General features: G+C 47.6%; 1 protein-coding gene across 1 annotated transcript; it reads right to left on the bottom strand.

The window, feature by feature from the left end:
* Positions 1–20,748: 20,748 nt before the first annotated feature.
* Positions 20,749–70,860, bottom strand: LOC310824072 (centrosome-associated protein 350-like; the record flags this gene model as incomplete). The annotated part of the gene is given in 26 exon segments (XM_083696954.1): positions 20,749–20,894; positions 21,002–21,146; positions 21,361–21,522; positions 21,683–21,715; positions 21,718–21,820; positions 21,822–22,183; positions 29,549–29,865; positions 29,955–31,502; positions 34,984–35,070; positions 35,312–35,544; positions 39,296–39,418; positions 42,845–43,011; positions 50,020–50,248; positions 51,076–51,147; positions 55,804–55,916; positions 56,307–56,414; positions 63,208–63,318; positions 64,027–64,079; positions 64,460–64,464; positions 64,546–64,732; positions 65,048–65,181; positions 65,905–66,049; positions 66,702–67,134; positions 68,201–68,688; positions 69,483–69,579; positions 70,546–70,860. Coding segments are annotated over 26 exon segments (5,916 nt in total).
* Positions 70,861–72,089: the final 1,229 nt, after the last annotated feature.

The raw sequence follows: 72,089 nt of genomic DNA, 5'->3' as shown, positions 1-72,089 counted from the left end.
CCGGTAACCGGAAGTAGTGATGTAAATATGTAAATATTTAAATCTGCAGTATATTGATTTATCCTTTGGAATAATTTATGTTAATGCTGCCATGGTAGTTATGTAACTTTATAATGATGTATTGTGCTGTTCGAACAGTTAATTAATTAATTATGTGATTTGCTAATGTGAGATGTTAGTGTGGAGGCCCATTTGGGCCAACACTCAACTTATGACACTGAATGTGAAGTGTGCTGATTATGAAGTTCTTATTTCTGATGGCTATGTTTTTTGCCTCTTTTGTTGTTACAGCACACATGCAATGTAACCAATTTCCAGAAATATTAAAGAAAGAGTACTTGAAAGAAAAGAATTATCAAGAAATGCCCGTTGCGGCTAAACTGGACTTCTCTCTGCCTGCGTCCTCCTTCCAACTCCCCAACCATCTGACCGTGGTTAGCCTGTTCCCAGCCTCTTTCAAAAGTGTCCCAGTGCCTCACCTTACCTAGAGTGTTCCCACTCGTTTCACTGAATGTCTCCAAGACTAAGGAGCTGATTGTAGACTTTGTAGAGAGTACAACATCCAAGGACCTACACGTCGCTTGACATCGGTGGGACTGCTGTGGACAGGGTGAGCAGTTTTAAATACCTGGGAGTCCACATCACAGAAGACCTGACCTGGACTACCCACATCAGTTCACTGGTGGGAAAGGCAAGGCAACGCCTGTTCCATCTCAGGCAGCTGAGGAAATTCTCAAAGTCTCCCAGAGGATCCTTCAGTCCTTCTACTCTGGAGCTGTGGAGAGCATCCTGGCTGGCAACATCACCGTCTGGTACGGTAACAGCACGGCCCAGGACAGGCAAGCTCTGCAAAGGGTGGTACGCCTGGCAGAAAAGACCATGGGAGCTCCAACCCCCCCTCTCCATGTCCTGTACACCAGGAGGTGTAGGACCAGAGCCTCCAGGATAATGAAGGACCCTCACCACCCGAAAAATGGACTGTTCCAGCTGCTGCGGTCAGGCAAACGCCTTCGCTGTCAGGCAGCAAGAACAGAGAGACTAAGACTGAGTTTCTTCCCCCACACCATCAGGATCATCAACGATGACCCCACCAGTGCCCCCCTCAAGTCACTCACACACATCATAACACATATGCACACACATAATCATCCATCTGCTGTTTATATTGCTTATACTGCTTATATTGTTTATACCATATGTCAAACTCAAGGCCCGCGGGTGGAATTATCTTTGGGCCCGCGGGATAATATCTAATTACTATTAGAGCTGGCCCGCCTGTATATTGCACGCACCACTAATACTACAAATCCCACAATGCACTGCCAGTGCGTTGCCTGGCAAGCGCGAGCCCTTACCCCTCTCCCTCATCAGCATCGCTATGGCGCTAGTGGTTAACTTTCAGCTATCCCTCTCCCCAAAAATGGCTAAACGAAAGGTGGACTTTGAAAACAGGGGTTTTCAAGGCAGGTGGGAGGCAGAGTATATGTTCGCGGATATAAAGGGCAAACCTGTTTGTCTTGTGTGCGGAGACGGTGTGGCTGTAATCAAAGAATATAACGTAAGACGACACTATGAAACGAAACACCACGACAGGTACAAACATCTGGACAAGAAACAGAGGCTCCAGAAGGTAGAAGAGTTGAAAAGAAGTCTGGTGTCACAGCAGGCTATGTTCACAAAAGCCAAATCACAAAGTGAGGCTGCTGTAAAGGCTAGTTTTATTGTGGCAGCAGAGGTCGCTAAATCAGCCCGGACCTTTACTGAGGGAGAATTTGTTAAAAACTGCATGATGAAAGTTTGCGACGTCGTGTGCCCAGATAAAAGGCAAGCATTTTCAAATGTGAGCCTGAGCAGAAACACCATTGCTGACCATGTACGTGAGCTTGCCACCAATCTACAACAACAGCTGGTGGGAAAGGGAAGATATTTCATCGCATACTCATGTTTGAGTATGGCATGTTTGGTTTTTCTTTGAAGGAAATTATTTTTTGGCTGTTGTTGGCCTGTGGAAAAATGTTTTCATTAGAAATTACTCTGGAAAAGCTGCAGATAGAGCCATAAGAAATGAATGCAACTGATTTTTCATTTATTTAATGTTTAATGTTGTTTTTATAGGCAATAACTTAAGCTTTGTTAGTTCCAGGTTCAATATGTGCAATAAGTTCATTTCAATAAGTTTTGCAATAAACATTGAACCAGTCCGGCCCTCGACTGGTACCGATTTTTTAATTTTGGCCCACTGTGTATTTGAGTTTGACACCCCTGGTTTATACTGTTCATACTGTATATTTTTTAGTATTCTATTTTATTTTATTCTATTTTAAAACTTATTGTATTGTTGCACTACTCTGTGGCACTGTCACTTCTGCATTTCACTGTATACTTGTATGCACGTGACAAATAAAGAATCTTGAATCTTGAATGAAATGAGACAAAAACTTAAAATAAATAAATAATAATCTGCACTCCTCCTAAACAACACCAAGCCTCAGAGCATCTTATATTCCAGCTGAACAAAGCCAGGTTTATAAGTGTTCAGCTTCAGTAAGAAGGTCACTTGTGTAGATCTGAGGAGATTGGATCCCTCTGATAGAGATGGTGCTTATACCTATCCAACCATGCTATAGTCGAGTGAGAGAGGAAGAGGGATGAGGAGAGGCCCCGGCACAGCTTGGGGTTCAGTTACACCTGACTGGTGGGCTGAGGGATGTTGGGAGTGGGGGGCTATTGATCCTGGGGGTCCCCAGAGCTCTAGAGGCATGCGTCGGAGGAGGCACGCGTCGGAGAGGGAAGGGGGGTGGGGCTGCGTTCACTTGGGAGGCATACACACGCACAGACATGACGGATGTGAGACCCCCCCCCCTCCCGGATCAATCATACATTCAGCTGTGATGGGCGACCATCTGTCACTGCACGCGTTGGGGATAGGGTGTGTGTGTGTGTGTGTGTGTGTGAGGGGGGGGGGGGGGGGGGGTCATACTGTACTTGAGTCATACTGTAGTTTGATTTTGGATGATGTTTGAGTGTCGAATTATGTTGTTAAATGTTTTTATTATGCGACAATGTGTTGTGATGATGTGAGAGTATGTTGTGTAGAAATTAGAGTATGTTGTGTAGGGTTAGAGTATGTTGAATAGAGGTTGGAGTATGTTGTGTTGACATTAGAGTTGTTGAGAGGTTTGAGCAAGTGGAGACATTAGAGTACGTTGTGCAGAGGTGAGAGTATGTTGTTTAGAGCTTATAGTATGTTGTGTAGACAATAGAGTATGTTGTGAAGGGGTAAGAGTATGTTGTGTAGACATGAGAGTATGTTGTGTAGACATTTGAGTATGTCGTGTCAAGGTTAGAGTATGTTGTGTAGAGGTTAGAGTATGTTTTGTAGACATTAGAGTATGTTGTGTAGACATGAGAGTATGTTGTGTAGACATTAGAGTACGTTGTTTAGAGCTTATAGTATGTTGTGTAGACAATAGAGTATGTTGTGAAGGGGGTAGAGTATGTTGTGTAGAGGTTAGAGTATGTTTTGTAGACATTGAGTATGTTGTGTAGACAATAGAGTATGTTGTGTCAAGGTTAAAGTATGTTGTGTAGACATTAGAGTATGTTGTGTAGACAATAGAGTATGTTGTGTAGACATAAGAGTATGTTGGATAGAGGTTAGAGTATGTTGTGTCGAGGTTAGAGTATGTTGTGTAGACAGAGTTGTTTAGATGTTTGAGCATGTTGTGTAGACATTAGAGTATATTGTGTAGAGGTTAGAGTATGTTGTTTAGAAGTTATCGTATGTTGTGTAGACAATAGTGTTTGTTGTGTAGACGTGAGTATGTTGAGAAGTTATCGTATGTTGTGTAGAGGTTAGAGGATGTTGTGTAGACAATAGAGTATGTTCTGTAGAGGTTACAGTAAGTTGTGTAGACGTTAGAATATGTTGTGTAGAGCTTAGAGTGTGTTGTGTAGACATGAGAGTATGTTGGGTAGACATGAGAATATGTTGTGTAGATATTAGAATGCTTTGTAGGCATTAGAGTATGTTGTGTTAAAGTTAAAGTATGTTGTGTAGAGGTAAGGGTACGTTGCGTAGAGGTTACATTATGTTGCGTAATGGTTTGAGCATGTTGTGTAGACATTTGAGTGTTGTCTAGACATTTGAGTATGTTGTGTAAATATTGGAGTTTGCTGTGTTGAGGTGAGTATGTTGTGTAGAGGTTAGAGCATGTTGCATTGACATTAGAGCATGTTGTGTCAACATTAGAGTTTGTTGTGTCAACATTAGAGTTTGTTGTGTAGACATTATGGTATGTTGTGTCAAGGTTTGAGTCTGTTGTGTAGACATTAGAGTATGTTGGGTAGAGGTGACAGTATGTTCTGCAGTGCTTAGAGCATGTTGTGTAGAGGTCAGAGTATGTTGCATAGACATGAGAGTTTGTTGTGTAAAGGTCAGAGTATGTTGTGTCGACATTAGATTATGTTCTGTAAACATTAGAATATGTTCCGCAGAGCTTAGAGTATGTTGTGTAGACATTAGAGTATGTTGGGTAGAGCTTTTAGTATGTTGTGTAGAGGTTAGAGTACGTTGTGTAGAGGTTACACTATGTTGTGTAAAGGGTTGAGCATGTTGAGTAGAGGTTTGAGTATGTTGTCTAGACATTTGAGTATGTTGTGTAAATATTGGAGTATGTTGTGTAGAGGTTAGAGTATGTTGCGTGGAAATTAGAGTATGTTGTGTAGACATGATAGTATGTTGTGGAGAGGTTTGAGAATGTTGCATAGCGGTTCGAGTTTGTTGTAGAGACATTAGAGTATTTTGCGTCAAGGTCAGAGTTTGTTGTGTAAACATTAGTAACAAGGTTCTTATTGAAGTGTTGTTATTTTTGCCCAAATCAAAACAATACATTTCCCTATCTGAGGTAGACCAGCATGGATGTAATGTGACATCAAATTAATGATTCCCCGTCTTCACCCGGAGTAGGCCACCACAACCTATTGCTCATGGTTCTGTAGCTCCAAGGCTTGTTCCAGCCCAGTATGGTCAACTTTTACAGTTTACAGTGACTGGCGTGTATCCATTTTGATTTCCCCTCTACTTTAACTGCTGTGTTGATCAACAAAATCAACAAAACCTGATCGGGACCATCCCATCTAGCTTCTAATGTAACTTTCTGTGGTTTGTGTATCATAACCCATTGACCTGGTACGATAGTGTGTCCCCCCTCAGGAGGCTCTACCCACGCATCATGTACCCGCTGTTCAGCTGCCTTAGTGGCTTTGCTAAGAGCGAAACAAAAATTAAGAAACGCATTGCTCATCAGATGTATGTCTGCTCGTCTCAGATCAATAGTACCGGGTAGTGACATTGGTCTGCCTGTGATGGCTTCGAAGGGGTGGTATCGAAGGGGGGGTCAGTCCTGTGGTATTATTGTGTGTTGCTAGAATACTGCACAGTATTGCAGGCAGGGCCTCTGGCCAGGGCACCCCTTCCTGATGCATTTTGGCGAGGCTCTCTTTAAGAGTCATTCGATTCATTTGTTCCACCTGCCCAGATGATTGAGGGTGATGGGGACAATGGAGTGACCACTTCACTTTGAGCATCCTGCTTACTTCTTCGCAGACTTTCCCAGTGAAGTGAGAACCTTTGTTCTGGTAGACCCCATTGTGGAATGATTTCTTTGACTAGCACTTTGGCTGTATGCAAAGCAGTTCCCTTTTTGGTAGGGGAGGCTTCCACCCATCGAGAGAATTTGTCAATGACCACCAACACATCTTGATACCCCCCATACTTCTGGAGTGTGATGTAGTCCACCTGGAGGTGTCAAAGGTCCCGGGGGTGCTGGAGTTGCACCTTGACTCTTCCTTGGTTGTTGTTTTTCTGACAGGTGATACGACTGAGATACGACTCTTTCTGCCTCTTTCCTGAAAGCTGGGTTCCACCACTGGTTGGTATAGCGGTGAACCATTTTGTCTGTTCCGATATGACCCAGTGAATTAATCTGAGTAGCCAGATAGGGTAATAGCTTCCTAGGGGCCACAGTCCTTTGACCACACTGCATCTGTGCCCATTTTGGCTCCAGATTCCATCCAGAACCATATTTCCCCCTTCTCTGCAGCGTCCTGCATCTGTTGGATGTGTTTCAGCGTATCGATGGTGTACACTGTCCGCAGGGCTGGAGTTGGAATTTGTTTTGCTGCCGCCTTTGCAGCTCGATCAGCTAGGTCATTGCCTTTACTCTCTTCTGTGTCAGCTTTTGTGTGAACTTTAGTGTGAGCTTTAGTCTTGATGATTGACACTTGCTCAGGTTTCTGTAGGGCCACCAATAGATCGTGGACCATCTCTCCATTCTTGACTGGAATCCTTGATTTTTCCTTGATCCTTGATTTTTCCTAAGTCATGCCGAAGGCATATCTTGAATCTGTGGAGATATTTGCGGTTTTCCCTTGTGCTAGATTACATGCTTCAGTGAGGGTCCGCTTGCTGTGCCGAGGTCCCAGGGGGCAGAGCGCCAGAGGCTATCACGTCGCCGTCAGTGAAGCATATGCATCTACCCAGGCTCAGTTGTCGTTGCACATCCCCAAGAAGTTCTTTGATTTTTGTTGGTTCCGGAGTCTGTTAGATTGCTGCAGTTCGGTTTTTTCGTGATTTCTCGCCTGGGAGATCAACTGACCCAAGTAGGTCACTTGCTGCTGCACCAATTGGCTTTGTGACCCTTTATCTGAAGATGGTCCAAGAGGGTCCTGAGGTCCATCTCATGCTCCTGCTCGTCCTCTGACGCCAACAGAATGTCGTCCACATATAGGAGGATTGTGGATTTTATTAGGGGCATCTCTCTGAGGTGTTTTTGAAGGGCCTGGTGGTATACAGACGGACTGTTGTGTAAGCCCTGAGGAGTTCTAAGCCAGCGGTACTGAAAAGGCGAGCCAGGGTTGAACATCCTTCGCGAGGGGGGGGTGGTCTAAAAAAGGAGTACTTGTGTTCAGGCTTGAGATCTTGGAAAATGGTTGAGGGATCGGCCACCAGTGGAGTCAGCTTGTCAATGCACTCATTGGCCACCCTGTAGTCAACGGTTAGTCGCCAAGGTCCATCCGCCTTACGAAGTGGCCACACTGGGGAATTCGAGCTGCTGTGTGTCTTCACCAGTATCCCTCATTACACCAGGTCATCAACAATCTGTTGGACTGCTGCAACTGCTTCTTTGTTGATGGGGTACTGTTTGGTGCTTGGGGATGGTCGTCCAGTGAATGTCACTGATTTCCAGTCATTTTCTGTCGTCTGACCATATTTGTGTCTTATGAGGTCTGTCTGAACTCGTCGAACTTCTTGCCTGTGATGTTCAGAGAGGTGTTCATTTTTGTCATGATGTCAAGCCCTTGGATGGGCTGCTCCACATGCTTCCCAATCCACAATTTTGCTGTGAGGGTTGTGGGTCCAATTCCAATCTCCACTGGCTTGGTTTCCTGGAGCTACAGTGTCCCCCCTCCTACTCCATGCACATTCAATGTTTTTCCGGTGTAGGAGATGTTGATTCCTTTAAGGCTGCTGCTTGGGATAATTGTTATTTCAGCTCCAGTGTCTACCAGGAAGTAAATCGTTCTTCCCCAGACATCTAGTGAAGCATATATCCCATTAGTGTGAACGGCAGCCTGAAGAGGGCGGCATCTCGTCAACAACTTTCCACAGAGGCCAACAGACCCCTCTGCTGAACAAAGGACAGCTGACAAGCCCTGGTTCACAGCAAGACTCAAACAGCTTCGTTTGGAGAAGGAGAGGGCTTTCAGGAGTGGAGAAAAGGGAAGGTTTAGACTGGCTAAGTACACGTTTGGCAAGGAGATTAAGGAGGCCAGGCGACAGTACTCAAAGAAGCTAGAACAACAGTTTGCAGCCAACGACTCCTCGTCAGTCTGGAAAGGCCTTCGAGTGATCACAGACTGCAAAACCAAATCCCCCCACTCTATGGAAGACCTCAGACTTGCAAATGACCTGAACGACTTCTACTGTAGATTCGACAGACAATGAAGCAGCCCTGACTCTGACCCACAAAACCAACCCTCCCCCACAGCTATCACACCTCTCCTTCCCAGCCTGGACAGAAACACGAACCTCTACAGCCCCCTCCCCCCCATCGCACCTCTCTCCATCCAGGAGAGAGACGTCAACAAAATGCTAAAGAAACAGAACCCCCGCAAGGCAGCTGGACCAGACGCTGTCTCCCCCTCCACACTGAAGCATTGTGCAGACCAGCTGTCTACAGTGTTTACGGACATCTTTAACACCTCACTGGCTGAATGCATGGTACCTGCCTGCTTCAAAACATCCACCATCATCCCAGTTCCCAAAAAGCAGAGGATCACAGGCCTTAATGACTACAGACCAGTCACCCTGACCTCTGTGGAAATGAAGATCTTTGAGCGCCTCATGCTCACCCACCTCAAGGCCATCACCAACCCCCTCCTTGACCCACTGCAGTTTGCCTATAGAGCCAACAGGTCTGTAGACAACTCAGTCAACATGGGACTTCACTTCATCCTACAGCACCTAGACTCCCCTGGCACCTACGCCAGGATCCTGTTTGTGGACTTCAGCTCTGCATTTAACACTATCGCCCCAGCTCTCCGCGAGGACAAGCTGAGCATGCCTGAGCCCACCTGCAGGTGGATCACTGACTTTCTGACAGACAGGAAGCAGCAGGTACGGCTGGGCAAGCTTGTCTCGGCGCCCGGACCATCAGCACCGGAGCCCAACAAGGCTGTGTGCTCTCTCCTCTACTCTTTTCCCTCTACACCAACAGCTGCACCTCTAGCCACCCTTCTGTCAAACTCCTGAAGTTCGCGGATGACACTACCCTCATTTGATTAATCTCCAACGGTGATGAGGCCGCCTACAGGGAGGAAGTTGACAGCCTGGCTTCCTGGTGCAGCCAGAACTACTTGGAGCTGAACAGCCTAAAAACTGTAGAGATGGTAGTAGACTTCAGGAGAAGCCCAGCCCCAACCGCCCCCCTCATCATGTGTGACTCCCCAGTTAACATTGTGGAGTCATTCAGATTCCTGGGGACAATAATTTCAAAGGACCTCAGGTGAGAACATCACCTCCACCATCAAGAAGGCCCAGCAGAGGATGTTCTTCCTGCGGCAGCTGAAGAAATTCAACATGCCGCAGAAAGTGATGGTTGAGTTCTACACGGCCATCATTGAGTCCATCCTCAGCTCATCAATCACCGTCTGGTTCGCTGCCTCCACTGCCAAGGACAAAGGCAGACTGCAGCAGATCATTCGGTCAGCCGAGAAGGTCATCGGCTGCAACCTGCCATCTCTCCTGGACCTGTTCCACTCCAGGACCAGTAAGAGAGCAGGAAAGATCATCGCTGATCCTTCCCATCCTGGTCACAACCTCTTCCAGAGACTTCCATCCGGCAAAAGGTTCCGGTCAATCAAGACTAAAACCTCTTGCCACCTGAACAGTTTCTTCCCCATGGCAGTGGGGCTCACAACCAAGCCCCCTGCCTCTCTCTGACCCCCACCCTGTCACACAAACAATGCACTGACAGTGTAATTTAAAATTATTGAACATTATTCTAATTCATAATGTACATGCCCCACAACCATTTCACAGCCTTTAGCCTCATTGCCATTTAGTCTGCTGCTCTTTTTTGTAAATTTGTAAATTTGTAATTGCTATTTTGTGAATACTTTGCTATTTTGTAAATTACTTGTCAATATTTGCTATTAGTTTTTTATGTCCATGCACCAACCTCACCAAGTCAATTTCCTGTATGTGCAAATATACTTGGCCAAATAAAAGAATTCTGATTCTGATTCTGACAAAATTGTTGAACCATCGAGTTTGAGTTTGTTGTTTTCTCCCCTCTGGGATTCCTGCATTTTCTTTTCTAGCAGTCCTCCTTCCAGTGTCCAGGTCTTTTGCAGTAGTGACCACTCTCCTTCCTGCCTGGGTGCTTGATTTTGGTTCCTCGAGACTGCTCTGACCTTTATGGTACTTCCTGTTCCCAAGTCACGATCCAGTTGTGACAGTTTTGCTACAAGTTCACCATAAATAGCATTTATCCAGTCTGCGCTTACAGAGACCACGCGCCTTCCAAGTCCCTCTTTCACTGCTTGCATCAGTTAGTGGTTTAGGGCTCCATTGATGGTCTTGTCCATGTAGTCTGAAGTTATGGCAGGCAAGCCACTGTGGCTGAGCCACGTCTGACAGAAGCGTTCCTCGAAGTCCAGAAAGTACTCACCGACCTTCTGGAGGCACTTGGTTACCACAGTCCAGTCAGTGGTGGCATGGGAGACTGGAATCTCCCAGGCTCCATTGATGTTGATGACTGCACGTTTTAACCATACGTTAATGTGTGTCAAGGACAACATGGGAGACCGGTGGCCATGGGCCTAACCCGGGTAACTCAAAGAACATTTTGCTGTCCCTCTCCTTAAGTATCATTCCCAACAAAGGACAAGGTGTGACACGTATCACAATCGCAAAGGAATTGACAAATGGCGAGGGTGCGATTTCTTCAGGATGTCCACCCAGCATGCTCATTCAACTGTAAATAGGTATACACATTTAAATCAAGGTTGGCGCTACCAAAATCTATCTACATAACCAGTATAACCAATAACCACCCCTCCTCTCCCCTCCCCTCTACTCTAAATCAACTGCAGATGTTGCAGTTCCCCCATGTATTCAGACTAAATTACCTCTTTCATTGGCCGTCCAGCAGATGACAGAGAGGAGAGAACTTCTGATTCTAGCTCACACTTCTCACACACACTCTGTGTTCTGCTGCTGCTGACTCATCAGATCGGAGGCTCCCCTGGAGCTAGGCTAAAAGCCTGTTGTGTCACAGAGCGTGGATCATGCTGCAGATCTGTGTGGCTCTCCTGCACACTCGACTGAACAACCTGGGGGACTCTCTCTTGGACCCGCCACATCACGACAACATCACATGAACGTTCTGTCAAAACATATGAAACAAAGTGAAATCACACTCTACACACAGAGAACTGATGGCTTATATAAATAGACGCACCTTGAGCGATGGGTAGCCTTTGATGCTGAAGTGGCTGCAGACTTTCCTGTTGTCAGCCTCAGCACAGTCCATAGCTGCGAGGTCTCAGGCCGGCTTCCACTCTATAGAGGAGAGGGAGAGACGTTAGATCACGAATTCCCAAATGCGACCCCAAATTGACATCTTTCATTTCGCGTGACGAGAACAACTTGATTGCGGGCTATGCCAACACATACTATATAAATGACGTCAAGTGTATTCTAATCACGTAAAAGATGCTCTAATTGTTTGGATTCAAACCCCGAAACACACTCACTGGCCACTTTATTAGGTACACCTGTTCAACTGCTTGTTAACGCAAATATCTTATCAGCCAATCACAAGGCAGCAACTCAATGCATTTAGGCATGTAGACATGGTCAAGACAACCTGCTGAAGTTCAAACCGAGCATCAGAATGGGGAAGAAAGGTGATTTAAGTGACTTTGAACTTGGCATGGTTGTTGGTGCCAGACGGGCTGGTCTGAGTATTTCAGAAACTGCTGATCTACTGGGATTTTCACGCACAACCATCTCTAGGGTTTACAGAGAATGGTCCGAAAAAGAGAAAATATCCAGTGAGCGGCAGTTCTCTGGGCGAAAATGCCTTGTTGATGCCAGAGGAGAATGGCCAGACTGGTTTGAGATGATAGAAAGGCAACAGTAACTCAAATAACCACAACCAAGGTATGCAGAAGACCATCTCTGAACGCACAACACGTCGAACCTTGAAGCAGATGGGCTACAGCAGCAGAAGACCACACCGGGTGCCACTCCTGTCAGCTAAGAACAGGAAACTGAGGCTACAATTCGCACTGGCTCACCAAAATTGGACAATAGAAGACTGGAAAAACGTTGCCTGGTCTGATTAGTCTCGATTTCTGCTGCGACATTCAGATGGTAGGGTCAGAATTTGGCGTAAACAACATGAAAGCATGGATCCATCCTGCCTTGTATCAACGGTTCAGGCTGGTGGTGGTGGCGTAATGGTGTGGGGGTTATTTTCTTGGCACACTTTGGACCCCTTAGTACCAATTGAGCATCGTTTAAACGCCACAGCCTACCTGAGTATTGTTGCTGACCATGTCCATCCCTTTATGACCACAGTGTACCCATCTTCTGATGGCTACTTCCGGCAGGATAATGCACCATGTCACAAAGCTCACATCATCTCAAACTGGTTTCTTGAACATGACAATGAGTTCACTGTACTTCAATGGCCTCCACAGTCACCAGATCTCAATCCAATAGAGCACCTTTGGGGTGTAGTGGAACGGGAGATTCGCATCATGGATGTGCGGCCGACAAATCTGCAGCAACTGCGTGATGCTATCATGTCAATATGGACCAAAATCTCTGAGGAATGTTTCCAGCACCTTGTTGAATCTATGCCACAAAGAATTAAGGCAGTTCTGAAGGCAAAAGGGGGTCCAACCCGGTACTAGCAAGGTGTACCTAATAAAGTTGCCGGTAAGTGTAGGCTACAGGTGAAATGCACAGACAGTGTCTGTCTTCATAGGAAATCTTAATGGTTGTGTCATATTAATCAAATCAAAGAGGTTAGTTTGATTTTCTCAGGGGACACCAATTTGAAAATCAGGAGAGCCCAAATGGGGTTCCGACATCAAGTTTGGGAACCTCTGCATTAGACAAGACTAAATACATTAGACCAGGTCTACACTAGACTAGAGGAGACATGAGACCAGGTCTACACCAGACTAGAGACATTAGACCAGGTCTATACGAGGCTTCTACTGTAGAGGATCCAAAGAGAAGGAAAGGAAAACTGCCCGGGAAGGAAAAGGGTGAGGTTGGTCCAAGACTGGTCTTAGGTCAGTTGTGTGTTTCCCTCTCTAAAGGTGAAGGTTAGGATGTGGGGAGGGTACTCTGATCCTTGGGGCAACTTCCCCCCAGAGCAGAGTCCCATAGCGAAACAGAGGAGACTGGTGGAGGTAGAAATTGGAGGACGGGCTCATTGTAACGCATGGAATGGAATTTCTACCTCCACCAGCCTCCATTGTTGTAAAAAATAACTGAAACTAGAGGTGGGATGTTGTGTTTTAGTATAATCTACTCTCACTATTTCTATGTCTCTTTTTTCCTTTTTCATTGAACCTTTATTCACCCAGGTTAGTCAGCAGACTCAGCCTCAGACTGTTCCTGCTCCTGAGCAAATACAGCAATTGGTTCTGATCAGATCTGACAGCAGGCCAAAGAGCAGTGACCCGTATGTCTAAAAGCCCTGTGTCTCTGTGTTAAAGCCGACTGCCAAAAGGTTACTATTGCCATCTCAACCTGATTGCATGTGATTTATATGTATCTAATAGTTAATTGGATCCTGCTTATAGACCGAGCTCAATGTCCCAACATGTATTCTGAATGGGTCTTCCAGGGTACGGTGTTTAACCAGGAGTCGCTGTGAGAGAGAGACTGAATGTCCTAAAACACATCATACGCTTGAGTAAGCAGATGCTGAACCCTGTGGGAGCAGGGAGGGACAAAGATAGAGACCGGCTACACTGGCACTCTGCTGCTGTCAACAACAACAAGGATAGAGATGGTCTACACCGGCAGTCTGCTGTTGTCGTCAACAACAACAAGGATTGAGATATAGATAGTCTACACTGGCAGTCTGCTGCTGTCAACAACAATGTGTGTTCTTATCTATTCACCAGTTATTTGATGCTCCACAGCTTTTTTGACAGACTACATATACTGAATACAGGATGATATTGCTGAAAATATTTGCATTATTGTTGTTTTGCATTGGGTAGCAGGCCTATTCTGTCATAAAGGCTGACTGTTGCTCTTTGATGGGTGCAAGTTAAATACGTCTTCACAGATGTGCACATTTATGATACCTTATGGATCCATATAGAACATAATCATTTCATCCTGATAAAGCTCCTTTTATATCTCTTGCAAGACTTTTCCATAAGGGAGAAAATCCTATACAATGCCCGCACAAAGAGGCGTAAAACTCAACTACTACTGCGGCCGTAGAATTGAACAAAACGGTATCCACGTTCTCTGGGGTTAAAACAACTACCTGGTCGGAAGCCATGTACAGACCCGTTTCGGTTGTCAAAGGAAAAAGTAAACATATATACAAGAAGGTCGTAGACATGAATGTGTCTCTCGAGTGTACTTTCCCGTAAGCCGAGACGTAGCACAGCAGCAGCGCCGCGCCACCTTCGTGTGTTTTCGCTGACAGCCCGCTCCGAGCGAGCAAGGCAACCGTATCAGAAAGTGATAGAATCTTTTCCCCCTTTGGTCAGAAGCCTAGCCAGCTCCCTCCAGCCAACGTCCCACGCAATTCATGCTGAACTCAGTAGCATTCCACAACCGCTGTTGTTGACCTCAATTTTATAAAGCAATCTGGCGTTATGATGAGTATGCCTAATGTTTTTATTTCCATATAGCCGTAACATTGTCAACAGTCCACCATTTTGGTGAATCAAGCAGTCAAAATAATTCTTAGCTATTTAATAATAAGATGTTTACATTGGCCAACAAGGCAATAGTCTGTAATTCTATGTTGTCACTACTGCATTCGGGCAGACCCCTTAACTTTTTCCACATTTTGTGGAAAGCCTTATTTTAAAATTGCAGCCTTATTCTAAAATGGATTCAATTCATTTTTTTCCTCATCAATCTACACACAATACCCCTGTGGGGGGACATGCAGCGTTCGGCCTGTAGAGGGAGCTACAGGACCGTGGCCGGGGTTGTGTCGGCGAGACTTTTGTTGCACACCTGCTGCAAATTAAGTCTCGCCGGCGAATGTTTAAGATGTGTGTGCTTCTGCCATTTCAGAAGGCGAGGTGGGCTGGGAACGACAGGAGTGGCTTCCGAGACAGACGACTGAAAAGTCGCAGGAACTTTGAGACGGGCTGAAAAGCCGCTAGAACTTTGAGACGGGCTGAAAAGCCGATAAAGTGAATGTTTGTGATAATAAACGGGACAAAATCCCTCACTACGATACTGCGTCTGCCTCTGTGTACAACGGACTTTGTTACATTGGCGCCCAACCTGGGACACAGAGGGAAGGCAGAATGGAGGCGTTAGCAGCGGCGATGTCGAGGATAGCGCTTGTCCTCGAGCAGCAGACGGCCCTGCAGCAGACCCAGCAGACGACGCTGGAGGAACTAACGGCGGCGAGGATCACGGACAGTGCCCTCCTTCAGGACTTCACCAGGGTCGGCGGGCCGGCGCCGGGGACCGGAGCGGCACCAGGTCCCCCCAAGGTCCAGTACCACCGCCCCCAGGACCCCCAGACCGCCGTCGGACAGGCCGAGGACCATCTCTCCCTCCCACCGCGGGGGCCACAACGACCAACCCCGGCCCCGCGGCAAGGGGGGGGGGGCCAACGCCCAGGAGGAGCCGGGGGAGCAGAAGGAGAGAGGCCGGCGCCCGCCCCGAGGACGAGATGGCAGGGGCGCACCTATCCGGAACCGACCCCGGCCCCACAGGGAGCACCTCGAGCGACAGGGGGGGGACGGGTCGTCCGCATCGGCGACATACCGGGCCCTCCCCCCGAATCCAAGAATGCCTGGTGCGTATCATGTTGTATCCTTACCGGAATACGATACGCCGCTCCTGGTCCGGGGGGAGGGCCCGGTATGTCGCCGATGCGGACGACCCGTCCCACGTCCATCGCCCGACACTCGGCCTGCACGTGGCCCGGCCGTCCGCACCGCCAACACCCCCCCCCTTTCGCTCGAGGTGCTCCCTGTGGGGCCGGGGTCGGTTCCGGATAGGTGCGCCCCTGCCATCTCGTCCTCGGGGCGGGCGCCGGCCTCTCTCCTTCTGCTCCCCCGGCTCCTCCTGGGCGTTGGCCCCCCCCCCCCTTGCCGCGGGGCCGGGGTTGGTCGTTGTGGCCCCCGCGGTGGGAGGGAGAGATGGTCCTCGGCCTGTCCGACGGCGGTCTGGGGGTCCTGGGGGCGGTGGTACTGGACCTTGGGGGGACCTGGTGCCGCTCCGGTCCCCGGCGCCGGCCCGCCGACCCTGGTGAAGTCCTGAAGGAGGGCACTGTCCGTGATCCTCGCCGCCGTTAGTTCCTCCAGCGTCGTCTGCTGGGTCTGCTGCAGGGCCGTCTGCTGCTCGAGGACAAGCGCTATCCTCGACATCGCCGCTGCTAACGCCTCCATTCTGCCTTCCCTCTGTGTCCCAGGTTGGGCGCCAATGTAACAAAGTCCGTTGTACACAGAGGCAGACGCAGTATCGTAGTGAGGGATTTTGTCCCGTTTATTATCACAAACATTCACTTTATCGGCTTTTCAGCCCGTCTCAAAGTTCTAGCGGCTTTTCAGCCCGTCTCAAAGTTCTAGCGGCTTTTCAGCCCGTCTCAAAGTTCCTGCGACTTTTCAGTCGTCTGTCTCGGAAGCCACTCCTGTCGTTCCCAGCCCACCTCGCCTTCTGAAATGGCAGAAGCACACACATCTTAAACATTCGCCGGCGAGACTTAATTTGCAGCAGGTGTGCAACAAAAGTCTCGCCGACACAACCCCGGCCACGGTCCTGTAGCTCCCTCTACAGGCCGAACGCTGCATGTCCCCCCACAACCCCATAATGACAAAGGACAGGTTTTTAGAAATGTTTGCTAATTTATTAAAAATAAAAGAAACAGAAATATCACATTTACATAAGTATTCAGACCCTTTGCTATGACACTCAAAATTGAGCTCAGGTGCATCCTGTTGATCATCCTTGAGGTGTTTCTATGACTTGATTGTGGTAAATTCAATTGATTGGACATGATCTGGAACGGCACACACCTGTCTATCTAAGTTCCCACAGTTGACGGTGCATGTCAGAGCAAAAACCAGGCCATGAGGTCGAAGGAATTGTCCGTAGACCAAAGCGTCACGTCTGGAGGAAACCAGGCACCGCTCATCACCTGGCCAATACCATCCCTACGATGAAGCATGGTGGAGGCAGCATCATGTTGTGGGGATGTTTTTCAGTGGCAGGGACTGAGAGACTAGTCAAGATCAAGGGAAAGATGAACGGAGCAAAGTACTGAGAGATCCTTGATGAAAACCTGCTCCAGAGCGCTCAGGACCTCAGACTGGGGTGAAGGTTCACCTTCCAACAGGACAACGACCCTAAGCACACAGCCAAGACAATGCAGGAATGGCTTCGGGACAAGTCTCTGAATGTTCTCGAGTCTCCAGAGCCCGGACTTGAACCCGATCGAACATCTCTGGAGAGACCTGAAAATAGCTGCGCACCGACACTACCCATCCAACTTGACAGAGCTTGAGAGGATCTGCAGAGAAGAATGGGAGAAACTCCCCAAATACAGGTGTGCCAAGCTTGTAGCGTCATACCCAAGAAGACTGGAGGCTGTAATCGCTGCCAAAGGTGCTTCAACAAGTACTGAGTAAAGGGTCTGAATACTTATGTAAATGTGATTTCAGTTTTTTATTTTTTAATAAATTAGCAAACATTTCTAAAAACCTTATTTTGGCTTTGTCCTTATGGGGTATTGTGTGTAGATTGAGGGGCAAGATAAGAATAAGGCTGTAACATAACAAAATGTGGAAAAAGTGAAGGGGTCTGAATACTTTCCGAATGCACTGTCACCTTCAGCTGGCTAGAGCAATGACTTGGCTCAACTGGTGTTCTCTGCCTGTGCAGGGAGATATATACAGGGTATGGTTCCCAGACAGATTAAGCCTAGTCCTGGCCTAAATCACACTTTCAATGGAAGATCTCCATTGTGGATGCTTTAGTCTACGATTATGTTACATAATAACATTACATTCTCAATAAGTGTGATGACATAACCAAGGACTATATGGAGGCTGGCAGAGGTAGAAATTGGAGGGCAGACTCATGGCCCGTCCTCCAATTCCTACCTCCACTGGATACAATGTATGTGCCCAACTTCCTTCAGGCCATGGGAACTAGCCCTGTCTAGATTGATGGCAGTCTGACCTGTTCTCCTCCTAGCATTACCCCTTTGTTAAATATTGAATGTGATTTGTTTGATTCATTTACACACAGTCCAACCAAACCATGACCTGCTTTAACCTGTTCCATTTACAGACCTGTTACCTGTATTGGAGACCAGTAACATGACCAGGGGTCAGTTTACCCAATGCTTCTTAGCTAAAGTAGTACTTTATCTCTTTTGAAAATCCAGGCCCACTCCTCTCCTAGACCAGCAAAGTTCTTCATTTAACGGATTTTGTTCTTTCACGCACAGAAGATTGACCTGCAAACATTGATTTTACAATTGTTACTCTGGTGGCTTTGTGGCTGGGTTGTCGGGAGAAATTAAATAGTACTTAAGAGACAAAACTTTGGGGAAACTGACCCCAGGTTTGTTGCAGACACAATATTTAACGCTATGCCCCCTGTCCCAGGCTCAGTTTACACAGGCAATGTTCAAATAAAATAAAAAAAAGACTACGATTCAGAAATAATGAAAGCTGTACTTACAAATGTCTAAGTTCAATTTAGTTAAATATATACTATACATATTCGCAAAATGAACAGTTTATTTTACAATGATCGTTCAGAAGTGAGTCAGGTAACCACAGGACTGTTCTTGTATATTTACACCCAGAACAACAATGTACAAGTCTTCAAGTTCACCTGCGTCACTCACAGTACATTATCATAAATAGTCATGCGTGTTAAAGATTCAAAACGATTTTCTGTATTCAACTCAATTCATTTGATTATCAAGCCATTTGTGCCGAATGTCATGTCTCTTTTCGAGTTGATTTTACTGCCCTCACAAGAAGGACCAACACAATGCTGATTTGACAGACGGGGTTCCAACCCATGCCGTAAAACAGTTAGTATGGAACAGAATGAGGAATTCCTCATTCCATTCCATGCATTACAATGGGCCTGTCGTCTGACTTCTGCCTCCACCGTTAAAAAATAAACATATAAACCTTCTCCCACAGCTTTTACAATCAACAGAGACCCATCTAGAGGTGTTGCTAAAGCAGCCTTGTGGAAAAGGCTTTCTTAGGAACGGCAGTAATATCATCTAACCACTTCATCACATGACTAACAGCTGTGGACCGGACACAGAGGCATCACAGGAGAGATGGGCATCAACAGGGACATACAGTATACAGGTAGAGAAGGACAGAAAGAACAATAATCTATATCCATATAGGTAGATAGACAGGTATATAGATCAGTGGTTCACAACAGACAGTTTATAGCCTCACCACCCAGCCTGGTTAAAACCTCTTGGTAGAAACAACATGGGTTGAAAATGCGAAGATATATGCAAACGTCTTCCATTCCCACCGATAAGATCACTTTGCTAAGAGACATGACAGTGGACCAGCATTTGCATGGCAGCCTAGATAGATAAGTAGATTAACAGTGTTCCAGGATGGGAGCTGTGGAGAGCAGAGGACTGGATTAGGCCCTAGCTGCCTGGGGCTTAGTTGTTGACTGGTAGCTAGGACACACAGATCAATCTATGACTCTCACGGGCGGACGGACGGACACACACGTTGCTGGGCTGTCAGAGACATGGTGTACGTGTCCAGTGGAGAGAACAACACATCCTGATAGGCTGCTAGGCTACACAGTGTCTCATATGAATCAGAGGTGAGTCATTTATGACCTAGAAGCATAGTGATATTAGCATCCTGGTGGCTAGCAACTATTAGCAATGCAGAGCAAACAGACTGATCTGTGTATCTGTGTGTGTGTGTGTGTTGAGGCGTTACATAATCAAACACGACTAAAGAGGCACTTGAACAGTCAGACGTTAAAGGCTGATCAAAGTTGGAATCCAGCATGACAGTGTTGCATATCAGTAACCAGGGGAGGCTGGTGAAGGTAGAAATGCATTACAATGAGCCCGTCCTCCGATTTCTACCTCTACTGTTAGTAACAGAACCAGGTAGAGGGTCTGTGCTTCAGTTAGCCGCTAAGCTAGCTAGAGGCAATGCGATGAAAGAATCGGAGGACAGTGTTTAAACCCATCAATTGCTAATATTCTGATATTTAAATATAAAATACAAATAGGATCTATGCATTTTTTCTTCTCGCGCACAAGTTACAATAACATTACACAACGTATTGCTGTGTGTACGTTTCACCATTGCTTTGTTATTTCGTCACTTTTACAAAATGTTAAATGTTTTCTAGTTAAACATGTTATCGGCAAGATTACTTTACAAATTAGATTTTATTCCTTATCAAATCATTTCCGCTCAATAAATATTACAACACTGGAGACAAAATAATGTCCTTTTTTATACAATCAAATAAGATTTGAAATCCCCTCTGAAGCTCCTGTACTCACTGTATTTCATCTCTAGCCATTGTTCAAAAGCCTAAATAATGTACAGGCCACTCCTGAATGCACAGTAGACATCAGTTAGTCTGTCCTGGAAGAGTTAGTGTAGCAGCATGGATGACCTTAATGCTAAAACATGGCACTGCCCAATCAGAGCACACTCCATCAAGGACTGACCAATAGCAGTTCTGGCGTTGGAGGTGGGACTTGTGACAGGGCGGCTTCCAATTGGTTAAAGGCTGGGTAGGAGGTGTTTGGTGTAAGACAGACAGGTGGTGGGTCCAGTCAGGTGGCTGGTCCCGAGGTGTGTGTCAGACGGGTCGCAGGGTGGGTAGAAGGCATCAGAATATGGTTGGCACAGGCGCTGTAGGGAGATCTGGTGGGTCTGTTGGGTTCGGGTTAACCCGGGTTATAGGGCTCAGGACTGGGCCGCTCTCCTGGACCTCTTGTCCTGTATGTGAGTCAGAGCCTCGGCTGTGTCCTTTATCAACACGTCAAAGATCCCGTCGGCCAGCTGCATCTTAACGTACAGCTCGTCTTCGTCATAGTTCACCCACTGGGAAACTACCCCTAAAGGTTTACATACATGTAAGATTGTACAAGACCTCGACATAAAAAGTTGGTAACATGAAATTAAATGAATTAATTTGAATCATCTCAGAACAAGCTTGGCTGTTTAACATGCTTCCTTACCAGTATATGGTCTACTCGGTCGCGTTTCTTCCTCCCAAACTTGAGCATCTTCTGCCAGTCAGTCTTCTGGGTCCGGTCCTTCTTCAGACCATACAGCTTCAGAACTTCAGCAGTGATGAAGGCCTGGAGGACCGGAGGACATGTGAGAACATGACACAGCCATTTTAGAATAAAAGAATACAAAGAAATAACATAAAGAAAGAAAGGAATATTCCTGAAATGTCATCATGGAGAAATAGAGTTGTTCTGTATTATCACCTAATTGGCCGATCGGCGTTAAAGAAGCATTGAATCATATGCCCAGTGGTGAGTAGATCGCTAACCCTGGCACACAGACCTGTATGGTACTGATGTCCCCCGGGGCCTTGACCCGGTGGCAGTGGGAGGCGTTCACCCGGCGAGGCTTGACCCACTGGGGCTGGTGGGCGTTGGGCATAGATCTCCATAGATCATCGGCATAGATCTCCTGGATGAACTCCCATGATAGGTCATAGACAGCCTGAGGAAGGGGAGGGGGAGTGGGAACATCAGTGGATACAGCTCAATGATACTCCTCCACGTGTGTTTGATATCACTCCTTATTCCATTCCATGGCATTACAATGAACCCGTCCTCCGATTTCTACCTCCACAGCCTCTCCTGTTGGAAGTGGTCCTCACCTGTCTGTAGCTGCGGACACAGATAGCCTCCTGGTCCTGTTCTTGGGATCGAGGCCCAGGAACTCCTCAGAGGCCTGGGGGGTCGTTAGCCCTGCCAGGGTCTGGTTGCCCCCCCCGGCCCAGACAGCAGATCTCGCAGATTTCCTTGGTGGCAGCGTGGACCAGCTTCTGTACCTGGGGGGTGCTGTGGGGCACCACTATGGCAGGCTGCTCGGGCACCTTGGGGGGCAGCAGCGGCCTGGGGGGGGTCTTGGCCTGCTCCGCCCCTGGGATCACCAGGCCCCCCAAAGCGAACAAACCAGACAGCCCCCCCAACACTGCCTCCTCTCTCTCCTCCTTCTGTTTCTGTCTCTGCTGCTCTCGGTGGGAGCTGAGGCCAGAGTCCTCGTCAAACCAGTCGTGCTCATCTCCCAGCTCGTCCAGTAGTTCGCGGCTGAGCTCCAGCTCTGCTAGCCTCTTAGCTAGCTCATCCTGGCCGCTGGCCCCCAGAACGGCACTCTCCTACAGGGGAAGAGAGAGGAGTTATGGACCCTCAGTACAAAACATGACAAACAGAGCAGATAAAAGGGGAAAACTTTAAAATAGTAATCATCTAACACTAAAAAGCATAAGAAATACAATTTCTTACTGTGGTTAAAATCTACACAAGGAAAGAGCGCACCAAATTCAATAGTATTTCAACATAAGCTTGTGGGCCATACAGGACTTGTTGTTTGGACTTTGGACGTCTAAAAAGAGTGTCTTTTGAGGACTGTGTCAACAGTCCTGGATAACGCAATTACTGTACTGTTGCTGTTCCCTCCAACCTTTTTATCGGTAGTCAATCATTAACACCACGGCCATCTGTTGGGAAACCCCACTACAATGGTCTATAGATGTTCTACTCAACTAACTACCCACTAACTTTAGCTCTCACCCTAAGGCAAGGCAAGTTTATTTATATAGCACATTTAATACACAGAGGCAATTCAAAGTGCTTTACATAAAATAGATAAAAAGGCAAGATAAAAATATAAATAAAAAGCATAAAAGATATATATAAAAAAAAAAAATAGAAGTCATTTTAGGGTCAGAGAGCAATTATTAGCAGCAATTTAGTTTAAAGAGCATAAACAAAAAAAAAGAAAAAAGAAAAGCATGTTCGGATTTTAACTCTGAACGTGGACCTACCAATCGTGAGTAACGTGGACCAACCAATCGTTCTATTCTCAATTAACGTGGACCACTTCATTAACCTTTTTAAGATCCTGCACAAAGCGCCATGCTTGTGTTTGGAGTTAACTTAGGCAATTTAAGGCAAACATAAAGGTTTTTAGGCCATTTTTGAAAGTCGCCAGAGTTGGGGCTGATCTAAGATCTTCCGGAAGTTTATTCCAGCTATGTGTAGCATAATAACTGAATGCAGCTTCACCATGTTTTGTTTTAATCCAAGGAACAGTTAGTAGACCAGTCCCTGATGACTGAAGAAGTCAAGAGGGTTCTCTCATAGTGTGGAAGCAAGTCAGCGATGTATTTTGGCCCTAAACCATTAAGTGATTTATAGACAAGTAATAGTATTTTGAAGTCAATTCTATAACACACTGGTAGCCAATGCAGAGAACTGGTGTAATATGTTCAGCTTTCTTAGTCCTTGTTAGAACTCTAGCAGCAGCATTCTGAATGAGCTGTAACTGCCTAAGTGCTTTTTTGGGAAGGCCTGAGAAAAGACTATTACAGTAGTCTAACCTACTGGAAATGAAAGCGTGAATTAGTTTTTCTAGGTCTTGTTTGGACATATCCAATGGACATATCCGACATATCCTCTAATTCTTGCTATATTTTTAAGATGATTTTGTTGTAGACTTGATGTGGGTGTTTAAATTGAGATCTGGGTCAATAATAACACCTAGATTTCTGACTTGGTTTTTATACTTCAAAGACAGGGAATCAAGATGAGCACCAACTTTCAGCCTTTCTTCTTTAGCACCAAAGACAATTATCTCAGTTGTGTCTTTGATTAGTTGGAGGAAATTTTGGCACATTCTTGGCCCAGTCATTGATTTGGTCAATGCACAGACGCAGTGAGTCTATAGGCGCATAGTCACTCGATGAGAGAGCTACAGTGCCTATAGAAAGTCATCATACCCCTTTGAAATAGTTACTATATTTGTCGTTGTGGGGGGACATGCAGCGTTCGGCCTGTAGGGGGAGCTACAGGACCGTGGCCAGGGTTCGAAAGCGAGGCTGGCTGCGCACCTGTTGCGAATCAAGCCTCGCTAACGAAAGGGTTTAAGATGTGTGTGCCTCTGTGTTCGGGAAGACGGAAGGACGGCAACTGGAAAGTTGCCGAGTGCATGGGGGCTGAAAAGCAATAACTAAAAAGAAAAACTATACTTTATGAATAAACGGGACCTTTCCCTCACCACACCACTGCGTCTGCCTCTCTCTGAACATGGAACTCGTTACAGTCGTACAGCCTGAAATCAAAATCCATTAAAAAAAAATTTGCTTTATGTACAAATTTAGCCATACAACATCAAACTAATTAAAAAAGGCGACAGTTCTGAAAATTTATAAAAAATTACAGGGTTGGAAAAGTCATCAGTCCCCTGATTTAATACTTTGAAGAGCCACCTTTTGCTGCAATTACAGCCATCAATCTGTTTGGATATGTCTCTACTAGCTTTGCACACCTAGATTGGAGAATATTTGCCCATTCTTCCTTGCAGAATAGTTCGAGTTCAGTCAAATTCCGTGGTGAGCGACGATGGACTGCTCTCTTCAAGTCCATCCACAGATTTTCTATCGGATTTAAGTCAGGGCTCTGACTTGGCCACTCAAGGACATTCACCTTTCTATCCTTAAGCCACTGCGTTGTTCTTTTGGCGGCATGTTTAGGATCGTTGTCGTGTTGGAAGGTGAATGACCTGCCCATATTCAGCTGTCTAGCAGAGGGATGCAGGTTGTCCTCAAGAATTTGGGTGTACTTGGCAGCATCCATTTTCCCTTCAATCCTGACCAATTGCCCAGTCCCCGCTGAAGAGAAACATCCCCACAACATAATGTTGCCACCACCATGCTTCACAGTAGGTATGGTGTGTTTTGGGTGGTGTGCTGTGTTTGGTTTTCGCCAAACATAGCGCTTGGAGTTCAGTCCAAAAAGTTCAATCTTAGTCTCGTCTGACCATAAAACCTTTTTCCACATGGCAACAGAATCTTCCAGGTGTATTTTTGCATAGCACAAACGAATGACTGTGGCACTTTTTCAGAAAAGGCTTCTTTCTTGCTACCCTGCCATACAGGCCAGCTTTGTGTAAAGCTTGTGACACTGTTGTCACATGCACAGACAGACCAGTCCCAACCATAAAGACTTGTAAGTCCTTCAAAGTTGCCTTTGGCCTCTTGGTAGCTTCTCTGATCAATGTCCTCCTGGCTCGGTCATCCAGTTTGGACGGACGGCCTGATCTAGGCAAGGTGTTGGTGGTGCCATACGCCTTCCACTTCTTAATGATGCTCTGAACGGTACTCAGAGGGATAGCTAAAGCCTTAGAAATCTTTTTGTAGCCTTCACCTAACTTGTGCCTTCCTACAACTTTATCCCGGAGGCCTTTTGAAAGTACTTTTCCAACCATGGTGAATTCTTTGCAGAACCATGCACTTCTAGTAGTGGAATCCTCAAGAAACAGCTGGTTTTATTCTGAAGCAATCAAAACCACTACAATTGATGTCAGGTGGGGGGCAATTAGCCTGGTGTTTGATCTGGAAGTTGATTGGTTGCACCTGAGCAAGTTTATAATGGTATACTCTAAGGGGCTGATCACTTAACCAAACCAGGTATTTCACGAATTAATTTTTAATAATTGTCCAGAATTAAAAAAAAAATTATATTTTCACTTTGATGATGAGGGTTATAATGTGTACATACAGCTCAAAAAAGTTAGATTTGATTTATTTTAATTTCTAGGGTGTAATGTGACAAAAGGTAATGATTTCACAGGGTATGATGACTTTCTATAGGCACTGTATGTATCATTGAGTGTCGTCCGCATAGTTTTGGTGCGCAATTTTGTTCTTTTGCATAATTAAGCCTAGTGGAAGCATATAGAGGTTGAATAAAAGAGGTCCCAGAATTTAACCTTGAGGTACACCACACGTCATGCTAGTTCGCTCAGATGTGTCGTTGCCAATGGAAACAAAATGGTCCCTGTCTTGCAGATAGGACCTGAACCAATCTAAGACCATGCCGGAGAGTCCAACCCAGTTTTCCAGTCTGTCTAATAGTATTGAATGGTCAACAGTGTCAAAAGCAGCACTAAGATCCAGTAACACTAGGATTGAAATTTTTCCAGAATCTGTGCGAATATCATTTAGAACCTTAATAAGAGCAGTTTCGGGGTCGAAAACCTAATTGGAATTTGTCTAAGAAATTAAAAAGTTGTTAAGTTGTTGGTAGACAACTTTTTAGATTATTTTACTTATAAAGGGTAGATTTGATATGGGTCTATAGTTGCTAAATACAGAAGCGTCCAGGCTATACTTTTTTAGTAGAGGCTTAATAACTGCAGTTTTCAAAGCCTTTGGAAAAATGCCTGATAGTATTTGCAGTAAATCTGTCGCCAAGCACCTGTAAACAGCATGTTGATGGCTTAAGATGTTGTACAGTTTCCTCAAGAGTTTTGTAGTCAATGGCATTAAACTGGGTCATGTTTATCAAGTTTCTTTTATGTGAATGTAGTGGTGACACATTTTTGTTTAATGAGGAACTACTGATAGTTTGTCTAATGTTTTCAATTTCATCCCTAAAGAAAGAAGCAAACTCATTGCATTTATCGATGGATAGGAGTTCAGGGGTTATTTGTGCTGGGGGGTTAGTCAGCCTATCAACAGTGGCAAATAAAGTGCGTGCATTATTAATGTTTTTGTTGATGATGTCATAGAAGAAAGATTGTCTCGCGCTTTTCAATTCCAGATTGTAGGAATGAAGTCTCTCTTTATAGATGTCATAATGAATGTGGAGCTTTTTTGGGGGGGGGATTTTTGCAGCGTTTGCTCCATGGTGCTTTTTGCTTACCAGAAGTTGCTTTCACCCTAACAGGTGCAATGACATCAATAACATTCATAATTTTAGAATTGAAATTATCTAAGAGATCATTAACAGAGGCTGAGGTAAAAGTTGGTGACAGGGAAATAGTCTCCATAAATAGTGCACTAGTATTCATTGATGTATAGTTTTTTTTTTTTAACAGTTTCTGATCTAATATGAATGTCAGAAGTAATAGACATTTCAAGGAAAATGCAAAGATCACACAGAGCAACATCAATAGCAAATGACTTAAAACCCCTTGTGATAAATAAATCTAAGGTATGGCCCTGGTTGTGGGTGGGCCCGGATACATGTTGAGACAGTCCAAAGGTGTCAAGTTCTTTGGCATTCTTATTGTTGGGGTTGTCAATATGAATGTTAAAATCTCCTGATATAGACAGACAGTCATATTCCATGGAGATTATGGACAATAGTTTAGCAAATTCATCAAAGAAACTACTAGAATATTTTGGCGGTCTGTATATAATCAGGAGTAAAACACGAGGAGAGGGCGTTCAGTGGCGTAGCACACGAAGGCGCATACCATATCATCGCAAGGTCCCTGGTTCGATCCCAGCCATCGACATATCCTGCATGTCATCCCTTCTCTCTCTCACCCATCCTTCCTGTCAATCTCTACTATCTCTATCCCAATAAAGCAGAAATGCCCTAAAAACATATTTAAAAAAAACAAAAACACAAGGAGAGCATTTCAGTACAGCGGCAAGATATTCAAATGATGAGAAGTCTCCAAATGATACCTGCCTGCATTGAAACACGTCTGAAAAGATAACAGCTACTCCCCCCCCTTTCTCATCAAATCTGGGGGCATCAATGAAGTCAAAATTTGGGGGTGCTGACTCAGTGAGAACAGCCGCTCTGTTAGTCAAATCAAGCCGAGTTTCAGTAAGGACCACGAGATCAAATTTATGACTAATAATCAGGTCACTGATTAGGAGAGACTTATTTGATAATGATCTTACATTAAGCAATGCGGTTTTTATGGTTTTAGTGACAGAGTGTAGGGGCACCATGGGCTGTTGGGGAACAGCTATTAGGTTTGATGTACTTACAGAGCATGTTGAGTACTGATTGTTTAGTCTCGTAGTAATCAAAACAGGAATGACAGAGTTTACACTGAGAACAGCGTGGTGACTCTCTCGTCTTGACAGTGTTCTTGACAGTGATGGGGGTGGACGTCGAGTTCTGATGACTGGGCGAGGTGGAGCTGCCTTGATCTGCCTTGCAGCTCGAGGGGGAGGTGGAGAAGGTTTTGGGGGGTGTAGCTGGGGGTTGGCTAGGACTGATGAGGGAGTAAGTCGAGGGGGTATTCGGGGTGGTAGCTGAGGGCTGGCTAGGATGGAGTGGGGGAAGGATTGGGGTGTTAGTTTGAGACCAGCATTCACCAGTTCGTTCATCCCGGCTGTAAATGCCAAAAGATGGGGGGGGGGGGGGGGGTGAGAGGGAGAAGGGGGAGGCGGCAACTACTTCATGGGCTGTTGGGCTTGAATCACTGAATATCACGTCAGGGGATGTTGGGGCGGATCTGATTGCTGTTGGTAAGAGAGGGAGGGAGAGACCTCCTTTGCAAGATCGTCATCCTGGGGTGGGGATCTGGAAGATTGGGGCAGTGAATCTGGCGGTGGGGAGATGGGAGAGGCCTCTTTTGCAAGATCGTCTGTGGGGCACAGACTTTTGCGTCATGGGTTGCTGGGCTGGAGTCCGACAGTGGGGGGGGATGGGGTGGCCATCTTTATCTTTAGGCTGTCCTTGCATCTTGCCACAGTTGGGTGGCAAATGGAGTAAAGTAGGTTAGAGGTGAACAATTCCTCTCATCTGTTAAGATGAAATCCATTCTCTCGGAAAAGGTATCTTCTCCCAAAACAGATTGAAATTGTAGATAAAATTCACTTTATGTAAGGCACAAGCAGTTGAAAGCCATGTGTTCAGTCCCAGTAGCCTGCTGAATTTATTTACTCCCCGACCGATTGACGGCAGAGGACCACTAATGTATGTCTCAATATCTAGGAGCCTAGCATTTTCAGAAGTTCAACAAAGTCCTGTTTCAGCATTTCTGACTGTTCCTTGGAAACATCATTTGCCCCTACATGCACAATAATTATGTTCAAAGTTTGGTGGGCAGATAGGATTTCTGGGATTTTTTCTGTTGTGTCACAGACCATCTCATCAGGGAAAGCAGTATGTTTTGGTATTCCCCTTCCCACCAACGTTGATATTTTTTTACAGCAGAATCACCTACAATTAACGTTATTGGCCTAGTGGTACCGTTAGCTTGCTGTTGTTGCAGCCTGGTGTCTTTCGAAAGCCCTCTCGTCCCCGAGTGGCGTGGAGGTGAGAAGTGAGCCAGATCGTCAGACGGTGATCCGGGCTCACGCAGTAGTGGTTGAAATCGCAGTAGTTTTTCCATAGTGACTAAACCTAGTCAATAGTTGCATATCAACAACAGCGTTGCAGTTGATAGTTTCCAGGGTTTTCCCCAAAGAGTGTAAGAGTAGCACAGCATCACCTTGTCCACTTGGCTCCTCCACGATGTAAACATTTCAGAGCTCATTAAACTGATATTTAGTAATGATTGAGTAACTATCTTTGATTGCCATTGTTGTTAATGACATTGTTGTTAAAATGACATTGTTGTTAAAAAAAAAAAAAAAAAGAAAAGCGCAAATGAAAGTGATAACATGTTATCGTTCCTCAGTTAATTCAGCGTTTAGCGCATTTTGACATTAATAAATGCGAGTCGAATTTGATGAAGCAATCCAGCGCCACCTTGTTAACCGACTTACCAGGCGGTTACAGAGTTCTGGAGAAGACACGTCCTCCTGCTCTACGTCTGAGAAGAAGGGAAGATCATCCTTCTGTGTGACCGCAGGAGCCATGGGCTTGGAGACCTTCTCCTCCTCTCCCTCCTCTTCACTGGAGAAGTCCACAGTGATGTGATTAGCCACCGCTATCTTCTCCTCCTTGGCCTTTCTGATGAGAGTGATCTGCTTCACCGCATCCTTCACAAAGTTGTTGAGGAGCTTATCAGCGAAAGCGCTGAGCGTGTTGGCTTCTCTGTCTCTTCTGTCCTGTGTCTTAGCCTTCTGCAGGTTTAGTTGGTCTACAGGGACGTCGGAGGGGGGGTGGTGGTGGTATTCTGAGGGATGTCCAGGACTGTCGGCTCAACAAGGTCTGTGGTCTCCTTCTGACTCTGCGTCCTTAGGCCCATTCGGTCCATGTCAGAGATGTACAGGCGGGTGGGAACGTCCTCAAACTCCAGGATGATGCTTCGGCTCCCTCTGTTGGGGATGGGAGACCTGTCCTCTTTAGGGTCACGAAAGTGTGAGTCTTCGCGGGGCTTGTTGTCTTTGGTGGAGGTTATGAGGTTGTTGAGGTGTTCAGCTGGTTCCTCTCTCCCATCACTAGGTCCTCGATCTTCAGCCGGAAGGTTCTTATGAGAAGACGTCTCTTCTCGGTTGTTCTCCTGACCTCCGTGTTGTTGGTGTGAGTTCTTCTCAACGTTGCGTTTCTTCTTCTCCTTGTAGACCTCAAACTTCTCCGGCAGACAGGATATCTTGTCAGGCGGGGCGAGGATGCTATGGCTTTCGTCACGGTTGAGGTACGCCATGCCATCGTAAGTGCCGTTGTTGCTGCCCTCCGACTCGTCCAGCTCCACATCGGCCCAGAACCTGTTGGCAAAGCTGGTGCGACCCTTGAACCTGAGGGTGCCGGGCTGCAAGCTGCTGATCAACACCCTGTCTCCCAGGCTGAAGCTGGACATCATATCCAGGACTGGGGAGGGGGTCTGGGTGGGGGAGCGGTCTGAGCTGGTGACCTTCTCCTTGGGCTTCTCCTCCAGGGACTCCCCCTTGGTCTGGCTGAGGAGGTCCAGCAGACTGTCAGAGCGAGGGCTGCTGCCATTGGAGGCTCCAGACTGTCCACTCAGCTCCTCCGTGATGAGATCCTCCTCCACCTCCTCCCCCTGGCTGCGCCTGCGGCCAGAGTGGCTGGAGGAGCCCCCCCTGGTCTCTGGGTGGGACGGTGAAGGAGGCTGGAAGCCCTGGTGGTCCTCTCTGGGAGACAACTCCACAGAGGACTCAAAGTCTTCATGGTAACCATCGCCAGAGGGAGGAGAGGCCTCCTGGACCTTCACTGACGCCTCCCTCTTGGAAGAGAAGCTATCAGAGTCTGGGTTGTAGGAGTGCCCTCTGCTAGGGGGGCTGATATCTCCTCTGGGCTCTGTGGCAGCAGACTGGGATCTGTTAGAGAGGGACATCCCAGAGCTGATGACATCGTCAGCATGGAGAGAACCGTCCTCAAGCCTCTCTCTCTGCCCCCCCTCCAGACTGCTCTTGGGGGACAGACTCCTGTAGAGGTCCTGTAGAGGCTGCTGGGTGGCTTGTCTTTGACCCATGTCTAGTTTGTGTAGATGGTCTGTGTGACTGTCTACTACCGATTGCTCCTGGTCAGACTCCTCAAGCGCCTCCAAGACCTCGGAGTGGTGACTGGAGATGTCAGTGCTCTCCTCCCCAGCAAAGGTGGCCCGTGGCTGGGCTAGGTTACTCAGGGCCTGGGCCTCCCTGGAGGTCTGAAGCCTGGGGAGATGTTTGGGGGATAACAGGCCTCTCAGACCGTTGAGGGTCTGAGTGTGGTCCGGGCTGCCGTAGACGGGGGTGGGGGACACCGTGGAGGGGTCCTCATCTGATGAATCCTCAGGTGCAGAGGTCTGTTTACTATGTCCCGATGGTGTGAGGTCATCTGTGAACAACACACACACACACACACAAAATAGACTTTTTTTTTTTTTCAAAGAAAATTGCATATGCATGAATGTGAAAGTGGCTTGTTTGCAATGAAGGGACAATTAATATGATAATGAACATTGACAAGACCTGTGCTCACTGCCCAGCACCGTGCAGCTCGATTGGCTTTTGCGAGAGAACACCAGAATTGGCAGGTCGCCATTGGCGTCCTGTTCTCTTCACAGATGAGAGCAGGTTCACACTGAGCACATGTGACAGGCGTGAAAGAGTCTGGAGACGCCGTGGTGAACGTAATGCTGCCTGTAACATCATCCAGCATGACCGGTTTGGCGGTGGGTCAGTGATGGTCTGGGGAGGCATATCCTTGGAGGGTCGCACAGACCTCCATGTCATAGCCAACGGTAGCCTGACTGCTGTTAGGTACCGGGATGAGATCCTCAGACCTTACGCTGGTGCATTTCAAATTCAAATTTGAAGCAGATCGGCTACAGCAGCAGAAGACCACACCGGGTGCCACTCCTGTCAGCTAAGAACAGGAAACTGAGGCTACAATTCGCACGGGCTCACCAAAATTGGACAATAGAAGATTGGAAAAACTTTGCCTGGTCTGATGAGTCTCGATTTCTGCTGTGACATTCAGATGGTAGGTTCAGAATTTGCCGTAAACAACATGAAAGCATGGATCCATCCTGCCTTGTATCAACGGTTCAGGCTGGTGGTGTAATGGTGTGGGGGATATTTCCTTGGCACACTTTGGGCCCCTTAGTACAAATTGAGCATTGTTTAAACGCCACAGCCTACCTGAGTATTGTTGCTGACCATGTCCATCCCTTTATGACCACAGTGTACCCATCTTCTGATGGCTACTTCCAGCAGGATAACGCGCCATGTCACAAAGCTCACATCATCTCAAACTGGTTTCTTGAACATGACAATGAGTTCACTGTACTACAATGGCCTCCACAGTCACCAGATCTCAATCCAATAGAGCACCTTTGGGATGTGGTGGAACGGGAGATTCGCATAATGGATGTGCAGCCGACAAATCTGCAGCAACTGCGTGATGCTATCATGTCAATATGGACCAAAATCTCTGAGGAATGTTTCCAGCACCTTGTTGAATCTATGCCACAAAGAATTAAGGCGGTTCTGAAGGCAAAAGTGGGTCCAACCCGGTACTAGCAAGGTGTACCTAATAAAGTGGCCGGTGAGTGTATATACACACACACTAACACACACACATGCACTCTAACATACACACTCACCAGGGTTCCCACACCTTCCTAAACATCAAATTCAAGGACTTTTCAAGGACTTTCCAGGCCCAATTCCCTCAAATTCAAGGACCTAAAGGTTAATTATTGTTACAACACTGATAATTTTTATAATGAGAACTAGCAGGCTCACAGACAACAATTAAAAAGAGAGAGAGGCTTGAATGTGAACACTTCTCAATTGTGCTGTGTTACAGTGATGGCAGACTATGTGGTCTCTTGCCTTCTCGAACACAGCACAGCAAAACAATATATTGTGTAAGTTGAGCGATAGAGACAGCGACTTATTTACGAGTTGAAGAGCTAAGTGACTCCTCATTTATTTAATTAGCACCAGCTTAACAACACAAAACATGTCGCAGAGCAAAAACAACACCTTTTTTTTTTTTTTCCATGAACATGACCATATGAATAGATAAACAAACAAAAACACATGACCATAAATAACATGTTTTGCAACAATAAAAGATTAGATGAAAATGAATTGGATCAAAATGAATAAAACATTTCCCCAACCATTGTGTTCTGGGGTGGCCTTTTTGGATCTTTTTTTTCTTTTTTTTAAATTACTTAGTCATTGAGTAGTGTTTTGCCCCTTCTCAAACTGTTATAACAGTGCCAACCCTTGCTTTTTGCTGCTATGCCCCTTCATTTGCTTTTCAGTTCATTCACTTTTTCGTTGAGTAGTGTTTCTATTTCAGCTATTTGTGCTCTTTTATCTTTAGCATCCTTTCTCAGGCTATTGGACTTGGCAATAAGAGTGAGGGTGCCTGTGCTCTCCGCTTTGAGTGCAAATTCATCTGCTGAGGTCTCGAGAGCATTTGTGTCATCTGTCAGTCTTCTTTTCTTCCCTTTAAGTTAATCTATTTAATCTATAGGTCTTTTCTCTTTCTGTTTTTTTGCTCATCCATTCTTGTCTGTCTCTGTTCTTCTTTATGTCTTGTATCACATACCTCTGCCTTTCAGATGCCACTGACATCAGCAGTGGTCTGTCAATGCACACATTATGTATGCCACCCACAGCTCTTATGTGGTCAACTATACATCTCTGTTCTACGTATGAATCTTCCTTCAAGTTCTCCACTTCAATCTGCCGAGTATCCACACTCTACTGAGGCTTGCCCGTGTGACAGTAAGAGGAGTTGGCGGCAAAGGCTCCATAGATTTCTGAACTCTTTGTCCTCTGACATATACTCATGTAAAAATGTGTCCATGCTGTCTTGGACAGGATCAAAGTTTACAAACTGTGTTTTGGGCCTGGACAATGTCATCAATAAAATGAGAGCATTGTCGAATGATGTCATCACAATCTTCTTCCTTCACCCGATGACTATTTACAAGAAAGGTCAGGACCTTCTTCAATTTTGTTGTACACAGCATCTTTCCATTTGTGCCGACCATTTCCCTTGGATCCAAGAAAGAAAGATGTGAGACCAGAGAGTACTTCAAGGGAGATTTCTCAATGAGTTTGTTAACAGTTGTGAGCATACACTTCTTGCAAGCGATTTTGAAGTCCATCAACGTTTTCTGTCCAATTTTCTTCCATGCGGACAAGTCTCTCACAATTATTCGACCTGTGAGGAGTCGATGTGATTAGATGATTGGCTCACCTCAACATCAAGTTTTTGAGAGGTCTTCACTTCTTTCATGAGGTCTGGCTTAATGAATCTGCTCATCAAGCTCTTAAGCAGCTTGAACCACTCTGTAGAGAAAAATGGCACCATGGGCTTATCAGTCTGATTAGCGTGTGAGGAATGGTGTCACTTCTTTGCTCACTGACAAGATAAAATTCAGTTTTGCTGTCACGAGAAGGTCCTTAACGGCCTCCTGAATCACCTCAAAGGGCTTTGTGCCTGGATTTGGACATCTCTTCTTCTCTACAGCCTTCACATACACTCACTGAACACTTTATTAGGAACACTATACTAATACTGCGTAGGGCCTCCCTTTGCTCTCAAAACAGCCTAAATTCTTCGTGGCACTGATTCCACAAGATGTTGGAAACATTCCTTTGAGATTCTGGTCCATGATGAGATGATTGCATCACGCAATTCCTGCAGATTTTTCAGGTGCACTTTCAAGCTGTGAATCTCCCGTTGTACCACATCCCAAAGGTGTTCTATTGGATTCAGATCCGGTGACTGGGAAGGCCACTGAAGAACACTGAACTCATTGTCATGTTCATGAAAACCAGTTTGAGACGACAGTCTGGAGGCTGGGACGCTGGCAGCTCTATGTGGACGCTGGACCCCGTCACCACGGGAGAGTAGTCACCCTCACTCACAGACCCTGAGGGGACAGACAGACAGATAGGTCAGAGGTTGCAGGTAGATAGGTAGGTGTGTGTGTGTTGTCGTAATGTGTGTGTGTATGTTAAGAGAGAGAGTGTGTGAGTGTATGTATGTATGTTAGTGCGGGTGTGTGCATGTTAGTGAGTGTGTGTATGTATGTTAGTGTGTGTGTTAGAGAGTGTGTGTGTGTGTGTGTGTGTGTGTGTGTGTATTTGACAACATCTCTCCACCCCTCTCACCTCTGTTAGTTCTGCCATCGTGGCTGGGGCTGGCGTTGGAGTTTTCTCTGTGGTCCGACCCATCTCCCCGCCTGCTCCCCTCCCTGCTCCCCTCCCGGACAAAGGCGGCCAGGGCCTCCATCTCCATACTCCGGACCTCGGACTCCTCGGCGTTCAGCCTCAGCTTCCACTCCAGCAGCTCCTTGGTGTGACGACGCCTCTGCATCAGCTGCTGCTCCCGCTTAGTCAGGAACCTGGAGGAGAGGAGGAGGAGGAGGGATGGAGGGAAGGGTGGAAGAGAGGAGAAAGAAAGCAGAAGTGAAGTGGTTGTACTGTAACATTGCAAATGCAAGTTGCAAACCTTCACTGCAAACCTTGAAGCACTGGGATAGAACGCGTGCACACATATGCATTCGCACACATGTAGACGGATTTGGTGACACCAGCCTCTGCGACAGCCTCCTGACACAAAGACGATGGAGTCTATCTGTGGGAGTACATCGATGAAGGCCTGAGAGAAGGGCCAGACGACTTAGTATTTGTTTTCGCAACCCTTGTGTGTATTTAGCTCTTCCTGCAACTCATATTGCCTGCAAACCCTCGAACTCTATACTTATAACTAGCACAATGTGCTTTGTCCCCATTCCTGTTATTTCATCCCTCAGGAGGACACAGACACATGTCTACCCACCATGCTCAACTGGCCACGACCTCGCTGGTGCTTTGGAACTGCCAGAAAACGGTCCGGAAAGCAGAGGCAATCTCAGCCTATGCCTGGTTCATGTCCCTCCACTTCCTGGCCTCCCTTCCTGGTCTCACCGAAGTTGAAACATAATGTCCATCCAATCACACCTGTTCATATCCACCTTCGAATTCCATGCTGTTTCTGTCCCCTTCTCTGTCAAACGTCACATTGTTGTAATCTATCGTCCCCCAGGTCAGCTTGGTGACTTTTTGGAAGAGATGGATGTCCTTCTCAGCTTCTTCCCAAAGGACGAAATTCAATCCTCTGCCTCTGACCCAAGAAAAAGCCCTCGACTGAAACTGCTCTCCCCTGTCACTGAAACCCTCCACTCTGCTCGAGCTTCCTCCCTCTCCTCTGTTCTCATTCTTATGGACCTGTCCGCTGCATTCGACACAGTAAACCACCAGATCTTTCTCTCCACCGTCTCAGAACGGGGCATCTCTGGTTCTGCACTCTCCTGGTTTGCATCCAACCTGGCCAATCGCTCTTACCAGGTGACGTGGAGAGGGTCGCTGTCCTCTTCACACGCCCTCACCACTGGGGTCCTTCAGGGCTCTGTCCTACAACCCTTACTGTTCTCCCTCTATACCAAATCTCTTGGCTCTGTAATTTCCTCACATGGTTTCTCCTGCTACGCAGATGACACTCAACTCATTCTCTCCCCCCCCCCCCCCCCCCCTCTGACACACAGGTGGCGACACGTGTGTCTGTGTGTCTTGCAGACATTTCTGCTTGGATGTCAGCCCACCACCTCAAGCTCAACCTTAACAAGACTGAGCTGCTCTTCCTCCCTGGGAAAGCCTGCCCTCTCCAAGACTTCTCCATCACAGTCGAGAACTCCACTGTGACCTCCTACCAGACAGCAGAATCTTGGGGTGATCCTTGACAACCACTTGTCCTGTACGGCTAACATCACAGCGAGAGCACGCTCCTGTCGATTCTTCCTCTACAACATCCGAAGGATACGTCCATTCCTCACGAGAGAAGCAGCACAACTCTTGGTCCAGGCACTTGTGATCTCCCGCCTTGACTACTGCAACGCACTCTTGGTCGGGATCCCCGCCTCCGCCATCAGACCTCTGCAGCTCATCCAGAATGCTGCTGCCCGTCTGGTATTCAATCTCCCCAAATTCTCCCATGTCACTGCCCTCCTCCGCACCCTTCACTTGCTCCCGGTCGCAGCTCGCATCAGATTCAAGACCGACCCTGGTGTTCGCCTACCGGGCGGTAAAGGGAACAGTCCCTGCCTACTTGCAAGCAATGGTCAGCCCCCAAACCCTTGCCCGATCACTCCGTTCTTCTACCTCGGCTTGCCGCCTGGCACCGCCGCCTCTACGAGGATGCAGTGGTCGCGCCGTTCGGTCACGGCTTTTCACTGTCTTGGCTCCCCGGTGGTGGAACGAGCTTTCCACTGCTGTCAGGACTGCAGAGTCACGACCTATCTTCCGCCGTAGAATGAAGACCCATCTCTTCAGGCGACATCTTGACTGTCCCTCCAAAAGACCTCTTCAACAGACAGGGCTTCAATCTGATACCAGAGTGCACAAGCCACCCATCCCCCTCCCAAGCTTCAGAACACAAGCATACACTCACCGGCCACTTTATTAGGTACACCTGTTCAACTGCTCGTTAACGCAAATATCAGCCAATCCCATGGCAGCAACTCTATGCATTTAGGCATGCAGACATGGTCAAGACGACCTGCTGAAGTTCAAACCGAGCATCAGAAGAAATGGGGAAGAAAGGTGATTTAAGTGGCTTTGAATGTGGCATGGTTGTTGGTGCCAGACGGGCTGGCCTGAGTATTTCAGAAACTGCTGATGTACTGGGATTTTCACGCACAACCATCTCTAAGGTTTACAGAGAATGGTCAGAAAAAGAGAAAATATCCAGTGAGCGGCAGTTCTCTGGGCGAAAATGCCTTGTTGATGCCAGAGGAGAATGGCCAGACTGGTTCGAGATGATAGAAAGGCAACAGTAACTCAAATAACCACTTGTTACAACCAAGGTATGCAGAAGACCATCTCTGAACGCGGGCAATCAGCTCGACCTTGTCTTCACAAGATCCTCCCATACCTCAAACCTCACTGTTACCCCTCTTCCAGTTTCTGACCATCATTTCGTATCCTTCTCCCTCCCTCTCAAATGCTCACCCTCCCAACCAGTCTCTACCCACAATGTGTCCTCTCGTCGCAGCCTGCGCACCCTCTCACTCACCACTCTCTCTTCCTCTGTCTTTTCCGCCCTACCCTCTGTTGAATCCTTCGCTCTTCAATCCACTGATGCAGCTTCCTCCACCCTCCTGTCCTCATCCTTCGACTCTCTCTGTCCACAGATCTCAAGGCCGGCACCATCCACTCCACGCGCGCTGTCTGAAACCCTGCAAGCTTGTAGAATAGAGCTGAGAGGAAATGGAGAAAATCTGGCCTTCCTGATGATCTAGACCCTTATCTCTCTCTCCTCCTCAACTACACCTCATCCGCATCAGCTGCTAAAGCCTTACACTACCATTCCAAAATTCAATCCTCTGTCTCTGACCCACAGCTTTTCACTGTCCTGGCGCCCCGCTGGTGGAATGAGCTTCCCACTACTGTCAGGACTGAGTCACTTCCGATCTTCTGCCGTAGATTGAAAACCCATCTCTTCAGGCTACATCTTAACAGTCCCTCCTAAAGACCGCTTCACCCTCACTACCCCCCCTATACTAACCCTAGAGACCTCTTCACCCCTGCTACCCCCCCTGTACAAGTTCTCTCCTGCTAATAAAAAATAAAAAATAAATAAAAAATAGCCTAATGCCTACTGGCATTACGACTGCCTATGGCCCCTGGTGTGAGCATTGATTACTTTGTCTTATGATGACTGTTGGATAGATGATTCACTAACTTAAACAAATGTATTGTTGTAAGTCGCTTTGGATAAAGGCGTCTGCTAAATGCCATAAATGTAGAATAAGGCCCTGTTGAAATGAACATGACCTTTATGGAACAACATGAGGCCTTCCCTTTCATTGGTGAAGCAAGGGCCATTGTTCTGTCATGGATTCCAAACGGCCGTGCCCCTCATGCATAGCGTAGTGATGTTGCATGCAGTGCTTGAGACGTTTCACGTCTACAGTGTTGTCCACAGATCAGCTCATTTCAACAGGGGAGCATTGGGTGCTTTTCAACCCCTCCCTCCAGTGTTGGTGGCTGAACACAAACATGCACCATGGGACAGGGGGGGTGAGGCAGGGGGAGGAGGGAGAGAGAGAACTGTACCTGACCAACTGGTTGAAGAAAAAGAGCTGAAATTTGGGGTGTCGGTTTGTGAGACAGACACTGAGGGAGGCCCGGTGGTGGGCTGTGAACACAGAGAAGAAGTAGTGGACAGGAGAGCAGTGTCTACACAACAACAACAAGGCAGGAGACACACAAGGGACAAACAAACAAACACAAAGATAGAGAGAGCCATGAGTAAGCATGTGGTTTAGTTCCAACTGAATGTTTCATGTTTCATTCACAGCAGTGATGTCGTTACTCATGGCTGTGTGTTGGCGTGGTCTTTAGCGTGTTCTTTACATGGTTTATCATTACATCCTGATCCTCAGAGGAAGGCGGGATAATAGCAGGATGTGCGTGTTGTCTCCCGGGAATTCAGGCTCTGTACAGAAGCCCCCGACCAACCCTCTGTAACAGGTGTGGATCCTCAGCCTGCAGGGTCTTACCCACCTCAGCTGCTGACTGGTCCTATGTAGGTTGGTGTCGATTAGACTCACTCCGCTGTTAACGGTCTACGTCCCATAGTTCCTCCCATATCTTCCTCTACCCACCTCAGCTGCACTGAAAAGTCACCCCAAATAAAACCGTACACAGAAGTGGGTAATCTCTATGGTTAACGACCGCTCTAATCTTATATGAGTGCCAGCTGGTGTGGTTGCGGATAAAAGGGTTTATCGGTAAGGATAATTTACCCAAAGGAGGTAGTAAGGGGCCAGATATAACCCTTCAGATCCTAAGATGTAATATGCACAGTAGTCTATAATATTTTATGTCACCAGGAGGAGGTAAAATTGCTTATGATGGATGGAATACTAAACTTCCTTATATGAATAACATTAAAGTTTAAAAAAATAAAAAAAATATAAAAATTAAGATTAAGAATTAAAGTTGATAAAACTGTTCCTTTAAATGCAGGTTAAATTCTTTAATGATGGCTTAAAGCATTGCAGCGTTACAGGCAGAGTGATTAAATGGTAAAATGGTAATATTCAAAAAACGATTAAAATTAGAAAAGAATAAAACAGTCTGTCCCTACTCTGCCTGTGAAATTTAGAGAAGTCCCCAGTTCCACTTGATCAGAGCGAAGCCGGTTCCTCTATCCGCCATGGCTGTTGTTATACAAAGAAAGGTCTGCCAAGGTCCTCCGTTGTGCTTGAGTGGCGAGGCCGTCAGTCAGAATTCAATCAGAGTGTGAGCTCCGGACAAGGAGAATCTGCTCGGGTGCTAGAGTATGGAAGCTCCAGTTTCCACTCCGGGGTAGTCTTCAACACACTCAGTCCTGCTCCGGTCCTTCAGGTGTTACGCTCCGCAGCGGGGAATGACCGTTGTACTGCTCCGGGGAGCTCTTTTTATATTCTCGATAAAAAGTCCTTCAATGTGGCTTCTCGTTACCCCCACCCTCTCTTATGGGGCTTCCTGTTCGTCTAACACCAGAGTGCAGGTGCTTTGTGTGTTTGTCCCTAAATATTTGTTACACATAGTGTGTGTTTTATTCATGCTTGTATTTCTGTGTTAGACACAGTGTCTGTGTTTGTAAGGTCATATTAAGTGTTTTTAGGGAAGTTCTTTTTAGGAAGTGTCTCTGTCCCTCAACTCTCAGGGTCACAAGACATATAATCATACACTTTAACCTTTATACTCACTTAGTCAGGCATAGAATTCGATCTAGCAACTAGTACATCACCCTGAGTTCGCACCCATGCTTAATCATGGGCATAAGGGCACCTGTTGTTATGTCTACTAGACATACTTATCACACTCATGCTTAACCATGGACTCAAGGATACTTTTTGTTACGTCTGCTAAACCCTTCTTCTCACACTCCTGCTTGATCATAGATACAAGGGCACTTTTTGTTGTGGACTTCTGCAACCTGACCCACTACATCCCGCAGATCCTACACTATTAACCCTTCTTATGCCGTGATAAAACTATGTATCATCAAAATTAACATTAGTACATATGGTAGCATACTTCAGTAATCATCCCTGAGTAAGATTACACAATCCAACATTAGTACATATGGTAGCCTACTTCAGTAATCATCCCTGAGTAAGATTACACAATCAAACAGTTCTATATTTCTATATTCTTAGTACCTTCCGTGTTAGTAAGCTGTCATCACAATGAGGCCCAAGCAGATATGTTGACCCAGGGTCATACACTTGCATTCTAATTCCTCTTATTTAGTTATTCAGTTACACATATTCGAACCAACTTATCATTTATAAGCAGTAATGCAGTTTACACCTATTTTAATCAACTTGTCATTCATAAGCAGTTATGCAGTTGCACCTATTTGAAGGATAGATCAAAGATAAAATGTGTTTCAGGAACATCCGCAGCCGCGGTGTCCCTCGTCAGGTTGGGCCCCCAGCTGCTAAGCTTTTTCTCTTTCTCGCCGTGTCGTGGTGATTCACCAAGGTTGGTCTCAAACCTCGGGCCAATCCTGCTGTGCTTAACTGGGTAACGTTGGGAATGGTGTTTAGGCCGGGGAAAGGCCATACTAGACTCGCCCGCGACAGTGTGCGTCGGTCTCTGGAGACAGGGCAACAAAAGAGACGGCTGTCTAGGAATGTGGGACCGTGTGTGTGTGTGTACATTTATGTCAACAATTTGGTGGGTGGCGGAACGGTAATTCACAGGTCAGTACAAGGTGATTATGTGTTCATTACGATAGACACTGTAGTCTGAAAGCCTACATTAACCCAGAGTGTTAACAACAACACCACAACAGTAATCATAAATATAGACTACAGTGATTAAGAGAGAAAGAGGGTTTTACAGAATCAGGACAGATTGTTACTGGACCAATGGCGGGCAAGCAGACAGGAGCATGGGGTTCGAAGCAGGTCAGTAAGTCAGTTCACGAAAGACGATACACACGTCCGTTTGGTCATATGACATGTGAAGGGGGAGAATTTCAATTCTGCCCCTATCTTCTTCAGTTGACCTTCCCCCGATATCACAAATGGCTATGAGCTCTCTGAAGTGTCAAACTGAATTCTGATTGGTCTGCTTTGGTCTCCTTGCTAAACAGCTCCAAATTTAAATATTTAAATCTATATAACAGGGGCAAAGGGATACATTCATAATGTTGTGAGAAGCATGTGGTCATTTCTCTCTCTCCCTCTCTCTCTATTAGAATGTAAAGTGTTTCTATGAAGTATTCACCTTGTAATAGTTGTATAAGTATACAGTATTATTAAAGCCTCATTTCACTCATTCTATTTGACCTTTCCTGCACTAAATCAGCACAAACTCAACACATTCTTTACACAGTGATAACGACATTGGAGTCAGATTATCAATATTAGATATGCTTTGCTATTAACAAAATATAGCCAAAAGTCTCTGCCAAACCTTTGTGTGGAAACTGATATTATTATAAAATGCTCGACACATGTAGTCTCCAGTGGAAAGAAAGAAGACAAGAGGCTACGAAGACATCTGTAGTCAGCACTGTTAATACGACTCAGCAGGGGTCAACAGAAACAGTCGAGGTCATTGTAGAGTTAAAAGGTTCAAAGGTCAAGTAGGTGTATTTACTTCTCGTCCATGTGAGAGTGCATCTTCTTGAGTTTCTGCATGATGCTGCTGTTCTCTGAGCCAGAGATGGAAAGGGGGGGCGAGGGGGAGCGGGAGTCCCCATCTGTGAGGCTGGGGCTGGAGGACAACCCTGCTGCTGCCTCTACTGGCTCTGGGGCTGGGGTCTCCTAGAGGAAACACATATGGACATGATCAATACACTACCTAAACATCTGTCTGTTTGTCTTTAGATGTATCATCTGTCTGTCTATCTATCTACCATCTATCTATCGACCTGTGTCAATCTACCATCTGTCTGTCTAAGTACCATCTCTCTCTCCATCCATCAATGGATCGGTCTATCGACCATCGATCTGTCTGGATGTCTGTCTGTCTACCATCAATCTATCCATCTGTTTATCTATCTATCCATCTGTCTATCGATCTCTCTGTCTGTCCGTATGTCTATCTACCATCTGTCTGTCTGTCAAACTCCCATCTGTCTGTCAATCAACCATCTATTGATCAATCTGTCTATCCACCGTCTATCGATCTGTCTGTCTGTCTTTGTCTGTCTTCCATCTATCAATTGATCTGTCTATCGATCTGTCTGTCCATCGACCATCTATCCGTCTGTCTGTCTGTCTATATACCGTCTATCGATCTGTCTGTCTACCATCTATCTCTGTCTATCTACCATCTGTCTGTCAAACTCCAATCTGTCTGTCAATCAACCATCGATCGATCTGTCTATATACCGTCTATCGATCTGTCTGTCCACCATCTATCTATCAATCCATCTTTCTGTCCGTCTACCATCTGTCCATCTGTCTGTCTACCATCTATCTCTGTCTATCTACCATCTGTCTGTCAAACTCCAATCTGTCTGTCCACCATCTATCTATTGATCTGTCTGTCTATATACCGTCTATCGATCTGTCTGTCCACCATCTATCTATCTATCCATCTTTCTGTCCGTCTACCATCTGTCCATCCGTCTGTCTACCATCTATCAATCTATATGTATGTCTGTCTGCTTGCCTACCATCTATCTATTGATCTGTCTGTCCACCATCTGTCTGTCTGTCTACTATCTATCTGTCATCTATCTAGTGATCTGTCTATCAACCATCTATCAACCTGTCTGTCTGTCCATCTACTATCTATCCGTCTGTCTGTGTCTCTCCCGTCTATCGATCTGTCTGTCTGTCTACCATCTATCGAGAGATCTGTGTGTCTATCTACCATCTGTCTGTCTAGCAACTATCTGTCTGTCTACCATCTGTCCGTACGTCGTCCGTCTGTCTATTTGCCATCGACCTGTCTGTCTACCATCTATCAATCTATATGGACAGTGCCTATAGAAAGTCATCATACCCCTTTGAAATAGTTACTATATTTGTCATACAGCCTGAAATCAAAACCCATTAAAAAAAACTTCTTCCAGCTTTATGTACAAATTTAGCAAAACAACATCAAATTAATGAAAAAAAGGCGACAGTTCTGAAAATTTATAAAAAATGAAAAACAAGAACAACAGGGTTGGAAAAGCCATCAGTCCCCTGATTTAATACTTTGTAGAGCCACCATTTGCTGCAATTACAGCCATTAATCTGTTTGGATATGTCTCTACTCGCTTTGCACACCTAGATTAGAGAATATTTGCCCATTCTTCCTTACAGAATTGTTCGAGTTCAGTCAAATTCCGTGGTGAGCGGCGATGGACTGCTCTCTTCAAGTCCATCCACAGATTTAAGTCAGGGCTCTGACTTGGCCACTCAAGGACATTCACCTTTCTATCCTTAAGCCACTGCGTTGTTCTTTTGGCGGTATGTTTAGGATCGTTGTCGTGTTGGAAGGTGAATGACCTGCCCATCTTCAGCTGTCTAGCAGAGGGACGCAGGTTGTCCTCAAGAATTTGGGTGTACTTGGCAGCATCCATTTTCCCTTCAATCCTGACCAATTGCCCAGTCCCCGCTGAAGAGAAACATCCCCACAACATAATGTTGCCACCACCATGCTTCACAGTAGGTATGGTGTGTTTTGGGTGGTGTGCTGTGTTTGGTTTTCGCCAAACATAGCGCTTGGAGTTCAGTCCAAAAAGTTCAATCTTAGTCTCGTCTGACCATAAAACCTTTTTCCACATGGCAACAGAATCTTCCAGGTGTGTTTTTGCATTGCACAAACAAGACTGAGTGTGGCACTTTTTCAGAAAAGGCTTCTTTCTTGCTACCCTGCCATACAGGCCAGCTTTGTGTAAAGCTTGTGAGATTGTTGTCACATGCACAGACAGGCCAGTCCCAGCCATAAAGACTTGTAAGTCCTTCAAAGTTGCCTTTGGCCTCTTGGTAGCTTCTCTGATCAATGTCCTCCTGGCTCGGTCATCCAGTTTGGACGGACGGCCTGATCTAGGCAAGGTGTTGGTGGTGCCATACGCCTTCCACTTCTTAATGATGCTCTGAACGGTACTCAGAGGGATAGCTAAAGCCTTCAAAATCTTTTTGTAGCCTTCACCTAACTTGTGCCTTCCTACAACTTTATCCCGGAGGCCTTTTGAAAGTACTTTTCCAACCATGGTGAATTCTTTGCAGAACCATGCACTTCTAGTTGTGTAATCCTCAAGAAACAGCTGGTTTTATTCTGAAGACAAAACCACTACAATTGATGTCAGGTGGGGGGCAATTAGCCTGGTGTTTGATCTGGAAGTTGATTGGTTGCACCTGAGCAAGTTTACAATGGTATACTCTAAGGGGCTGATCACTTAACCAAACCAAGTATTTCACTAATGAATTTGTAATAATTGTCCAGAATTTAAAAAATATATATTTTCACTTTGATGATGAGGGTTATAACGTGTACATCAGCTCGAAAAAGTTAGATTTGATTTATTTTAATTTCCAGGGTGTAATGTGACAAAAGATAAAGATTTCACAGGGTATGATGATTTTCTATAGGCACTGTATGTCTGTCCATCTACTATCTATCCATCTATCGAGAGATCTGTGTGTCTATCTACCATCTCTCTCTCTCTCTCTGTCTGTCCACCATCTCTCTTCTATCTACCATCTGTCTGTCTGTCTACCATCTGTCTCTCTGTGTCTACCATCTATCGATCTGTCTGTCTACCATCTCTGTCTGTCTGCCGTCTGTCTGTCTACTATCTATCAATCTGTCTATCCATCTCCCGTCTATCAATCGGTCTGTCTCTCTCCCCCATCTTTGTTTATCTGCCATCTAACTGTCTGTCTGTCCATCTACCATCTGTCTGTCTATTAATCAACTATCTGTCTGTCTGTCTACCATCTGTCGATCGGTCTGTCTGTCTACCATCTATCTAGAGATCTGTGTGTTGATCTACCATCTATCTTTCTGTTTCTACACTCACCAGCCACTTTATTAGATACACCTGTTCAACTGCTCGTTAACGCAAATATCTCATCAGCCAATCACATGGCAGCAACTCAATGCATTTAGGCATGTAGACATCGTCAAGACAACCTGCTGAAGTTCAAACCAAGCATCAGAATGGGGAAGAAAGGTGATTTAAGTGGCTTTGAACGTGGCATGGTTGTTGGTGCCAGACGGGCTGGTCTGAGTATTTCAGAAACTGCTGATCTACTGGGATTTTCACGCACAACCATCTCTAGGGTTTACAGAGAATGGTCCGAAAAAGAGAAAATATCCAGTGAGCGGCAGTTCTCTGGGCGAAAATGCCTTGTTGATGCCAGAGGAGAATGGCCAGACTGGTTTGAGATGATAGAAAGGCAACAGTAACTCAAATAACCACTCGTTACAACCAAGGTATGCAGAAGACCATCTCTGAATGCACAACACGTCGAACCTTGAAGCAGATGGGCTACAGCAGCAGAAGACCACACCGGGTGCCATTCCTGTCAGCTAAGAACAGGAAACTGAGGCTACAATTCGCACGGGTAATGGTGTGGGGGATATTTTCTTGGCACACTTTGGGCCCCTTAGTACCAATTGAGCATCGTTTAAACGCCACAGCCTACCCTGAATATTGTTGTTTGGTGTTTTGTGCTAGAGACATTAAGCTAGTGCATAGTTTCTCTCGTTCAACCTTTTTTCCGATGATTAAGACCTCCGTCTTATCTTTGTTTAATTGCAGGAAGTTATTAAAATGATTAACAAAAGTTTCAGCAACTTCCGGGGTAAGATAGCGTTTTGTAACAACCTGCTCAGTAGTAAAGCTAGATGATGATAATAATGCAGTGAAAAAGATACAGTAATGGTCTGAGAGTGCCAAGTCAATTACAGAGGATACATCAACCCTTAGGCCATGAGTAATAATTAGATCTAGCGTGTGACCGTGGTTGTGTGGCGGCTCATTAACATGTTGAATGAAGTCCATAGAACTCAACATTTTTAGGAACCCAGTAGCTCTAGAGACAGCCATGTTATCCACATGTAGATTAAAATCACCCAATAGCATCATGTTGTCATAATTTGTACTGACAATGGACAACAATTCAGAGAATTCATACAGGAAGATAGGACACTGTTTGGAGGGGTCTATATATGGTTATAACAAGTGCAGGAGGTTGGGATCTTAACAGTATAGCATCATGTTCAAAGGAGCGGAAATCACCAATAGGGATATTTCTACAGTTCAAGGCATCAGCAAATATAGAGGCAGTCCCACCACCTTTTTTACCATTCCTAGTAGAGTGTTCAAAACTGTAGCATTGAGGGGACGTTTCAACAGCAGGTCCGCCGCTATTTAACTAGGTTTCTGTTAAAAACATGCAGTCAAGTTTATGTTCAGAGATGAGCTCATTGATAAAAAAGGACTTATTGCTAAGTGATCAAACATTGAGAAGTGCCATGTCCATTTTTTCCCATACAGGCTTTCTTAGTGCAGGGGATGGAGCATTTAATGGGATGATGATCAGATTATTTTTAGTTATACCACAGGTAGTACATTTTAGCTGATGGTTGAAAGATCTAACATGTTGCCTGTTGCCAATAGCAACTGGGATGATATTAGAATGAAAACAAACATCTCTACAGTGAGAAATTAATGAGTATTTGTTAATTAGTCCAGGACCCTTGTGTTGACCATGACAGGCTGTAGTAAATCACACAAGGTAACTGATTTGATTGACTTTGTTTTGTCGGAATGGGTGATGTCGTTACCCTGTGGGGGCCTGGACTTTCTCAGACAGCTGTGTCAGTGTGTTTGTCTGACACATAGGCTCCAGGGAAACAGTAGGTGTACCCCCCCCCCCCCCCCTCACTCTGATGTCTCTTACGATGGAGCTCCCTAGGACTATGGTTGATGGGAGAGGGTGGTTAGGCTTAGGTCTGATGGATCTCCTGGAGTGTGGGCGCTGGGATCTGGTTGTGTATGGCCTGGATGTAGCTGTAGCAGCAGACACAGGAACAGTAGACACTGGGACAGGAGCAGGGATGACAGGGGCCACAGTCGTGGGGCTGGGCACTGGGGCAGCTGAGGCATCAGGAGGACCAGGAGGAGGTGCAGGCTCAGTGGGCTGGGATGTATGTAGCCGCTCCAGGGCATGGAATCTGTTGCTGAGACGAGGGACCTCTACAGGTGCGCGAGGCGGTGACTGTTTGCCTTTCCACTGTCCTCCTGAGGTGGAAAGGCATCTTGCGATGCTTGCTTCCCCGAGAAGTAATCCAGGGTTCTGGCGCAGAGGGTGAAGAGCAGTGCAGGTTCTTGGGTTTAGCCTCCAGTCTGGGCCAGGAGTCTTCCAGTAGGCCTGGTGGAGCTTTCATTATTACTGGCTCTCCGGTGGTGGTAGTGCCAAGCCAGGGGAGAGTGGTGTCATCAGGATGCAGGCGCAGATGGAGAACAACGACACCAGGGGCCTATGGCGAAGACTACGGTCTATTACGGACTACCGGAACACACCCCCCTCAACTGGAAGTGCAGATGCCTCCCTAGCCGAAGACCTGAACTCTTTTTATGCACGGTTTGAGGCTGGCAACACCACCGCTAGCTCGCTCTAACAACAACAACGTCAGAGTGCTGGCTAGTGCGGCTGATGGGAGTTCACACGCTGGGGCAGAGCAAGCACTCTCCGTGACGGAACACGACGTGAGGAGGGCTCTGCTGAAGGTGAATACTAGGAAAGCTGCTGGCCCGGATGGCATACCTGGGAGAGTACTTAAGACCTGTGCTAACCAGCTAGCTCCTGTGTTCACTACCATATTCAACCTATCATTGGCTAATTCAGTAGTTCCCACCTGTTTTAAAAGATCCTCCATCGTCCCTGTGCCCAAGATCACCTCCCCAGCCTGCTTGAATGACTACAGACCCGACTACAGACCCATATGCCACAAGATAGCAACTAAGATCTCTGTGAGATCTCTACGATTTCTACCTCCACTGGTAGGTATGTACAAGACCCTCTCTCCATATGTGGCAGGCAGGTGTGAAGGCTGTCTTGCTGGTTGACCTGGCTCTCTTAGCACCCCACTAAGAGCCTCTAACATTTAGTAGGAGTTAACCCTTCACACTGGCTGCCAGTTCAACCATCCATTTTCCCTCTGAGCTAGGACACATGCTCTACCCAACACAGACCAGCACTACAACAGAGTCAATGAGAGGCGTTGTTGCTGGATGTGTTTATCATGATTCAGTTTTGATTCAGTTTAAAAAATATATATATAAAAATCATATACACTGCACTCACACAAATCTTGAATTTATATAAACCAGGAGAAATCAAAGCTTATGTCAGGTGAACTGGTACAAGCACAAACCCAACAAACGACTGTCTCCAATAATAGCTGGGCCACGAATGACATGAAGCAAATAAGCGCCTGTGCCTAATACATGCCGGGTCAAAACAATGTATTCTCTGTTTATATTAGCAGATGATTCTGGCCGACCGTTACCATTCTTCTAGTATGACAGCGGCAGTCTTGTATGGAAACTGTAATAAATGACGATATCTATCAAAGATTAAGGTTTTGACTGATTCATTGGAGGCTAATCATTTTCGTATAATGTATTTGTTCTCAGTGTGGTATGTATTCAGCTCTGTCATATTGTGGGTTTGAGCAGAATAATCGCCGGTCTCCAATAATAGCCTGTCTCCAATACACGCTGGGTGTGCTACATGGTTAAAGCAAATAAATGCACAGGCTACTAAAATATGTTTTACGGTATGTAAACTTGTGAGCTGAGAAAGGACCATCATCATCACCATCGTCAGTAGCTTGGAGGTGTCGAGGCCACTAGGGGTGGTCTTCTCCTGGCTGGCCTTGTCGTCTGACTCCTCCGGAGGGCGTTTCTTCTCCAGGGTGCCCCGGCGGTGGGCCTCGGAGGGCAGCAGCGAGCGAAACGACCGCTCCTCCAGGTTGTCCTCCGTCATCGACTCGTCAAACTTCAGAGAGTACTCTGTCGCCACAGACAAGAAAAATATTTGTACCTTCCTGACAGACGTTTTTGTATGTTATGACAAGTGATTAGGCGGGAGAGCTATTGTAATGCCAATGTATCCACTCAGGCCGTGTCTGGTGTAGATCTGAAAGGGGTTGGATAAGTTGAAGCAAGATGGCGGTAGGTCCTCTTCAGTGGAGGCTGGTGGAGGTAGAAATCGGAGGATAGGCTCATTGTAGTGCATGGAATGGAATGAGGAATGGTATCAGCCGATTGAGATACCATTCCTCATTCCGTTCCATGCATTACAATGAGCCCGTCCACTGATTTCTACCTCCACCAGCCTCCATTGGTCCACTTCACCCTCTGATAGGCTAGGTGGCATTATGCCTTTCCCTTTGTGACAATGTCCTCCTCCTGTTCCCACAGTACCATGACCCCTATGACCCCATGACTTACCTTTCTTGTCCAGCAGGGAGGCATCACCATTACTGGGGATAGAGCTGTTGGCCGCGGTGAGAGCCTCCTCCTCCAAAAAGCTGCTGCTTCCTCCTCCTCCTTGTCCTTCTCCCTCCTTCCTTCTCTCCTTCCTCTCCCTCTGCTCTGAGGAGGCCTGGGACGGGCTCAGGTGGCTGCTGCTGCCACCACTGAGGAGGGGAGAGGGGAGAGAGAGAGATACAGGTAGAGAGAGAGATGGAGAGAGCCACAGACAAACAGAGGTATAGAGAGAGTGAGTGAGGGAGAGGAAGGGAGGGAGGGAGAAAGAGAGACAGAGAGCTGTTTAGTACTGGGAGTGACCACCATGTTTATGCCTGTGAGGACCACTAAATGTGACTGAGAGGCCCAGAGTGGCACTACGGTTCAGAGAGAGGTCCGGTACCATAGTGTGGGTCGTCTGGAGGGGATGGAGAGGGTCTCCTCTGGTCTGGTGGCAGAGGACTCACTCTTATAGCTGGGGGACACAACACACAGCTCTGTCAGGCCTGGATGGGTCACAACATAACCGTATTTGAAAGAAAGACCTAGGTCAGGAGGGAGTCAAACTCATTTGTGGTCAGGGGACGCATTGGACCAAATGCAACCTCACGCGAGCAGAAGGGTCAACTCAATTCTGCAATTTTGATTTTATGCAAGCAGCATTTAAACTATTGAATTGAACATCAACATATAGTGTATGAAATAACGTAAGTAAACCCGGCAGCGGCCGGATGTGACTGTCGAATGTTTGACACCACTGACCAAGGTGTTTCACATTCCAGCTGGCAGAGAGAAGCTCAGGAGAGAGAGAGCCTGGTATAAATGGAAATCGACTCTGTGTGCTCAGATGCTGAGGAGGACTGGACTGGAGGAAATCAACGAATAGAGAGGAGAGGACTGGAGTAACAAGGCAATAAGTGTAATATACACTCACCGGCCACTTTATTAGGTACACCTTGCTAGTACCGGGTTGGACCCCCTTTTGCCTTCAGAATTGCCTTAATTCTTTGTGGCATAGATTCAACAAGGTGCTGGAAAGCATCACGCAGTTGCTGCAGATTTGTCGGCTGCACATCCATGATGCGAATCTCCCATTCCACCACATCCCAAAGGTGCTCTATTGGATTGAGATCTGGTGACTGTGGAGGCCATTGGAGTACAGTGAACTCATTGTCATGTTCAAGAAACCAGTTTGAGATGATGTGAGCTTTGTGACATGGCGCGTTATCCTGCTGGAAGTAGCCATCAGAAGATGGGTACACTGTGGTCATAAAGGGATGGACATGGTCAGCAACAATACTCAGATAGGCTGTGGCGATTAACCTTTAAGAACGTACCGTCACACTGGTGTGACGGCCCCTGCTTTTCCATAAAAGCGTACCGTCACACGGGTGTGTTTAGAATGTAGCTACCTGAGTATTCCAATCGCAGCGCAACAATGACCCTGTGTGGGCTAGCACTATGGCTCGATTGCTAACACAAGCTAACATTGTTCTCCTTCCGTCAATAATCACTCGCTACATCCTCCGTATCATTCATGCACAATAACTGCGCAGACACCTCCAACTTGTCCCATTATAATTGCAACTTTATTTGCGCAATATCAGCGCATCCACAGTTTGAAATGCTAGCTCTGCATATCCCCAGTCGGCTGCTCTAACAATGACTATAGAATGCTACTCATCAGACAACGTTTTTCCAATCTTCTATTGTCCAATTTTGGAGCCAGTGCGAATTGTGACCAGTTTCCTGTTCTTAGCTGACAGGAGTGGCACCCGGTGTGGTCTTCTGCTGCTGTAGCCCATCTGCTTCAAGGTTCGACGTGTTGTGCGCTCAGAGATAGTCTTCTGCATACCTTGGTTGTAACGAGTGGTTATTTGAGTTACTGTTGCCTTTCTATCATCTCAAACCAGTCTGGCCATTCTCCTCTGATCTCTGGCATCAACAAGGCATTTTCGCCCAGAGAACTGCCGCTCACTGGATATTTTCTCTTTTTCGGACCATTCTCTGTAAACCCTAGAGATGATTGTGCATGAAAATCCCAGCAGATCAGCAGTTTCAGAAATACTCAGACCAGCCCGTCTGGCACCAACAACCATGCCACGTTCAAAGTCACTTAAATCACCTTTCTTCCCTATTCTGATGCTCGGTTTGAACTTTAGCAGGAAGTCTTGACCATGTCTACATGCTTAAATGCATTGAGTTGCTACCATGTGATTGGCTGATTAGATATTTGTGTTACCGAGCAGTTGAACAGGTGTACCTAATAAAGTGGCCGATGAGTGTATGTTAGGTGCAACTTCACTAATACACGTTCCTATCAAGCTGGCTGTATGTGATGTCGAGAGTCACTACAGTATTTCTCCAATTAAACAGTAGGCAGCCATGAGTGCCGTTCAACTCGATCATTAAAATCAATATCACCCGAGTAAATTTTCTCACCGAGTCGGATTTCCACACCTTGACAGATCATCATATACACTTGTTGCCTCCTTCTGTCATGTAGTCTGCGTGTCATGATAGAGATGTCCCTGCTCTTTCACGCGTGAGGGGCAGGGATTGATCCTGCTTGGAGAATGTTTTTTTAGGGGGGGAATTAAGTGATTCTATTTTAATGATTGAGTTGAACAGCGCTTATAGCTGGCTAATGTTTAATTGGATAAATACTGTAGTGACTCTCTACATTACATAAAGCTAGCTCAAGACAAACACATATTAGCTAAATTGCACGTGAAATCCATTAAATACACATGCACTCATAATTCAGATTATTGCTCAATATCAAAATCAGGAAATGACCAGAAGCCATGGCTGACAGGGGCTGTCCATCGGCTGCTGAGGGCCAGAGACAAAGCCTTCAGAGCCGGGGATGAAAATGGCCTAAGAACAGCGAGAGCCAGCCTGTCCCGTGGCATCAAGAAAGCAAAACTGGACTACACAAATAAGATTACCTGCCACTTCAAGGACAGCAGAGACACGCGGAGCCTGTGGCAGGGCATTCAGACCATAACGGACTACAAGCCCGCGCCACAGACCTGCGACAACAACATCTCTCTGCTCAACAACCTCAACAGCTTCTTTGCACGGTTTGAAGCAACAAACACTACAAGCCCACAGAAAACTCCACCCCCCCCCCACGATCAGGTCCTGTGCCTGTCTGCTGCCAGTGTGAAGAGGACACTCTCTACCATCAACCCCCGCAAAGCAACAGGCCCAGACAACATCCCAGGCCGTGTGCTGAGGGACTGCGCAGAGGAGCTTAAGGATGTCTTCACGGACATCTTTAACACTTCCTTGCGTCAAGCTGCTGTCCCATCACATTTCAAGACCTCCATCATCATACCTGTGCCAAAGAAATCCGCTCCATCCTGCTTCAATGACTATCGCCCTGTAACACTGACCCCCATCATCATGAAGTGCTTTGAACGGCTAGTCATGTCTCACATTAAGTCCATCCTCCCCCCCACCCTGGACCCCTTTCAGTTTGCATACCGAGCAAAACGTTCCACAGAGGACGCAATCTGCTCTGCTCTCCACCCAGCCCTCACCCACCTGGAAAAAGCAGACTCATATGTGAGAATGCTTTTCATAGACTTTAGCTCAGCATTTAACACCATAATCCCGCAACAACTGATCTGTAAACTGGACCAGCTGGGGCTCAACACCTCCCTCTGCAACTGGCTGCTGGACTTCCTCAGCGAGAGACCACAAGCAGTACGAGTCGGCAACAACACCTCGAGCAGCATCACACTCAGCACAGGGGCCCCCCAAGGCTGTGTGCTCAGTCCCCTGCTCTTCACCCTGCTGACTCACGACTGCACATCAACCCACAGCACCAATCACATGGTGAAGTTTGCGGACGACACAACTCTGGTGGGTCTCATCTCCAAGAACGACGAGACCCACTATAGAAAGGAGGTCAACCTTCTGACCACGTGGTGCAGAGACAACAACCTCCTGCTGAATGTCAGCAAAACGAAGGAGATTGTGGTCGACTTCCGGAGAGGGCACACCGAACACCCACCACTGACCATCGATGGTGCTGCTGTGGAGAGAGTGAGCAGCACCAAATTCCTGGGGGTGCACATCAGTGAGGACCTCTCCTGGACCACCAACACCGCATCACTGGCGAAGACAGCCCAGCGGCGCCTCTACTTCCTCCGCAAGCTGAAGCGAGCGAAAGCTCCCACACCGATCCTGACAACATTCTACCGAGGCACCATTGAAAGCATCCTGTCCAGCTGCATCACTGTGTGGGGCGGTAGCTGCACCGAACACAGTAGGAAAGCACTGCAACGCATTGTGAACACAGCTGCTAAGATCATTGGTGCCCCACTCCCTTCCCTGCAAGAGACTTACTCCACCCGCCTCACCCACAAAGCTACCTCGATTGTGAGCGACGCAAGCCACCCCGCACACAGTCTGTTCAGCCTCCTGCCTTCTGGAAGAAGGTATAGGAGCCTCCGTGCCCACACCACCAGACTCACGAAAAGCTTCATACCCCAAGCTGTCAGGAAGCTAAATTCTCTCCCCTCACTTCCCCCAGCCACATCCTCCAAGCTGTCAGGAAGCTGAAACCACCACCCCCCCTCCCAACCACCCCCCCCATCCCAACCCTTCAGCCCCCCCCCCCCCCCAAAACACTACGGACTCTGGACAATCCACTATTCTATTGCTACAATGCACTATTGCACTATTATTATTTTTTTATACAGAATACACAGTATTTGGCTGCTATTTACTGTCTTTACTGACTGCTCTTTTTGCACTGTTTAAATTATTTTTATTGAATGTTTTACTTTTAGTATGTGTTATCTGTTGTGCCTGGGCACTTTATCTGTCTCACCGTGGGAGAGTGAGAAACGTCCTCTCGATTCCTTTGTATGTCTTGACATGTGAAGAATTGACAATAAAGCCACTTTGACTTTGACTTTGATGACCCGGAAATAGACGCTACCCAAGCATCCGAGTCGGATTTCCCGCGATACCGGTCTTTGCCGGCTGTGCTAGTGCTTAGCTATGTGTATCTGTCGTTACCTGTCCGTATCGGTGGTAGAGAGCTATGCTAGTGGTTGCTAGCTGTGCTAGCGGTTAGCTATGTGCATCTGTCGTTACCTGTCTGTATCAGTGCAGCTGTTTGATGAAGGAGTGGTGTTGCTGCCTCTGCTGGTCTAGCAGGGTAGTGATAGGGGCAGCAGGGAGACTCAGGGCTCCAGATGTGTGACCTCGGGCCAGCTCTGTCATCTGAGGGAGAGAGTGACAGTGGAGGCTAGAGGACGGGCTCATTGTAATGAATGGAATGAGGAATTCCTCATTCCATTCGTGATACCATTCCATGCATTACAATGAGCCCGTCCTCCGATTTCTACCTCCACTAGACTGTATCACACACTCATTGTACTTGTGGTCAGAACGAAAGCTTGACGCCACACCACACTTATTTTTTTTTCTTTAAGGTTATTTATTGGAGTGGGGCAGTATATTGTTTCTGTTTTTATTGGACAGAGACAGTAGAAAAAGATAGAAAGTAAAGAGGAGAGGGTATGTCAGCAGGGCATAGGCCGGATTCACTTATTGAGGAGAAACACAAAGTGGCTGTTTGAGTATGAGGGAGGTGTGTGTGTGTGACCAGACCTCTTTGATGTGTCGAGTGGCGTCGGCTGTGTAGCGTACAGCCTCGGCCTGCTGGCTAATCATCTCAGTGGTGGCTTCCTGGAGCCCCCCAAGAGACTCCTGCTGTGTCTGGGTGTGGGGGGGACATGCAGCGTTCGGCCTGTAGAGGGAGCTACAGGACCGTGGCCAGGGTTGTGTCGGCGAGGCTTCGTTGCACACCTGTTGCAAATAAAGCCTCGTTGACTAGTGCTTAAGATGTGTGTGCCTCTGCTTTTTCAGTAGGTCGGCTGGGGACGAGGAATAAGCGCTGGAAAGCCAGAGACTTTGCAATAATAAACGGGACTACCAATCCCTTAACGAAATACTGCGTCTGCTTCTGTGAATATCGGACATTGCTACATTGGCGCCCAACCTGGGACAGGAGCATGGAGACGCTGATCTTGGAGCAGCAGGCTCTCCTGCAGCAGAACCAGCAGGTCGCGGTGGGAGAGATGACAGCGGCGAGGGCTGAGGACCGGGACCTCGCCGGGGCCATCAAGGCGGGGCCGGCGGCCGGGTCGGCACAAGGCCCCCCCAAGATCCACCTCCAGAAAATGGGGGACCTGGACGACCCGGAGGCGCTCCTCGCGGTGTTTGAGGGTCTCGGGGTGGCCGGACGGAGACTTGGCCTACCATCTGCTGCCCCTCCTGTCAGGGGAGGCGCAGCTCGCGGCCCACAGCCTACCAGCGGCCGCCCAACGGGACTACCCATCCCTGGCCCGGGCAATTCGGGACCGCCTAGGCCTCACACCGGAGGAGCACCGTCGCCGGTTCCGGGCCCTGACTATGGAGGAGGGGAGCCGGCCCTTCGCCTACGCCCAGCGGCTGCGGGACAGCGCGTGGCGGTGGCTGGACCCAAGGAACAGCTCGGCGGAGGAGGTTTGGGACCGCGTAGTTCTAGAACAGTTTCTCACGGGGCTCCCGGCCCGAACCGCCGCCTGGGTCCAGTATACCGACCCCAGGATCTCGCGGCCGCCGTGGGATTAGCAGAGGACCATCTCTCCCTCCCACCGCGGGATCTGTGACGACCAACCCCGGCCCTGCGCCAGGGGGCGGGGGGCCGGCGCCCGGGAGGAGCCGAGGGACCGGAAAGGGGAAAGGCCGGCGCCCGCCCCGAGGACGAGATGGCAGGGGCGCACCCATCCGGAGCCAGCCCTGGCCCCACAGGTAGCACCCCGAGCGACAGGGGGGGTGTGTTGGCGATGCGGACGGCCGGGCCATGTGCAGGCCGAGTGCCCGGTGATGGAGGTGGGGCAGGTCATCCGCATCGGCAACATACCGGGCCCACCCCCCGGACCAGGAGCGGCGTATCGTGTTCCGGTAAGGATACAGCATGATACGCACCAGGCGTTATTGGATTCGGGCTGCATGCAGTCCATGATCCAGGAGCGCCTGGTTGACCGGGGGCATTGTTGAAGGCGTCGAGGGTGTTGGTGAAGTGTGTGCATGGGGACATTCACAAATATCCTGTGGTCGCTATCGAAATTCATTATGAGGGGAAAAAACATAGTGTACAGGCGGCGGTTAGCCCACGCCTCATGCATCCCCTGATTCTAGGTGTAGATTGGGAGGGGTTTCCTCAAGCGGTAAAGAGGGCTACCAGGGTGCGTGCACGACAGAGAGGGAGGTGTGAGGCGTGTAATGTGCTCTGTGCGGAGGCGGCGCCTCGCGACACTGCCGGGGAGCCGGAGCAGGCGGGGGGGTCTCACCCCGAGATTTCCCCGCCGAACTATCCGCTGCTAGGCGACTTCCCCCTCGAGCAGTCTCGTGACGAGACCCTAAGATCGGCCTATGACCAAGTGATAGCAATTGATGGTACGTTGGTACGGCCAGACGCAGTGCGCGCCCACCCCTATTTTGCGATTATCAGCGACAGGTTATACAGAGTAAGTCGTGACTCACATAGTCAGGAGGAAGTAACCCAATTGTTGGTTCCCCGTAGCCGCCGGGAAATGGTCTTCCAGGCGGCTCATTTCAACCCCATGGCGGGCCATTTAGGTTATGATAAGACACTAAACCGTATAATGGCTCGATTTTATTGGCCGGGAATTCGGGCAGAGGTGCGTAGGTGGTGCGCTTCTTGTCGCGAATGTCAGTTGGTAAATCCCCCGGCCATTCCACGGGCCCCCTTGCGGCCCTTACCATTGGTCGAGAACCCATTCGACCGCATTGCGATGGATATTATCGGGCCATTTGATCGGTGTACACAGGGATATCGATTTGTGTTGGTCTTGATAGATTACGCAACCCAATACCCCGAGGCAATACCGCTGCGCAATATCTCTGCCAGGAGTGTAGCGCAGGCATTGTTTCAAGTAATCTCCCGCGTGGGAATCCCGAAAGAGATTCTCACCGATCAGGGCACTAACTTTATGTCACGCACCCTCAAAGAACTGTATGGCTTGTTGAACATCAAGGCGGTTCGAACCAGTGTCTACCACTGATGGCCTTTGTGAGAGGTTCAATCGGACCTTGAAGTCAATGATCCGGAAGATTGTACACGAGGATAGTCGGAATTGGCATAAATGGCTAGATCCCCTGTTGTTTGCGGTACGGGAAGTCCCCCAAGCTTCCACCGGGTTTTCCCCGTTTGAATTACTCTACGGGCGTAAGCCCCGGGGTGTCCTAGACCTTCTTAAAGAAAATTGGGAGGAAGGGTAAAAGTGAGATTCAATACGTCCTGGACTTGCGCACAAAGCTCCACGCCCTAGGGGTTCTCTCACGCGAGCATTTGCTGCAAGCCCAGGAGCGTCAAAAGCGTCTATACGACAGGGGAACTACCCTACGAGAATTTGCACCGGGAGACAAGGTGCTCGTACTGTTACCCACCTCCAGCACGAAATTACTCGTGAAGTGGCAAGGGCCGTTTGTGGTCACACGTCGCATGGGGGACGTGGATTATGAGGTAGTACGCTCGGACCGGGGGGATAGCTTGCAGGTGTATCACGTAAATCTCCTGAAAAAATGTAACGACGTGGTCATTGTTGCTCTGGCTACAATAATTCCAGAGAGAGAGGAGTTCGGTCCGGAAGTCCCAAAATCGAAAGTTAGCACTCCGGTCGGTATTGATAACGATCTCTCTGCTAGCCAGGCCACGGACGTTGCAGATTTGCAAGCTAAGTTCGCCGACGTGTTCTCTCCCCTGCCCGGTCGGACTACGCTTATCGACCACCATATAGAAATGCAGCCGGGTTTAACGGTGCGCACGCGTCCCTATAGGTTGCCGGTGCACAAACGAGACATTGTGTGCAGGGAGTTGGAAGCCATGCTGGAGCTGGGTGTGGTCGAGGAGTCCCGCAGTGACTGGTGTAGCCCCATCGTGCTTGTCAACAAGCTGGATGGAGCTATACGGTTCTGTGTGGATTATAGACGGGTTAATGCAGTCTCCAAGTTCGATGCTTATCCAATGCCCCGGGTTGACGAGCTCTTGGACCGGCTTGGTACGGCCAAGTATTTCACGACATTGGATTGCACTAAGGCAGTGGTTCTCAACCGGTGGGACACTCTCCCGGGGGGGCGCGAGTAGGCTACAGGATGGGAGGGGGAAAAAAAAACAAAAAAAAACAAAAAAAATCACGGACTCACTGGCTATTCGTAGACCTACAAATGAGATGCAACAGATTCCCCCCCATGTCGAAATGCAAGTGGTTGGACTATTATAACACACAAACAAATCAACCACACAGTTTCATTTCAAATCTACCAATACAGGGGGTAGTATTTTGAGCCTGTGACGCAACGTCACGTAAGTGCTACTATATAAGCGTCCGCACACGCGTCGTAGCTCCATTCACTCTAGTCTAGTCTCTTGCCAAGTTCGCTTGTGCCAGCTCTCGCTAGTCTATCTGTTATCAATCTCGATATCGATTTACTTAGGCCTATACTTCAAAACCCAAACAGTCTTTTTAAAGACTAACCCCACAAACAGTCTTTTTAAAGATTATCCCCATCTCAGCCCTGGCCAGTAATTTTTTTAACTGCTAGGCGTGCACTTAGCTAACTAGCTAGCAACTTTTTCACCGTGTTGCAACACAACTATACGACCCACGCGACTAAGACACACACACACTCACCCACTCACAAAGGACTACAATTGTTAAGTCTTAAAATAAAATCTGCATTGCCTGCAAAATCGTTATTGTGTACTGTTGTATTAAAGATCGTGCCTAAGTCCCGACTGATTAGCCCCCGATACTAGTCTCTCAACATAGCCACGCACGCACACATCGTTACATCATAGCCTAAACTTTTGAAAACACAACTAATCCACATCCAAATTATTTCAAAACCAAACAAAAATGGAGAGATTTCTAGTGAGGACCAACAAGGCAACCGACGCACCACCAGCTGCAAAAAAGCTTCGAAGGTACGATAAATGAAATACCGCAAATACCGCAATCGTGCACAAATCAAGGATTATTTTGAGGCTATGTTTATCAGACATTGCGCCAAGAATTGAGGATCTTTGCAAGGCAAAGCAGGCTCAGGTCTCACATTAACATCGCCAACCTGCAAGCTTCTGTAAAAAATGCAGATGATATGCCTACTATTAGGCCTAGTAATAATAACAATAATAAAGCATAAATTCATATCAGAGGTCTGGTGCCAATTCCCAATTATAGCAGTAGCCTAGTAATGATAATAGGCCTACTGATGATAATGATAATAATAATAATAATAACAACAATAAAGCATGTAACCTCATATAATTATATAGCAATAGCCGAGTAATGATAATAGGCCTACCACTACTCATAATAATAATAATGCCTGCAAGCTCACATTAGAAGTCTGGTGCTACTGCCAATTATAACAATAGCCTAGTAATGATAATAGGCCTACCTACCGCTACTGATGATGATAATAATAATAATAATAATAATAGTGTGGGCCTAACAATAATAGCCTAGCCTAGGGCTATCTATCTATCTATCTATGCAAGGTGGTGTAGTGGGGGTGGCGCGGGGAAGGGGGGGGGGGGGTGGCGCCGGGAGGAGGGGGGGCCCCAACTGCAATGAACCAGCTTTGGGGGGGCCCAGCTTGCAAAAGGTTGAGAACCCCTGCACTAAGGGATACTGGCAGATTCCACTCTCGCCGGTATCCCGGGAGAAAACTGCATTATCCACTCCGCTCGGGCTATTCCAGTTCACGGTGCTCCCTTTCGGGTTGTTCGGAGCCCCAGCCACTTTTCAGCGCCTCATGGACCGCATTCTGCGGCCGCACTCTGCCTATGCTGCGGCCTACCTGGATGACATTGTCATTCACAGTGACACCTGGGCGCGGCATGTGCAGAGTGTGGCTGCTGTTCTGCGGTCCCTGAGGCAGGCGGGGCTGACGGCCACCCCGAAAAAGTGCGTGATCGGGCGGAGGGAGATCCGGTATCTGGGGTACCACTTGGGTCGGGGGGAGGTGCGGCCGCAGATTGAAAAGACTGCGGCCATCGCCGCCTCTCCGTGGCCCAAGACGAAAAAGGAGGTGAGGGCCTTCCTGGGGCTGGCTGGCTATTACCGGCAGTTCGTGCCGGGATTTTCGGAGCTGGCCAGTCCCTTGACGGACCTCACCCGGAAGGGTGCCCCGGATCCGGTCCAATGGTCGGGCCAGTGCCAGGGGTCGTTCGAGGCCCTTAAGGGCGCTCTTTGTGGAGAAACGGTCCTGTATGCGCCTGATTTTAACCTCCCTTTCTCCCTACAGACGGACGGGTCGGATAGAGGCCTGGGAGCAGTGCTGACCCAGCGGGTGGAGGGGGCTGACCGGCCGGTGCTGTACCTGAGCCGCAAGCTATCGGAGAGGGAGGGCCGGTACAGCACGGTGGAGAAGGAGTGCCTGGCCATCAAGTGGGCGGTCGGCGCCCTCCGCTACTACCTGCTGGGTCGCGCCTTCACCCTCTACTCCGACCATGCTCCCCTCCAGTGGCTCCACCGCATGAAGGATGTGAACGCGAGGATCACCCGGTGGTATCTCGCGTTGCAGCCCTTCAACTTTTCGGTCGTGCACAGACCGGGGGCGCAGATGGTCGTGGCAGACTTCCTCTCCCATGCAGGGGGGGGGGGAGTAGGTTGTCGGCCGTCGTGTCCCCGGCCTGTGTCGGGCGGTGGGGGTATGTGGGGGGACATGCAGCGTTCGGCCTGTAGAGGGAGCTACAGGACCGTGGCCAGGGTTGTGTCGGCGAGGCTTCGTTGCACACCTGTTGCAAATAAAGCCTCGTTGACTAGTGCTTAAGATGTGTGTGCCTCTGCTTTTTCAGTAGGTCGGCTGGGAACGGCAAAGAAGGAGATAAGACGGCTGAAAAGTCGTGGGACGAGGACTAAGCGCTGGAAAGCCAGAGACTTCGCAATAATAAACGGGACTACCAATCCCTTAACGAAATACTGCGTCTGCTTCTGTGTATATCGGACATTGCTACACTGGGCAATGTTTCCCTGCAGCTTCGCATGGGCCTGGACACATACACAATATATATATATATATATATATATATATATTTAACTACATATAAACCCCCTTGTAATCAAGGCAACCTTCATGTGAAGTGCTAACAATATGTGTGGACCTGGACACAAGCATACATTTACAAATATATAGGGTTTAACTCAGTGGAGGCTGGTGGAGGTAGAACTGTGTTTGATACCATTCCTCATTCCATGCATTACAATGAGCCCATCCTGCGATTTCTACCTCCACCAGCCTCCCCTGGTTTAACTACATATAAACCCCCTTATAATCAAGGCAACCTTCAGTTGTGCTCACAATATCGTTCAGTATTTGACCCTGGTGGGTATACTGTACGCCACGTCATGCGATAAAAGGTGTACACTCAGATGTGCTGAGTGGACGGTTCTAAATGCCACAGCAGAATGTGTGTATGTGTGCGTGCGTACAGTACCCTGGCTACTCTCTGCCGTGTGTACTCCAGCTGTCGCTGCGTCTCCATGGCCTCATGCTCAGCCTTGACCTTCAGCTCGTAAAGGTCACGCTCGTGCCTCTGCTGCTGGGCCTGAAGGTCAAGAGGTCAAAGGTCAGGGTGAGGAGGTGGTCAGACAGAAGATCAACTAAAACATCCAGAGCTTCCAAACATCACCCTAGCTCTGAAGGTAATATCAAAAGTAGAATAAAGACTAAGTTAAAACAAGCCTAATGATTGGTTGTTTAGTGGAGGAATCAGGTGATGTCACTGTTTGGTTGGAATAGAGGTATCCTCATCCCCAGGCTATTGTGCACAGAGCTTAATTAGCCTGGAATAACAACGACTCAAACCTAGCCTCTGCGGTGTGCAAGCAATGGGGGGGGAGTGCTGTAGGAGATGATTGATGTGAAGTAAAGCCGATGGCTATGTGCCGTCCATTTTCAACGGTCATTCTATTGGCTTAATGAAGACCAGACAGAAAAGTAGGACTGATTTGAGATGCTTCAAACATTGACACAGAACAGTGTAATGTCTGAGTGCTTTGGGAGAGAGTTAGTCCCGCGTAGCCATACCTCCAAATCTCCTTTGGAGGTCTGGAGAATTTTAGATTTTAGCCGATCTGGCTTGGATTGAACTGGACGGAGCGCAACTATATAATGTATTTTAATGTAAACAGGGCTCCTCTGAAAGAGAGACCTTGGTCTCAGTGGGACACCCCTGTATAAATAAAATGTTTATTATTATGATTATAACAATAATAATAACAATAATGATAATAATAATAATATCACACGTCACCTCTGCTCTTAGCCATGCCCAGAAATCCCCCCTCAGCAACATAAGCCTAAAGTCTTGAGGTGAGACCATTGAGGGGGAATAATGGGGGTGTCCCCAGACCCTTTGCTGTACTGAAGAGACCTCATTAATTCAGACCTCTCCCCTCTGACACACACAGTTAGAGATTCCTCTTTATCTTGGCTGAGAAACACTGAGAGGCAACACTGTGGCTGGGGTGATGTCCAGCTTCATTCACATACTTTCCTAACGACTTAGGACCAGGGAATGTGTGTGTAGCAAAGTCGCAAATTGTGACTGGAACATTTGAAACTGATACTTATATACAGAAATTCAACTCATGGAGAAAGGAGCATAATGTGTTCTGTATGCCTTCACTGATCTCTGTGGTTTCAGGAGAAGCAGGGAGGGAGGAAGGAAGGAAATAAGGAAGTACCAGCACTAAGAGGGTGAGGTGAGTGGTATCACAGCTCTAGGGAATCCCCTCTGAGCCCCTGGTGAGTGGTGTGGGAGGCACCTTACCTGTGGAGAGAGTGGCCTGCGGCATCCCCTAGTGTGCTGTTTGAGTAGGCGCTCTTGGCCAGGCTAAGGGACGAGCTCTTCTCCGAGCCTCTCATCCTGGAGTTGTTAGACGGGGCTTCCGACGCCACGGAGGAGGGGCTGATCTGCTCCTCAACAAGGGTGGCATTGCTCCTGTCGAAGGCTGCGCCTACAGAGAAAAAGAGAGAAGCATGTTCAGCTAACAAAGCTAACACGATCATCAACACACAGACTGAATGAGATCAAACACGTGTTTGATACCATTCCTCATTTCATTCCATGCACTATGAGCCCGTCCTCCGATTTCTACCGCCAGTAGCCTCCCCTGACACAGATACTCACACTGACCAACATGCTCATTTTTCATTTTTTGTTATAGAACGTTTAATCGTTCATTGATCTGAATGGATAGTTCCAATGCTTGTAGTTTTAATGACCCCAGTGCGTTGTAGTTCTAATAGTCCCAGGGGGTTGTCGTTTTCACCTCTCTTGACTGAGCCTCTGGAGTGAGAGAAGACGACGGACGTGGAGAGAGAGGAGTGATGGGACGTCAGGTCTCCTGTTCTGGGGTCGTAGAGAGACCTCCTGCTCAACAGCTCCTCGTAGTGACTGTTCACACTGCAGCAGAGATGACAGGAGAGACGATGTTAGCTCACACGTTCCTATGAAAACCACAAGCAGACAACAATAATAATAAGAAGAATACAGCTTTGTAGAAGTATGAGTCATATGATCACATCCCAATCGCATCTGATGAAGTACGCTTGGACCGCTCTGTAATTCGTGTGTTAGGAGTGCCCCCTTGTGGTCAGTATGTGAACACAGGGTTCTCCCCAGGATTTATGAACACGGTGGCGCTGGACTACATTATCAAACCCGACTCTCGTTTATGTCTATTCTTTTATTCTGTCGCGTTCATAATGTTTTCACTTTTAACAACAATGTCATTGGCGATCAAAGATAGTGACTCAATCATTACTAAATATCAGTTTAATGAGCTCTGAACTGTTTACATCGTGGAGGAGCCAAGTGGACAAGGTGACGCTGCGGCACTCTTACATTCTTTGGGGAAAACTCTGCAACATCATACTCTCTCCTCTCACAGAATTGCTTTATAAATGGTGTTATTAAGTAAGTCATTTAGTGCCAAGGGTTAATAAAGTCGCCCAAATTGTCAACATTCTAGAGTGATATTCATAGGTGACAGTGTGACAAACTTCCAGCCCGATGTAATGTCTTGAAAATGGTTTTCATCAACCAAAATATCAACCAAAGAAACGGTGCAGAGGTGACTGTCCACATTGGAGAATACTCACACACACACAGTCACATCCTCCCTACCTGCGGCCGCTATATCCTCTCTTAGACAGGCTGCTGCCATTGCTGCGTGATGTCACAAAGTCGTCCTCATAGGCCAGTGCATCCCCTGAGCTGGCTGCTGATTGGCCAGACCGCAGGGCAGGGGAGGTTCTCTCCTCAGCTGCTACTGCAGATTAGAAACACATACTTTAACATACATTCTACATTTGTTCCATGCATTACAATGAGCCCATCCTCCAATGTTCTACCTCCACCAGCCTCCCCTGATGCACAGTCAGAAACACAGCTTTTGCTATTCATAGTGTTAGAAATGTTTCCTCCTCCCACATAAAAATCCCCAAAACAACATGGAAGGGGAGAAGGAAGGAGAGACAATAATGTCCAATAACATACTGATCTGATGTTTATTTTCCTGAGAGATCCTTGAAATGTTGTGTTACCACAACAGGTACCCCGGTCCCATGCTCTCTGGTGACACAATGACCAGACTTCCTGGCACTTTGCCCGATCTGATGCGAACCATAAATCCTGGTTTCCTGTTTACTATCGACTATAAGAATTGACTGCAAACTCTTTGTGAGTGCCACTACTTTGCTGTCCATGCTCATGGGTGGTGGCGTGGTGTCCCAGAGCGTTCTGACTAATAAATTGTCTTTATTCAACTTTGAACTTGAGTATCCACTTTCTTCCACACATCATTGGATATTATTCTTCAATATCAGAAACATCATCATTATACATACAACACTGATGGAAGAAACACCACTTTCAGAAAGACCACTCTCTTTGAGGGTACTGTATAGAAGACAGGTTGGGACACCAAGCCAGCGTGTGCAGGTTCTTGGTGAAGATGTTGATGACACGGTGAGGACTCCCCTTAGCCAGCTCCTCCCAGGTCCCCCTGCCCTCTCTGGGCTGGATCAGGGACAGGGCCGGGATGCTGAGGACTGGGTCTGTCTCTCTCTGGAACTGGGAGATGGGGTGGAGACCCCCCCTCTGCCCCCCAGCGCAGTAGTCCAGAGCCCCCAGACACTCGGCAGGTCTGGGGACTCCCCAGTGGTTGTTGAGCGGGCTCCAGGCCCCCTCCGACATGCTGCTCTCGCTCAAGAGAGGCCCCTCGCTGATGAAGCCCCCACTGGAGTCGTGGCGGCTGGTCTTCCTCTCTACCTCCTCTCTCTCCAGGCCATTGGGCTGAGTCCTCCCCACCCCTAGGGGGCTCTCCTCTGGCTGTCTGTGGGGGCCGGGGGCTGTCTGGTGGTTTGTTGTCTCTATTTGTTAAAATAAAAGTACCATAAAAATTATAGACTGCTAATTTCTTTGTAATCGGGCAAACTAACACAATCAGCAGGGGATCAAATAATTATTTCCCCCACTGTATGTTCCTTTCCCCATATAGCACTGATATGAATCACATCTAGCACATTGAACAACGATCTCCATTCCTCAGCTTACTCAAACTGCATGTGTGTGCGCATAGCCTCCTCTTCTTGCTGGGCCTGCTCCAAAGTAGTTTGGTGTGTGTGTGTGTATAGCTGTAGAGTGGTAGTAACAGCAGCAGGCTGTGTCTGTAGCCTCCTCTCCTAGCTCGTCCTGCTCCAGCATCAGTTTGTTGTGTGTGTGTGTGTGTACCTGCAGAGTGGTAGCAGCAGCAGTAGTAGGAGGCTGTGCTTGCGTAGCCTCCTCTCCTAGCTCAGCCTGCTCCAGCAGTAGTTTGGTGTGTGTGTGTACCTGCAGAGTGGTGGTAGCAGCAGTAGCAGTGTCGATGGGTTTAGATTTAGATTTTTGGAGTCAGATATTAAGTAACGTTGTGGGGGGACATGGCCAATGTAACAATGTCCTTGGACACAGAGGCGGACTCGATATGTCTGGTGAGGGAAAAGCCCGTTTATTTTATGAGGGTACCTCAGGACCTGGTTGACTTTCCAGTCGCCGCTTTCCAGCCGGCCTCCTGAAAGCAGAGGCACACACATCTTAAACCATTTCGTTAACGAGGCTTCATTCGCAACAGGTGTGCAACAAAGCCTCGTTTCCGCACCTTGGCCGCAGTCCTGTAGCTCCCTCTACAGGCCGAACGCTGCATGTCCCCCCACAAACGTTAACTTGTGTTAACTGGTCATGTGACCACTTGTGTTGAGTTTGCTTCATCATGTTCATAACCGTTTGAAGTAATGATCGGGAATAAATATATGTCTTATTTCTGACCCGTCCTCTATTCTTCAGTGATATATTTCCAGTTCTTCAGCAGTAGACTCTGCCTGCGTAACCTCGTCTCCTAGCTCAGCCTGCTCCAGCAGTAGTTTGGTGTGTGTGTGTGCACCTGTTGCGTCTTCCGCTTGTCCTGTTGCCTAGCGATGTACTGGCGGACCATGTTGGCGTCGTAGTGCCATTTTCTGGCTCCCGGTGGCGGCTCAGCGGGCTCCAGTTGGCGCTTGGTCGGACTGCAGCTGGGGGAGCCTCGGGAGGCGCGGCCGATCTTCGCCCGTGTTTCTGAGCCCCGCCTCTTGACTCCGGCCGCCTCCTCCTGGCCACGCCGCTCCGGACCACGAGTCTTGGCAGCACAGCACAGCTGCAGGTCGTCAAGGAGACAGCGGATGTTGGTGCAGAGGTGGTCCGTGTTGGGGGCTCGGTTCTCCTCCAGAGCTGCAGCTGCAGACAGGGGCGTGGCCATGGAGGGGTGGGAGGTCCTGGCCAGGTCTAGGGACTGCCCCCTGCCATGGCTGCGGGGCCGCTCGGTGCTGCTGGGGCAGGAGCCGGACCGACGGGTCGGTTTTAGACGTAGGTCTGAACTTGACCGGGGGGGTAACCCTGGAGGTAACAGAACAATGATAAGGGGTTCTGCTCAGTGGCTGGATGGTAACTCACTGACACAGAGATGGGTCTATGGAATGTAAAGGTACAAGGTAGAAACCTCAGCTGTGATACAATATTCAGGGTTCATACAGATATGAACAAGTCAAATTCAAAGATTTTTAAGCACTTTTTCAAGCAGTTAATTGTAATTTTCAAGGACCTCAGAGTACTTGAATTTCACGCTCAGGAATTACATTTAGTATTTTAACCTGTTCTATATTTTACTAGAGTGCCCGCGGACAGCCTTCATTTTCTAACCATATTAAATGTATCATCAAGAACTGAAAATGAACTAGCTGTAAAACCAGAACTGGAAAATATTCATGTTGTCATGAGACATTTTGTAGTTTTTCTCAGATGCAACACTGTAGTCACAAAAATGTCTACACCGAAGCGTCCTCGTCTGTTTAGTTTGGAGGAGGCAACCCGACTGTGCTATGAGAATGAGACTGATTCTGAAGAAGAGATGGAGGAGAGAAGAGAGCATAGCGCAGGCTAGAGAAAAGGAGAGCAGAGCACAGGCTGGTGTTGAAACCCCGGCCCCCCTCACCCTCCAGCTGTCTCTGTTTACTGAGGGAGCCAACAGCTAACCCTGCTGAACTTGATCACAAATTTGAGAAGCTATTAATAGTCAGCGTGCTCCGAGCTGCAGAGGCCAGGAGGGACGGTGTGGTATAGAGCTGGACGGACGGAGACACTGAGAGAGAGAGTGTGTGTGTGTGTGTGTAAGGCTGAGTATGGGCTCCAACCTGGCTTGGTGTCCAGGTCCAGAGCGGAGGCTGATTTATGGACCTTCCTGACAGGCTTGGCCAGCCTCCTCTCTTTGGACCTCTCGGCAGACTGCTGCTGTTGCGGCCGGGGCTTGGTGCTCTCTGAGACAAACAGGCAGGCAAGCAGGCAGGCAGGCAGGCAGGCAGACAGACAGACAGACAGACACGGAGGCAGGGGTGAGGCAGGCTGGACACCAGGGGGAATACACATACAGGCTATAAACTGACGAGCTGTATTCAGAAAACAACACAACCTAAACAACACAACACAAAGTCCTATAGCTTGAAGCAGCTGAACTGAGTGAGGGTAAGGTAGAGGAGGAATGGGGGAGAGCTTGATCTTCCTGATCTGGATGTGAGGCCAGGGCCCAGTATTTAGTGAGAATGATCTGGCAAATTTTTTGCTATCCAGGATCAGATCTGAGTAGTATAGGGGGAAATCAGCCAGCTCGATCTGATCCTCATCTTCACCTCATTCTGATCCAGATTAAACGTTTTGAAGTACTGGGTCCAGGCAATTGCACACAGACCAACATAACCCAAGAACCCAATCCAACATAAAGGAAAGTCATCACTTGAAGCAGGTACTGAGGTTATAGGGTAGAGGAGACGAGAGAGCTGGATGGAAGCCCAGGAGTCTGTCTGCCAGGGGAGGCTGGTGGAGGTAGAACAGGCTACCTGATCAAATACACTTATAGCATTCCTCATTCCATACATTACAATGATCTCGTCCTGATTTCTACCTCCACCAGCCTCTCCTGCAGTCTGACACCGACCCAGATAGTGTACAGAACCAGGCAGGACTAAGGAAAGAGAGAAGAACATTCTAGAGAAATTATTCTTCAAATAGTCATCATACATAACCGTGGAAACCCAGCATAGCTGTGGTCATGGCAACATGCCTGAAAAAGTTCTGCGAAAGAAGGTCAGAAGGTACAGTAGACTGTCCAACTGTGATTTACTGCACTGCGACCCGGAGAAAGGTCCGGGAATCTCCAGGAATGGAGGGTGGATCCCGTCCCGCCAGCACCCCCCCAGATACTAGCGGGACCCTCCGTTTCCCGATTTCTCCGGGCAGGCCCGACCGGCCGCAGTACAGGCAGCGCCCCTCGCTCAGGCGGTGCTGTCTCTCCGCCTTTGAGAGGTGCGCTGCCCCCAACTGCATGGGCTCCTCCTGAGGGTCCTCCACAGGGAGACGGGGAAAGGGTTCTGGGTAGGGAGGCACATGGGGAGGCGCGCCGCGTGTCAACCATCGCTCCCTTGATCTCTCCCGGCGACGGTTGTCCACGCATATAGAGAGGTCGATGAGGTCGTCCAATTGCTCAGGGAGCTCTCGGAAGGCAAGATCGTCCTTCATCACCTCCGAGAGACCCTGGGCGAAGAGGACGACCAGCGCGCTCTCCTCCCAACCTGCCTCCCTCGCCAGGGTTGTCGCCGAGGGCGAGCCTAGTATGGCCTTTACCCGGCCTCAGCACCACACTCAGAATTACTCAAGTAGTAGTAAGAAATCAGAATATGTGCTGTGGGAATGTATCCCGGAGGAAATGCCTACGGATGGGGGAGCCGAGAACACCTACCGTATTACACCAAAGCCATTTGAGATAGGAGCCGGGGCATCAGTGGGACTTTGTAAGCAGGAGGGATCCACTGAGGGAGAGAAATTACCCGTACACACCCAGGAGGTGGAGCCAGACTCAGCTGAAAGCAAGGCCATAGAGACTAAGCCGGTAAGCATTGGACGAGAGTTGAGACCCCGTATAGCTGGGAGGTCACGACTGCCTAGTGAACTGACCTCTACCACGGATACTGACACCGAGTCAACTGACTCTGAATCTGATGTTTCTGAGTATAGGCCAGGGGCTAGGCCCAGTGGGCAAAGGTTAGAGAAACGTATGAGTAGAATGCGTAGAATGGATAGACGTATGGGTTTTAGACCTATTGGAGGGCCACATAAAAGCCACAGGGCTCAGGAAAGGAAGGCGGATAGACCATCACCCACACCAGGTTCACCAGCCTCTTTGGGCACACCAGAGAATTTGATCAGACATCTTGTTTACCACCCCGCAGTGGGGGAGGAAATAGAGAGTGTAGAACTGCCACCCGGCTGGGTGGTGTTGGATGAAGTAACCTCCCGTCAAAGTTCACCCGACCAGAACGATTGGACTGGGGATACACCAGCTGAAGCTGGACCCCCTAGTACCCACTTACTTGCCTCTCTCTTCTATCCTCTCTCTCCTAACCTCTCTCCCCCTCGCAGAAATGGATTGGTTAGACCAACACTGGACACTTTGGCTGGAGTTCAGGCTGCCCTGCAGACCCCCGTTCCCGAGAGAGAGGTTATTGTTATTAGTACCTTAGAGGAGGATATGATGCAGACCCCCCCTCGTGAAGAAGCAGTATCTTTTGATATCGATCTCTCTGACATCTATGAGTTTCTCCTGCCAACTGTTGAAATGCCGGACCTGGAAGAAGGGATGGATCCCTTCCTCGACTCTATCCTCCTGGACTAAGTGGAATGATAAGTTGGCCAAAAATAAATATGTATCCAAGAATTGCTTAAAGAAAGTATAATGATTTAGAAGTAGA

Source organism: Argentina silus (genome assembly GCF_951799395.1).
Source record: "Argentina silus genome assembly, chromosome: Y".
In the NCBI taxonomy this organism is placed as follows: domain Eukaryota; kingdom Metazoa; phylum Chordata; class Actinopteri; order Argentiniformes; family Argentinidae; genus Argentina; species Argentina silus.
The sequence above is the reverse complement of the archived record's forward strand: the minus strand, read 5'-3'. Positions and strand labels throughout refer to the sequence as shown.